General features: G+C 41.1%; 1 protein-coding gene across 1 annotated transcript; it reads left to right on the plus strand.

The window, feature by feature from the left end:
* Positions 1-18,034: 18,034 nt before the first annotated feature.
* SLC30A8 (solute carrier family 30 member 8) lies at positions 18,035-39,146 on the plus strand. Its single transcript, XM_075024400.1, has 8 exons — positions 18,035-18,114; positions 26,079-26,283; positions 30,210-30,348; positions 34,210-34,363; positions 34,880-35,069; positions 35,474-35,579; positions 37,863-37,997; positions 39,001-39,146. The coding sequence occupies exons 1-8, from the start codon at positions 18,035-18,037 to the stop codon at positions 39,144-39,146; spliced, it is 1,155 nt and encodes a 384-aa protein (XP_074880501.1).
* The last annotated feature ends 32,943 nt before the right edge of the window (positions 39,147-72,089 follow it).

Raw genomic sequence — 72,089 nt, forward strand, 5'->3', positions numbered from 1 at the left:
CCACCCATGAAGTCTTTGGTATAACAAAGGATGAGTTCAGAAATGGAGGGCAGAACGTGTGAAAAGGGGGAAACCTCTGTGTGTATGCCTTTATCAGGAACTCAACAACTGATAAAAATTCTAGCCCGTACTACTCTTCCCCTGAATGTTTCAGTGGGCGCTATGTCTATAACAAAGGTGACTATGAAAGGATAACTTTCTCTTTTTGCCTTCTGCTGTCTGAGATTAAACAGTGCCTCTCCTATGGAAATTCTCAGACTTATATCAGTGAGCAGCTGTAGTCCAGAAATGATTATGTGTTTTTTCAGAGCTGTCCTTTTATTAACACAATTGGCTTAAGCACCAATCACTGCATTAAAAATAATATGAACTTGATTGTGCCCTTCTGTTTCAATCAGGAATATCTACCATATGCTTGACAGAAAGGGACAATATTGAATGGTAGAATATTTGAAAGGCTTCCAAAATTCACCTTCCAGTTTCTTATACTATTAAAAACAATTCTCTCCTGCCGCTCAATGCAATTTGCACAAGGTGCTCAGAAGAGAACAACCTTGAATTGTCTTATGACACGAACTTCCATTATGATAAATCTCAAGGTGAGAGCAAACAGGAAGATATGAGCCTCTCTAACAACCATGTTTCTGAATGACATTATAGTAAGAGATGTTCTTTATAGTCTCTGTTGCACAAAATACGCAGAATTTTATTGGCAGCATCTCTCTGACAGATGCTACTACTGTCCTTGTTTAAACCAACATTAAAACATTAAACATAACTTGAACAAAACAGCTGTTATCAGAGTTTGTATTTAATGAAATACAAAAGTAAAAAAAAATATAATCCAGAAACTAAAAATGAAATGTGAATTTATTAAAATACAAATTCTGCATTAAAGGTGTGTTGTGTGGGATGCTGAATTCCAGATACTAATCCAATAGGTGTAAAATTGACAAAAGAAATACTAACCATGCATGCCAAAACCCCACTTCCTTTCTTAACCACTCACTGAGTTTAACTTGTTTAATATCTACTTTTAGTACTGTTCTTTAGAAGCATAGATAACTATTTAGAAAGAGTTTTCCAAGCCAGTGCCATACCAATAGCATGAAATATCACTAAATAGCTCCTTCCTAAGGACTACAGTCCTGGAAACAGAAGGCACACTCTTAGTTTTAAAAGCAGAAAATTGTGCCCTATCTGACCTCTCATCTCTGCATTCATCAAGATAATTATCACAGCTTATTCTGTGATCTAGAACAAGAACCCCAAATGTTCCCTGGTACACATGGCCAGCCAAGTGTTATTCCAAGTGCCTCAGATTCTTGCTTTACTTTCTGCATTCATTCCTCCTATGGTAGCATAACTGAGATTTTCTGTGGTGATGTGCTGGGTCCTCCAGAAGCCTGATCATAGCTTTCCAAGACATCATCTTGCAATCAGGACCTCCCACACAGCTAATTGCACCTGCAGCGACACTATGGGCAAGTAATGAGAAGCTGTGGAAATTGCTGTAGAGCTGCTCCTGTGGAACTTGCTTCTGTGAAAGATAACAGTCTTCTACAAATCACCAAATCAGTGACCTGATTAGGAATAGCTTTAGATATCACAAGCCCAATTCTTGCCTTACCTGATTTGAAGGAGAATTCTGTAAAGTCAGTGGAGCTGTGCAGTAGGTACAACAGGAGCCATGTGTGGTCATGAAATTGGGTCCTGTTTTACGCTTGTCTCATTTGTAATGCTGTTATTAACATTGAGTTCCAACAGTGAACGTCATAAGCATAGAGCAGCGTATATTACTTGTGTAACATGTTTTTAGCACATTCAGTATTGACATGCTCAGTCATTATGAACACAAGCACACTAAGGGAATGGATCTGTCTGGTCATTTGGGAACAAATATTTCAGAATCTTTCTATTGTTGCTTTACAGAATATGAAAAATGTCTGAAATATCAGTTTGTGGAGGATGGTAAAAGTGTTGCCTAAACAGATCCAATTACTATCATTCTGAAATCTCTTGTTTTAAAAATTGTCTGAATTCTGATATCTCTTAGGACAGTAATTTCCATTTTTTATTATTTGCACATTTAATTATCAGAATTAAAAGCCTACAATGAACATGTATCTTGTTTGTGCTCTGACACTTTCTATTTTCATTTGTTATCTATATCATAGGTCATTGTCACTGATTTGAGTTTAGCTTAGGTGCCTGGTTGTCATTAGCCAGCTATGTATATTTTCAGGTGTTTCCATACCTTTACAATCTTGTCCTTAGTAATTCTTAAGTATTCTGGCCTCCACCATCTTGTGAAGTATTCAGTAGATCTGAAGTAGAATCAAGAAAATTATACCAGAGCCTAGCTCTTACCACAAAGTATTTCTTCTGATACTCCATTAAAGACCCATACATAAACACCTCCAAGACAATAAGAGACAGAAAGCAAGTGCTTGCATCAATAAGTCGTTAGCAGCAATTAGGACAAAATAAAATTGACATCTTGCTATTTGAGATGATGATAGAAGACAAGCATAATTGTAAAAACTGTAACAATGTAAAGAGATATTGGAAATCCATACTCAGTGAACTAATGCAGGTAGCATGAGCATAAGCTATAGAAGTCACTAAAATTTGACAAGCCTTTTTGAGAAACACAGTTCTGAAAGTAGAAAAAAGGCATATGAAGTGTGCAATGCTCTGTAGGTTAATAGCTGGTAGACTGCCTAGTCTTTTCCCAGGTTCCTTTACTAGGTCTAAATAGTCAGCAGCAGAGTGAGTATAAACACAACCAGTTTCCTCTTGCACCTGTGTTACTGCACTGATGTCAGGTGAGCAGCATTTTGTTAGAGTAAAATTTGGTCTATAATGAGAAAGCAAAGCACAGAGGAAATGCCATTTGACAAATATGGCAAAGCAAGTAACAGAGGGTGGCGTCGATACAGCTCACAAATGCAAGCAGGTGGGAACTGCAGGAAAAGGGACAGGCTATCTACTCCGGCATAACATAGTTCAAATGATCTCTATATGGAATTTGTGTCCCTTCCTACTAGGAATTATTTGCAATAATTCAGGCTGATTTAGACACCCAGCCATGAGTGCATGGATCTCCTGCACATATCCTGCATGCATGAAGTGGCCAAAATCCTTAAATCTGGAAATCTGGTTGCTATCCATGGGGAGTTATTTCCCCTCTCAAAATCTGATAACTGGGGAAAACAACATGGCTTTTTTTCTGCTATGTAAATATCAACACTGGTATTTTTGTGCTTATAAAAATCTAGCAGTTTTACATGTGCAGAAAAAAGATGCTGGATATCTAAACTTGGCATCCAAAATACCCTGAAAATCCACGAAAGTGACTGCTAATGAATATAGCTCAACAAGTCTAACATTTTAGTCTGTGTCTGGTATGAAGTTCTGCTGTGACCACCCCTGATGGGTTGAAAGACAGATGCCTGTGTGGCTGGAGGCACATTATTACCTTCAAGTGCTTTCATGCAGGTTGTTAACCCATTTCTCTGCCAATCCTTATTGGAACTATAAGCATCTATCAGTCATGCATCGTGGCTGTAAAGTTACACAAGTCCTACATACAGAATTTTTTATTAATAGCATCATGTGAGGCCTAAAGCACTGTAGATTCAACATGAAGGTCAAAAGATGGCATAACAAAAGAGGGATCTGCTTCAGCTCAAGCAGTCTGTGCCCTTCTGGTCTGATTTGGAGGCCACCAAAGTGGCTGGAATGAGTATAGTCATTTCTAGCAGGCTTTGGAGCTCTCTTCTGGTTGTGTCTGTGAAATCCTGAGCGTGCAGCAGAGTAGTGTTTGTGGGGCTCTTTGTGTTTATGACTATAAACATAATCCTTCATTCAGATGCTGTGATGCTGAAAGCTGTAGAAATACCCTAGGCTCATATAAAGAGTAAGGCTGTTCAGTAAAAAGGAGATTTTTTCCCCTTAAAATACTGCAAAAATGCATTATTTCCATTTATTTAAAAACAGCTTCTCAGCAGTCAATGGATATTGATGGATTATCCACTTGAGTATAGCAACTTCATGATTCCCGGCTGGTTTTTCTTTTACAGTGCTATCAGGTTCCTTTTATCTCAAAATGTTTTCCAGAGAAGACCAGTGCCATTATTCTGCTTTTATAGCTAGAGAAACTAAAATCCTCAGAAATTCATCCCCATGAGCTATCCGTGGACCTACTATATTTCAGTTTGAAAAGTTCTTAGCTGTACACCCTTGTCTCACCACACTTCCCAGTGGATGCATATGAAATGAATTCCTTTAGGTGCTTTATCTCTTCAGAAGAGCTGTAGCTGATGTCCTTGGTGATGTGTTATCTGGCCTCAAACTCTTAGTAGGTTCACACTGTAGCAGTGGGGAATTATATCCTTGTTTGTAAGTGAAAAATTAATTCCAGGAAAGTCATAGCCACTATTTAGCCTGCTGTCTAACTGGGGAAAAATAATGAAGAAGTTAGCTATGGCTTATTTTATGTCGAAAGCAGAGCATTACTTGATCTTTGATTCTCTAAATTTTCCTCAGTGTGGATCTTTTTCCTTCATTCAGAGCTTCCATTCTGTGTCTAGCCAAGAACTGGATGACGAGGGTGATCATGGACCCCAAAATCTATTGTTACCTCCTTGGAGTAGACATTTCTATATTTGCTTATGTTATAGGCACATTTCTTCTCTCCCCCAACTCGAAATATCTTTCATCTTATTTTTTCCCCACAAAACCTCCAAAATAAAGTGTGGCCATTTATTTTGAAACTACCAGTCACAATATGTAACCATTTCATGTGTAATTTATTTAACTTAGTTTCACAGGTAATGCTAAGGGAAGTATCAAAGGTCTCATGAGGCTGGTGGAGTTGCAAAGGGGGACCTGCAACGTTCTGAACTGAATTTTGTACCATTATTGTGTTCTCTACACTAAATATGTAGGAAAAGGCATGGGGAAAGAACCTTCAAGGATGTAGTAAAATGTACAGTTCCCCAGTCTGGGAAATGCGTATCAGAATTAAATACAAGCAGGACTTTGTGCGTATTGCAGACAGCCATTATTGTTGGGTCAGGAAGTTTAGTTTGCATACAGGAGATGAAGTGTCTTATCTACCAATCCTGAAACAGCCATTTATACTACAACATCTCTATTACTGCCTGATGCAGGCTGGCCATTATTAATTTGCTATCTCATCAGGTTTATGTACTTCTAAATTTGTCTAGCAAGTGAAGGTTTTAACAAAGAGCTTCAGTACTACAATGACAAGTAGAGAAAGCATAGAGGATGCCTTCTTTTAAGGAAGAGTAAAAGCACTGCCATGGAAACTAATAAGGTGATAATTGGTGCAGAGGATGCTTGGCAGACGCAGGGCTTTGCTCTGGAGCTTAGCGAGTACCCTTTGCTCCGTGAATGTGTGTGTGGCAAAAGCCATGGAATTTCAGTCATAAGTGAGATCTCAGGCTGAAATTCAAGTTGTCCTACAGCCATAACTGTGGTGTAGCTGGGGATCAGGGCTGTGCCTGTGTGTGCACCCAGCACACTTTGTCCTTAATTCCTGGTTCCAGAGCTCCCAGCCAGTCTCTGCATGCATGAAACAAGAGATTGACCCAAGACAAGAGACTGCCTTGTGACAAGGTGATTGCCTGAGCACCCAGCCCCTGCACAGCAAAGCTGTTGGGCATCTGCTGCAGGAGCCGTCCAGGTGGAGTTTCAGCCTGGCCTGGAGATTCCCCTGGACAGCTCCTGCTGTGCCTGGATGGATTGACTGACAAGCACTAATTATGTGTTAAATGTGTTGATTAACCTGGCCAAGAACCTGGCCATCCAAGGGACTCACCCAGGCAGTTCCTGCTACAGAACTGACCAGACTGCACATAGGTAAGGTACTTGCAAATAGTGGAAACTGTTCTTGCAGATGCAGAAATGGGCACATAGCACAGCCTTTTGTTCACAGTCAAGATAATTAGATATTTTGTGCATAATTTAGTACTATCAATAGAAACAGACCATGCATGTGCTGGAGTGGTCATGCAGGATCACGGCCCAGCTGGATCATAACAAGTGAGCGGAGTATGGGGAGTCTCACCAGGTCTAGCTGAAGATGCTGCGGCAATGACCCTCACAACAGAGACTTCCATCACCATCTGGACAGTAAACAACCATGGTGTTTGAGGGATTGGATCATTACCCTATGGAAACGACCCCTCAAATCTATTTATTTTTAACAAAAGCTCTGTCTATGAGTGTCTGTGCAACAAGTATACTAGTGGTGCAATGCTCCTGGGGCATTGAAAGAACGTGCATAGCAGCAGCCACTGACACACTCAAGACACAGAAAAGAGAAACATGACTTCACCTCCCTTGGAGCAGCCCTCCTTTGGTGTAGATAGCAAATAGAGCCTGTATCTTACTCTTGAAACTCCTGTTTTGGACTTCAGCTCTTGTGATAATGCGTATTTTGTTATTTTACTGAAAGTGGGATGTCTTTCACAAAGATCTTCAGCCATCTTATAGGTATCATGGTGATTAGACAGTCTCCTGACAGGGAGAATTGAAACAAATCTTTTGATGGGTAATTAAACATGGGTCCTTCATATCCCAGGAGTCTGTTGTAACTTTGAGTAAGATCTGCAATCTCCTCTGCCATCTTGCTGGGACTTCCCTTAGCTACTACTGGGAGTCTACTTAAGAGCTAGGAACTCATGGCTTCCTTTATAGGGTACATTTTGAAGGAGCAATTAATATCTGTTTTAAACATTTAACAAAACCTTTATTGTCAGAGGATTTGTGCCCTTGGTTAATTGTTCCATTGATTAACTATTCTTCTAACTAACTGATTTTCTTGCCCAGCTTTCTCTTTTGCTGCAAATTATCTTAATCCACTGCTTGTCCTTCTTGTCTTCCATCCCACTGCACAACCTCTGCAATATCACCTTTCTTCTGCCTTCCCACCAGTCTGCTAAGCTAAGTCAAACCCATTTTATTTCAGTTATCCCCTACAAAAACTATTTTCTAAGTGCCACTTTTCTTAACATCAATCAGAAGGTCTTCATCTCTGGATGTGTAACATCTAAACCAGGACGTGACACTCCTTGTCAAGCTTCAGAAGTGCTGATGAGAGGAGAACTACTGTCCAGTTTCCAGGATAGAAGTTGCCTTTCTGGCAACAGCATGACATCCGTTCTATCATGTTTAGAGTATGATTCCCCACAACCATCTTTTCTGCTGTGCTGCTGCCCAGTTCTTTTTCCTTTTTCGATTTGTTCCTCTTTCCAAGTGTAGCACTTTTTGCCCTTGTCTATGCTGCATTTCATCTTCCCTACTTCAGATCATTTCTCCAATGTATTGTTTTAAATTCTAACCCCCTCAAGTGCTTCAGTTCCCCTTTGCTCATTATTTTCACATTTGAGGACGTCCGTGCTTTTCCATTATCCAGATCGTTAATGGGGATATCGGACAGTACACCTAATTGTGCAGGACACAGCCTGTTCTGAGTTATTGAAAATAGAGTGCAATCTTACAGCAATTTGTGCATTCACCTTTAGAGTGTTTTAATCCACTCAATTCATGCTTATTTCGTAAACTTCATTAAAAAAAACAGAGCTACACAGACTAGGTAGTTTAAACTGTGGTTGTGAGGAACTGGATGGCTAAAGTACCTATTTAGTCAGGTTTTTAGCAGTAAAACATTAGTCAAGACTTTTCTAGAAATCTCCCCAAATCTTTGGCAAAATGTCAGGTTTCAGTGGTGGAAAATCTATGGGAAAATAGGACTGACGTCCTCATACTTTACTTACAACATTTTATGCCCAAAAAGCCATTACTCAGTATCACTGCTAAGGTTATGTTTTGAGCTCTCCAGAATGTCTTTTACTTTTTATTTATTTTCATAACATCTACTACAAATGAGCATCTCTCTGGACATCAGCGTAATAGAAAGAGCTGTTATCCACATACTTGTGTGAATAGTCCAAAAAAGTTTGGCTCAGTAAAATCTGGGACTCTGGCTACTGTTAAAGTTATTGCTGGCTCAGGTTACTAAATTTTTTAACTCCTTGATAAGTCATTCGAAACATAAGCTTCCCAGACTGTTTCAGTTTATTACTCTTCTTAAGTGAACTGATCTAAATTAGAATCTCCTGAGATCAATAGCTCATTTTTATCACAGAACAGTTGAACTGTACCATATAGATCAGATAAATCATCTTTCACTGCACTCGAAAGTTTTAAACTGCAAATCTGTGGTGTAAAACTACTGTAGATTTAGTGCTGGGAAAATGATATATTATGACTGTTTCTACTTACCTATGGCTCTTCCTGAATAAATGCCATGTTCCAGCACAGCAATTATTTTAATTGCAGATGTTTCCTCAGACTGCATGACATATTTCTCTCTCTTAAAGCAGGCTGTTTACAATACAACCTGTGTCTCCTCACTGGGTGACATAGGTGCTGTTCAGCTTATCTACACTGTGAGAAACACTAAATAATGTATGTGACTATATGTGTGATCCAGAGCTAAAGGCGTGAGTAGATTCAAAGTGGAAGTTCAAATCACTACCATGGCCTGTCCTGGTCAGTGTACGAATAACAGGATCATGGAAAATTCATGCTGGAAGGGACCTCAAGAGGTCTCTCACCCAGCCTCCTGCTCAAAGCAGGGTCAGCACTGAGGTCAGACAGGTTGCTCAGGGCTGTATCCAGTTGGGGCTTGAAATGCTTCCAAGATGGAGATGCTCCGACCTCGCCAGGCAACCTGCTCCAGCGCCCGACCGTCCTCATGGGGAGAAAGATTCTCCTTATATCCAGCCTGAATTTCTCTTTTTTTCATTTTATGTTTATTGTCGCTCATCGTCCCACCAGGCATGGCTCAGAAGAGTCTGGCTCCACCTCCTCGATGACCTCCTTGTGGACACTGGGGGCTGCTGTCAGGTCCCCCCACGCTGTCTCTTCTCCAGGCTGAACCAGCCCAGCTGCCTCAGCCCCTCCTCACAGGGCAGGTGCTCCCACCCTGAGCATCTCCTCGGTGGCTCTCAGCTGAACTCGCTCCCATGGATTGATGCCTTCCTTGTGACATTTTGCCTTCCAAAGATGATTGCTCTTTGATACAGCTTCAGTTCATGTATTAAGCCATTATATGCTGTCTACTAATCAAGAACTGCTACAGCAAAGGTCATTACAGGGATTTCAGAGGCAGATGACATGACATTGCATAGAACCACTTGGAATTTTTTTCTGAAAGGATTTTTTTCCAAAGAAAAAATAACCTTGCAACCAAAACAGATGTGGTTTTCATAGCAATTTTTAATTTGTTTTTTTTTTTTCTCTTTCACTTCTTTCAACAGAAAAAGTTCTTAAATGTGTAGAAGAGATTTTTTTTTTCCTCACTTTGCCTAATTCATGTTATGTAAAAATAAAGAATGGATTTTTAATGTCAGTTTAAAGTGTAATCCTTTCAAAACAAATAAATCTCACTGCAGACCCTGTAGAAAAGGTGAAGGATCCTGTGAGTTTCAGGGCAGAAGGAAGCCTGATGTAAATGGGGACCCTGCAGGGCCACGCGAGCAGGAACGTGTGCTCGCTACCAGGCAGGTTACTAGTGCAGAGCTGCAGCCACCGACAATTAATCCACTTTCAAGGCCTTGACCTAAGTCTTTCTATGTGGCAATGTGAAGGGCAAAGTTTCAGACAAATATCAGATACAGACCAGCATTTTCCCATGTTCTTAGGCACAGGTGTTAAAGAAAATCCTGCGGACTTTTTCCAGGACATCATCTATTACCCTGGCCAAAGTATGGTACCAGAAAGCATTTATACTCCTGGTAGAAAATAAGGATAACTTCCAAAGGTTTTCACTGTGCTATCATTGCTTCTGCCAGGCTTGCAGCCATATATTACCATATTACAGCATCGCCATAGCGATCACAGGAAATGCAGGTAGGTATCCACGTCTGTGAGTTCAATGCTAAATCAATTGCATATTGTGTACTTTAATGCACTTTAATTCATTAAGTCGAGGTTTCATTGTGGTCTGTCCTTCACCAGCATTATTCAGGTTTTTTTATTATTGCTATGGACAGAGGCATAGAGAACATGTTTATTAATTTTTCAGATGACCCCAATCTGGAAAGGGTTACCTGTGGAACTGAAAAATAGGATTAGAATACTTTTGACAAATTAAATACATGATTAAAACAAAAAAAGAGGATGCAGTTCAATCAGACCAAGTGAAAAGTATTTATACACAGTTAGTGATAATCATCAACAGAAATATGCAATAGCCAAAGTGGGGTAAGCACCAGTATAACAGGAGAAGATTTGGCTGGGGGCGAGGGGGGGGGCACTTAGTAAATCACAAGGTGAACCAAAGTCAGTAACATTATACTGTTTCCAGAGAAGTATCTATTGCCATGAGATATATAAGCAGGATTTTGTCTATGTATGTGACACATAGTGGAAATCTTTCTTCTTTCAGCGCTGGCATGGCCCCAGCTGGAGCATGTGCTTGGCCAATGCAGCTCAGAAGCAATGCAGCCTCTGGTGAGTGTCCAGGGTAGAACAGTCCAAAACCACAGCCCAAAGGAACTGGAGCTGTTTGCTAAAAGGAAAAAAACAGAGAGGCACGACTGTGGCTTTTAAAACATAAAAGGCAGCCGTAGAGAGGGAAGGAATTAATTCTCCATTATGAAATAATGGCTTAAATTACAGTGACGTTTAAGTTAGGCATTAGGAAAAGCTTGCTAATAGCAAGAGTAATTAAGCACAGAAATAGATTGCATGAGGAATATCCATCATGGGAGGCTTTTAAGAGGAGGCTAGAAAAACGTGTTTAAGCTGTACAGGAATGGGCAGTCCAGCCTCGGGGCTGAAAAGGGGGAAGAGCTGTTCTGATTCTGGTGCTAGCAAGTGGAGATTTACATTTTCTAAAAGCAAAATCTCATGCCTGTGATATGCTGTTGTCTGTGTGGCACTAGCACACAGATGACCCGGAGCCAGTGTTTCATTTACTGATGTGTGCAAACCCCAATAGAAGGCCTGTTTTTACAGATGGCACCTCATAATGTTAGGAATACACAGAACAGGGCATCAAGGCAATCCCTCTGATTCACCCCTTGGTATAAGGGTAGCCCAGATGTTCTGCAGGAATTGGGGTCCGGCTGACACTGCAATGTACTAGTATTTATATGCAGGAAAAAGACTAGCAGAAGAGTACAACCAACATTTGTAATAATCAGCATGCTCTTACTTAGATGCCTTCCTGCCAGATTTTGCTTAAATCAAATTTTTAATCGGTGTTTGAAAACTCTAGACAGTGGGCGAGTGCAGAGGGAGGCTGGGGAAGTTTTTTTATAGTAGGAACACTAACTTGTATTTTACCAAATCAGCTCATATGTTGGTATCCTAAAGATATCTACAAACCCCAGATACTTTTAAAAGAGGAAACTAGATCCAAATATGTCATCAGGCTTTTAATATTAGAAAAAGCAAGAGCCAGACTCTTTAAATGTCATATTAAATGCAAACTTATCAGTATTTACCAGCTTCATGCTACTCCTGGTATCATCAGGTAGCTCAGGGACTTGATTACAGTCATCATGACAATGCTATAATAAAAGATTATGAATAGCTTGTTGCTGACTTGGGAGCAATCTGGAAATCGCATATCATAAAACCAGCATTCAGTCTCTTTAACTTTATTATATTAAAAAAGTTATAAAAACTTACTGCGTAATTTTTACTGTGCTCCATACACAAGAGAGCCATTATTTAACTCTTCATTTAATTTCCAGATGCTGTATATGCACCATATAAAAGGTATCCAGAGAACCCAGGCAGGAAACAGGCTTATGGTAGGCAGCTCAGAAGTATGCATGTGTGGAAAATGCCATTAAAATTATAGCTTATCTAGTGTGTTTTGCTTCCCTAAACTAGAAGCCTTTCAACCAGATTGAGCTTAAGCCTGCAAAGTGGATGTCCCTTCAACCTGGCTGCAAGTCCGGGTGGGCGCTGCCTGGGGATCACTGTCATGGTTTAACCCCAGCTGGCAACTAAGCACCACACAGCCGCTCACTTAGTCCTCCCCGGTGGGATGAGGGAGAGAATCAGAAGGGTAAAAGTGAGAAAACTCGTGGGTTGAGATAAAGACAGTTTAATAGGCAAAGCAAAAGCTGGGCACGCAAGCAAAGCAAAATAAGGAATTCATTCACCACTTCCCATGGGCAGGCAGGTGTTCAGCCACCTCCAGGAAAGCAGGGCTCCATCACGCGTATCAGTTACTTGGGAAGACAAACGCTGTCACTCCGAATGTTCCCCCTTTCCTTCTTCTTCCCCCAGCTTTATATGCTGAGCATGGCGTCCTATGGTCTGGAATATCCCTTTGGTCATTTGGGGTCAGCTGTCCCAGCTGTGTCCCCTCCCAACTCCTTGTGCACCCCCAGCCTGCTCGCTGGTGGGGTGGGGTGAGGAGCAGAAAAGGCCTTGGCTCTGGGTAAGCACTGCTTAACAATAATGAAAACATCTCTGTATTATCAACACTGTTTCCAGCACAAATCCAAAATCATAGCCCCATACCAGCTACTATGAAGAAAATTAACTCTACCGGCCAAAACCAGCACAACCACATATGTGCTGCCCCTCTGAGATGCGGTGTCCAGGATCCTGTGGTGTTATCTGCCTTGAAACATGCCGGTGTGATCCATTTGGATCCCTTGCATGGGTACATTGCTACATGCCATAATACAGTGCAAGAGGGACGGTCTTTGGAGTCCCAGCCCTGGACTTACACTGAACTTTCTAGTTTTTCTTTAGCAGAAAAGAGAGAGAAAATATGTACTGCAGAGAAAACCTTACTCAGGTAACAGTTTGCAGGAGACAAGAGCAATGTGGGCTGCATTTCACCAAGAAGTTTTAGGCACACCATCCCTGTGCAATGACACAGGTATGCTTGTGTGCCTGGGAGCCCCCGCGCTGCAGCTGGGCTGCACCCGGCTCTGGTCCCCGAGCACATTGTACATACCCAGAAACTGGAAAGGGAGTAAACAAAACTAGCTCACTTTTCCAAAGTCTCACGGTTCTTGAATGTTTGAATTTCCAGCTCTGGTGTCCTGACCTCCCAGTAATATTGTGCGTTATTGCAAAGAAGAGTTTAGAAGTCCTGGACGAAAGAAAAACTGCTTGAGCAACGGCCAGTGCCTGCATGGCACAGGCAAGAAGGATGTGAGCACTGTTTAAACACAACTGCAGTTCGACAGGTTTGAGAAATCCTGGTTGCTGGGAAGCCTTTATGCAGGATGTCCCTGCAAATGCTTTTACCAGGTTGCTCTGTCCTTCTCCTAATTCAAACTGCAATTACAGGCATGATAAAATGGAAAACAAATATATATGCAGTAGCTGAGAAAAACCAATTAGTTTTGCACTGGTGAGAAATAATGCAGAACTCCTTGTGTCTTTAACAAACTGGCTCTCGATATATATTGTAATGTATCTTCATGACCCAAATATACTTCGGAAGAACATGACAACAAAATGTATGTTGGAAGTGTAATAAAGGAACTAATGCAGTAAAGTTACTATATTTTATTAGAAGAAGAAAACAATTAAAATGATATCCAGGTAGTAACTTAGGAACCAAATGTCATAGCTGTCTCTTTTGCTGCCAAAATATGTGTACTCTCTTCCTAACAGTCTCTTTCCCCAAGGAAAAATAAATGTATCTGAGAAATACTTGTTAGCAATGCAATTACAGGCTTAATTCCCCAACCAACTTCAGACATCATAAAAACAAAAACAAGCAGAAGCCCTTTGCAACAGCAATGGAAAAGAGACAGAAAAACACTAAGTGTTCAGAGAAAGATAATAATATATTTTTATAACAAAAACTGACACACTCTTTGACAATAACATTTGAGATGTCATTAGCATTTGTTTTTCAACTGTACTGTCTTTTTCTTTTAAGCTACAGCCTAGAATGAAAAACTTCTTCTAAGGGTAGACTCTGTGCTACTCCTGAACAGGACTTTAGGGACACTCAGACACCAAAGTAGCTTGCCAGACTCTCAGAAAAGCAAAGCAGCTGTATCAAAATAACATTTCTTGGCATTACTTACTTCTGAAGGTCTGGTCCCTCCAAGGAACTTATTGAGAGCTGAGTTATTTGGACAATGTGGATTCAGCCATGAGAGCTGAGAAGCTGGGAATCACTTCCAAAATGTTGGCCCTAAGAAAATAAGATTTAAAAAAAGTTAGAATAAATAAAATAAAAAAGGACAAAAAGTGCTAAACCTTCCTTTTTCTGTGACCGTATAGATTAGACTCATTCATATCACACCTTGGAGAAAGAAAACCTTCAAGAAGCCTGGCACAGGCCGTACGAAGTTTGTAGCTGTGCAAGGCTCGTGTCTCTGGTGTCCTTAAGTACTCCCATGCTGCAGTCTAGATTCACTCCACATCTCCTCACATACTTACCAGTGTGCTCCCTACCCAGCCTGGGCAACCTGGGCTCTCTGGCTGTCCCTAGCAAGGTCTTGAGCTCCTCCAGAGACACCTGTCTTGGGGAGGGCTGTCTCACACTGTTGGCTTCACCAGAAGAAATGCTGAGCTTGGACACTTCCCCACGTGGGCAGTAGACATCTGACACTCCTGACCTGAGGCTCCAGCCTCCACAGAAGTATACCCACTTGATTTGGTAGCAGCATAGACTTTTACTGTTGGAGGTAGTGGTGTACACCACAAAATGGTACCATGCTATGTGCCTGCTAGGTCTCCGCTCCTAATGCAAATTTGAATTTCTTTGACAAGGGCCTGAAAAGTAAAAAGTCTTTTTCTCCCCAACTACTTCATGTGATTTGAAATACCCACCTAAGACACTGCGGAGGACTTCTACCCCTCAGTAGAGACATAGTCAGTGGCTATTAAAAGTCTCAATTCTTTTGAAATATTGGTGTCAAACTCAAGATAAAAATATTGAAGTTTAAAAATTCAGTATTTTAAAATATTGAACATTAACATCCTTTTAATGATTTTTAAATTGGCTCTAAATCAGGGTAGATATTTTCCTTTTGACAGTCACTTATAAAAGGTTACTGCCTTACTAGTTTCACAAGAAGAGGGAAGTGCTTTTTCTCTCAGTTTGTCTTGCGTCCAGCTTTGGATCCCAAAATGACAGGTGGCTGGAGAGGTTCCAGTCCAAGGCACTGGAGCTTCACTGGGTGAAAAAGCATATTCTCACTATAAATACAAAAACTGTAATAATCAAGCCCCAGAAATCACAAATGCCTGGATCCCTAGGTTTCAGGCAATGCAGTACAGAGATACTCAAGCTGATGGCAGAGGAAGGTGGAGAAGAACTTTGCAGACGACCTCTAAGAAGTCTCATGCCTGGTAAAATTGACCGACTTCACTGGCATTTTCAATTAATAGATGCAGTGAATTTCCCTCTGTACATTTAAGCTGTCAGTATCTACTCCCATAATGACAGGATGGGAGGTTTGGGGTTTTTTTTTCATATTTAAAGTGTGGCTGATTAAAGTTGAAATAGGATCAAGGATACGCTTTTTTTACTGATGGAGATTCTGGATAATAATGATGAGGAGCTTTCATTTGCAAAAGCCAGTGTGATGCCTCACATGTCTGCATTGGATGCAAATCTTGAGAAATGTCCTTGACTGGGGTCATTAGAACCAGTAGGTTTGGATATGTGACATTTTTAATGGAGACTCAGAAACAAACTGCATTATTATTGAAAGCCAAAGATGAATTTATTGAGATGGTCTGAATAATTCCTCTGAAGCAGAAATTCCACAGACAGCTGCTGTCTCTCTCTTAATGAGTTTCAGAGTCTGTATAAAGAGGAAACCCAAGTCTTTGTGGAAAGCGCTGAAGAGATTTCTTTCTATCCTGCCTCACAGCCTGTCTCCTGAGAAGCACAACCATCAGCAGTGACTACAATAAACACAAACCAAAGGTCTAGATTAAATGCTGGGAATGATCTATGGCTTTGTTTTGCTGGTATGCCCCTGAGGCTCAAGACCCTTTTGCAAAATGATGGAAACTCATCTATCTCACTAACAAGTTACATGCTTCCAGTGATGTGAAAGAGAAACAGGCTTTATCTGCAATCTTCTGAGGTGGATTTTAAATTTTCCTGAAGTTGAGGGTGCTTAGACCTGATACTTTGGCTTAGCACCTTAAAAAGACTGAGATCCATTGTAAATCAGGTCCCAGGCAAAGTTTATTTTTCAGGCATCCCTGGTCTGTGACAGGGTGTTGGTGTTTGGTAATTTCTAAAGGAAGGATGAGTTGAGAAGCACGCAGAGACACTGCAGTAACGGTGGTATTTATGGGATGGGGAGCCAGGAGAAGCCCTTGTTGAGTATGAATTACAAGCCTGTGTCAGGTTCCAGGGTGCATAAGGCTGTCTTCCTTGTCCTTCCTTCCTCCCTCTTGGTGGCAGAATAAAATTGCTGCTTAATGGCATGTCTGGGGTGGTAAGTAATGTGGTAATCCTGTTTTGTAAGGTTTCTGCAAATGCCCTGGGTCCAAACTATTCATCCTTGGACCTAAGTCTCTTCTCAAACCAGCCTTGCCAGCCATCCACATTAAGCGTCAGGTCCAGTAAGTGGCTGCAACTTTAAAAAACATTAAAGAGCAACTTTTTAATGTCCAGAAAAAGCTAGGAAGTCCCAGGAATGAGTCAGAAAATCAATCTCTTCCACCAAAGGGGCTTATAAGGGTGCGTAGGTGGGTATAAGCACCTGGGAAAAGGCTCTTGAGAAAAGGACATTAGAGAGGCAGAGGTGACAGTGCATTGTGGAAAAAAGATGTATTTCTGCTGCTTGCCAGCTGCTGTTCAGAAAGGTGTTTGAGATACCATCAGCTCCTTCACTCACAGCTTCCAGGGAAGTGTTTGCACAGCTGACATAAGGGAGGCAATGTGTGGATCTCTGATGGCATAAACCCATTTTTCTTTCATTTATATGATGTACAAATGTGCCCCCCTGCCCCCATGAATCTCATACAGAGTATGTGTTCTGCAGGCTGGGAGAAGGGAGGGGAGACTGCAGCTCATCATATACATATTAGGCTACTCATGGTAAAAAAAGCTGCAGAATTTAAATGCAGCACCCAGCATTTGTTCACTGCCTATTTCTAATCTCTCCTACGAAGGCAGTGCATAGGTAGGAATCTCAATCACAGTCTGCTTCTGCCCAGAATATGGTAAAACACAGACAGCACCGGTGCAAAATTTCCCATTAGCACCGAAGAGCGTGTCTGAGGCCAGGCTATGAGAGACGTGAGGCTGGAGGTCTTCTCCCCTTCAGGGACTGTGGCTGTCGACAGAATGAACAAACTGAATAAAGCAGAAATAACAACCTGCAGTCCTTCCTGGTGAAATGAAGATTTCAATAACCTGTGTTGCAAATGGCAATAATAAGCAGTCTCTTCTGGTTTGAACCATTAGGAGAAAATGTGCCAGGGCTAGCAATAAGTCTTTAGAGTGATGGCTTAGATTAAAGAGGCTTGCACCAAGCTGGGGTGGGGGTGACGGAGGTGTACTTTCCTCCCAAGCCAAGGAAGCAGAAAGGCAAACAGTGGTTTGACTGTTTCCAGGCAAATCGGGCTGTTTTAATCACCTTCGTTCTCTCTCACATCGGTGTGCGCACTGCTGCGCTTGACCCAAGGCAGCAAGCAGGAGAGCACGCACCCGCCGCGTGACCAAAGAGCGTATCACAGCATCTAACATGGAGGGGAAAAAAAGAAAAACAGGGAAGGAGGCCCGCAACCTCCAATCTGACTCGCTCAGCAAGTTGCTGGTTGGCATGTTAGTGACGCCACCAGCACTAGGAAAGCAGCTTTCTCTCGCAGTGGGTTTATTGAGAAGATTATTAAAACCTTTTCATTTAAAAATATTTGGCAGAGACTTCTGCCTAAGTCGGGAGGATGTTTTTACCCAAATCCGCTTCCAACAGAGAAAAGAGAGTTTAAGGGAGGAAAAAACCCAAGCAAAACCTCACCGACTTTCCTCATGGCTGCCAAAAAGGGTCTTGAAAGAGCTTGCCTTGTGAGTGAGAGGGACACCAAGAAGTACTCCTTGGTCCTAGACAGGTAACACAACTCTCCCTTTCCTTCACTGCCACTGCTTTGTCTTTGAGAGCAATATGAGATCACCGATCTGCAGATGGGCTGCAGAAGTCAAAGTACGGGGAGTTTCATAGTGTGTACAGGGAACATCTTTCACTATTTTCAGAATGTTTTCTTTGATTTTTTCCTTCCCAAACTTTCTTATTAAATGTTTGATGCATTTACTAGACAGCAGCCTGATGTGTCTGCATCTGTGATGGATTGAACCAATCTAGTGTTGAAGCAAGTGTCTCCTGCTATGTATTTTTTAAGCTTAGTAGATTTATTGTAGGATGCAAAACCTCATGGATTAGGCTGCAATTTTAGACTGAATTATACTAGTGCTATTGACACCATGTTTGATTCAAGCCTCTTTCATACTTGAATGTCTAAATTATCTGGTAGGAAAGAAATGCACCTCTGTTAAGGACTTGGTCCTGCAAGACTTTATTCATGTGGATAGTCTATCAGACTTGGAGCTGATGTACCTCTGATGTGCCAGAGGTCCTGTAAGTAAATGCTTGCCTGAGTGAGGAAAGACCCTCTGAAAACATATGATATGCTGTAGCTTGGGTTAAAAAATGAGCATAAATGTCTATTACAAAATGGTTTTGCAGTTGAACTTATTTTCATTCTTCCTCTTGACTCAGACCAGCAAGTATTTTTAAAAGAAAATAGCTGCTCAGTAACAGCTTAGCACCTCTTGACATTTCCATTATCTCACTGGTTTTCAGTTTATTTATTGCTTGGCTCTCTTAAAACGCGTGGGACAGAAACTTGGCGTAAACACTGTCAGTTCAAATGGAAATCTGTGTCTCCATGTTCTTATACTGGGGTCACTGCCATCGTATTTTAGTCATTTGAGTGTCTGGGTTATTATTTAAATATTATTACATGGCTCCATAAATATACATGGCACTGTCCAAAATGACTTTTGTGGTAATATTTATATTTTAAAAAGATCCCATATAATTCTGCAATTCGTTTTAGTTACTGAAGACTCTCAGAGCTTTTTTGATAGTTTGCAATTCTATGGGCACAGCTTCAGTGCTTGAGGTCCTTTGGCCCCTTGCCACTTCTGGACACAAGGACATCTCTGGACAAACCCTTTACACAGTGCGGGGAAGGGTGCCCTGAGACAGGGATAGTTGTTAGGCTGCCTCGTGAAGAAACCCTCGTTTTCCCTGGATCACCGGCAACAGGGAATATCCCCAGTGAGAAGAGGGGTGGGATGCACACTGGGGGCAATAATCCTCCGCAGCTGATCCTCCCATCTGAGAGCTGACTCACCTTCTAGAGGGGTTGATTTCTTTCTGATAATTACTTCTGAATTTAGCATTGAAGTTAGTTGGGGTGAATCCCTGCAGCAATCGCAGTTGTGGGGCTGATGGCTGCAGGTATGTCCGACGGGCCCCGAGCTTGAGGGCCAGTCCCAGGAGGGCTCCGAGGCAGAAGTGCTGAGGCGGCTGAGTGATGGCAGTGGGAACGCAGCTCTCCGGGAGGAGGACAACTTGTCGTCCGGGCACGTGGCTTTTGTGCTGCACCTCCCCTCCGCTTTTTTTGCCAGGTGAAATTTGATGAACTGCGCGACCTAATTGCTCCATCCCAGCAGTAAGCAGAAACAGGGGCTGAGGGAAGAGCTGGCAGCCCAGGGGAAGCCCTCTCCCCACTCCCCTGGCAGCCCAGCGACCCGGGGTGCCAGCCAGGGGTCCGGCGCCAGCGGGGTGGGGGGGATGCAGCCCACTGGGCTTGGGCTTGCACAGACCAGCTGTGTGCCCAGCTTCAGGTGTCTTAAGCCGATCAGTAGCAATAAGCTCATCTTAGCCTTTGGTATAAATTACCACATTTTTCCGTTCCCTGTGTGTAGGCTTAATGAACAGCTCTAATGCTTTCAGCAGAATTTATTTTGCACATAGATTGCCTATTTCTTTGCCATCCCCCAGGCTCTTTCTGTTTAATAAATGCCATTATTACAATACACAGGGAACAAAACTGGTTTTATCTTAACCATGTGAGTAGGAAGCCTGAAAACAGACCCCTTTCCCTGCACACAAGGCTGTGGGGGAGAGTGTTTTGTACATGCCAGGCCTGTCTGTCGTCACTAGCGGGTTTGGATGCATTGAGGTTTCTCATGCCAAACTTGAAGTGCTTACAAGGGCGTGGGCTTTAACTGAGCTCTCTGAAAACCAGGTCACTGTAGGCTTGTAGGGTGATTCAGGTTGGAAGGGACCTCAGGAGGTCTTTGATCCAACTTCCCCCTCAAAGCAGGGTCAGCCAAAAGTTCAAACAATGTTGCTTAGGGCTTTTTCCAGTCTAGTCTTGAAAAAAATCTCTCAGGATGGAGACTGCACCACCTCCCTGGGCAATCTGCTCCAATAATGAATTATCCTCACAGTCAATTTTTTTTACTTATATTCAGTCTGAATCTCTCTTGTTTCAACTTATGACCATTGTCCTCATCCTTCCTCCATGCACAGCAATAAAGCTCCATCTTCTCAGTAGCCTCCTCAAAAATAACTGGCAGGCTGCTGCTAGGTGCTCACGAACTGGTGCTCAGGCTGGACAAGTCCAGTTCCTACAGAAGAAGTGCACCAGCCCTCAACCGTCCTGGTTGCCCTCTGCTGAACCTGTGCCAGTTTATTGATCCTTCCTGTACTGGGGACTCCAAAACTGGACACAATATTCTAGATGTCATCTCAAAAGTCTGTCCCAGGTGCAGGACTTTGCATTCGTCCTTGTCGAATTTCAGAAGGCTTCTCCAACCTGCTTATGGCAGCCTTGCCTTCCAATGTATCAGCTGCACCCCCAGGTTGGCATCATCTGCCAACTTGATCAGGGTGCACTCCACCTCCTCCTCCAGGTAACAAAGGTATTACACAGGACTGGTCCAAGGTAAGACACCACTTCTCACCAGCCTCCAGGAAGGGTATGAACCATAATGGTAACAGGCTTTGAAGCCGAGCACTCAGAACCTCCTGCTTTACGCAAAAAGTGTTGTCTGTAAGTCATAGCAAGAGAGCTTCATATAATCTCTCTTTAAACTAGGTTTGAATTAGGTGACTAAGATAGTTTTCTATGGTCTTTTTACAGTCAATGGTGGTGGTGGGAGAGGATAAATTCTTCAGATGATTAATCATTTGTTATGTTATTTTTTATTTGTTATTACCTATCTAGTGATCTAGATAACCACTTATCAAAGTCTAGGGAATGTCTTGACCAAATTCCTGAAGTTTCCATTAATGAAGACAGGCCAGATGATTTTATTTCTTGTTGACAATAGATCTGTGTAATTTTCACCAGAAATATTCTATATCCCACTTCATAAATCAGTGGATATGCATCAGATTGTACCAGCTACACTGTGAACTAGATTTTGGCTTGATCCAGCATGGATTTCTGGATTTCTGATTATGTTGTTTATATGTCATTATAGTGGGATTTTGAATACCATCACACAAGTGAAACTCAAGGCTTCTAGTCTCAAGGTTTTTGTCTTTATTTTGTCTCTGAGACAAGAGACAAGAAAAAAAAGGGCAGGGGGGCAATGTTGAAAGCAGGAAAGATGTGTAAAAACCTTAGGGTTTATCTTCATATAAAAATTTTTAACACAGGACATTAATGTGACCCATAGTTATTCCTATCAGTGAAGCCCTAGGCTTGTAACTGATTCCTGTCTGCCAGGCTTATACCATAGGCAAAAAGTTTGAAGTGAGCCTGGCAGATGATTTCTTCAGGTGGAGATTGATTTTCTGTAACAAGGGTGTAGGGAATATTTTCTTCTTTTTCTGCCTTCCTGCAGGCAATATGAAAACTCTTATGAGATCAAAGAGTCCTCATCAAATAAAGGCTTTCCACCACTCCTTGTGCTTTGCAGAAGTCAATGCTTGGGAAAACTTCAGGTGTTTCTTGTGACTTCTGAAGGGTTTTAGCTGTGGGCCCTGTGGTTAAGTCTCCTTTGTACTGGCTTGCCAGCTGGTCCCAGGAGCACACAGTATGTTAGGGGACTCAGCAAAACCCATCCCATTGCTTTTGCCCTCTTTGTAGGAGACATTAGGATCCTGTAGAAAGGACTGTGTCTGCCCAGTACTGGCCATACACTCTCTCCATTACGCTCACTTCAGTTATGCCCACTTCATCTCAGAAAGAAAATTAGAACCGAGATGGTAGGAGGTATGAAACAGAAAATGAATAACTAGGATACCAGCTCAGAAAATTGATGGTTCAGGGGTATAACAATGATACATAAAATCATGAATGATGTGATGAAGGTAAACAGGGAATGGTCATTCATTATTTCTAACAGTACAAGAACTAATTGAAATAGCAAGCAGACAGCTTAAGAGTAACGAAGTATGCATTATTTTTACACAAATCATAATTAAACTGTGGAACGCAACACTTTCAAGTCAGCCAGGTTTGTGGAAGAAAGATCTGTAAAGGGCTATTAGACACAAGCTCTGGTTCAGACACCTCCCAGCCTCCAGATAGCCAGGTTATAAACAGGGTCTTAAATGACTTGGAAATATTCAAGATTTGTACATCAGTTGAAATCAGAGTGGTGCCAGCATAAGGGAGGTGACTATGGCTTTGATAAATTTTTCTCTAAAGGCAGTTTCATTATCCTTTCAGGCACCAAAAAATTACTATTTTCCCTTGTGAAGGAGATGATCTCCTGTGGGAAGTGCAGCGATTCCACATTTCCACATTTTGCTCTTTTGACTGGGGATCTCATAATGGTCTAGGAGGACAGCAATTATTCCCATCAGCATGCAGATCAAGGCACCCAACAGATCAAGTGAAAACAAGCAAAAGGAAGTTGTAATCAAAAGCTCTTGCTAATGATTTGTGTGGAATCTGCAATATGTATTAATATTTTCTACTTCCCCCCTTCCAGGCATGACTCAGTAGGACCCTTTCTGTGACATTCCCCTGACTATCTTTTTTACAAAGGAAAGAGAATTTGAAATGGAGAAAAGATTATTTTTTAATCTGGGAGTCTGCATGCAGTGTGCTGGTGCAGAGATCTGATGCTCAAAGGCTACATCTTGCTCTAACACACTCAAAAGGGGTTTATGGTTTGACAGAGCTGATCTCTGCACGTTAAGCTTTTGATTCACACATTTATAAATCTGTCTCTTAGATGCTTTTAATTAGTGGCAGGTTGCTCTTGGAAGAAAAAAATAATGGTTACGCACAAGAACTGGCAGGAGTCTTCCTAACTCATTGGGCCAGATGCTGCTCTGCAAGTTCAAAGGGAGCAGCAAATGCTTACCACCTCTGACAACCAGGCCACTTTTATTTAGGTACCCTTTAGACAGAAAACTGTGACATTTGTGGGTTTACGCTGTCTCTGTTTGCTTTTGCATCTGTTCAACAAGATCTGTGGACAGTGCTTTCCTACCCCTCAGTGGTACTCTGAGGTTTTGTTAGACGATGGAGAGACTTGAAGATTAAAAAAGAGAGGGGGATCACAAAGCGACCTATTTTGTTAACAGCAAGGAAAGGATTTGGTGGCTCAGAAATCTGCAGGGGTAATTTTGGCATCCCTGCCCTGACAGGCTGTTGAGCTGATCATGACTCATGCCGTTAAGATGATTTTAACGTTCAATGCCAGCTGATGAAAATTGAGTTAAAGGGAAATTAATTTTACATGCAAACTAGAGAAAAGCATTGGAAGTTAACTCCAGAGAGGGATCACAAGAAAGAAAAACTTGCATGCCCTGATCTCCAGGGGAGAGTGAGAGAACTACAGTATTTTATTCAGCCATCTGGAAGGAATCAGTTTGTGGTACCTTCTGAGTCCAATTCATCAGGAAAATATTGATACATAAGTGACACAGTGCACATGAGGAGCCTGATGAATGTAAAACTAAAGGACTGGAGAAGGACTGGCTAGCGGGGACCCCGGCTGCCAGATGGGCAGCCCATTCCCCAGATGGCCCAGCTCCCATGTATTTATTGTTGTGGGGATAATAAAGGAAAACACTGACAAAAGAACTAAGAAAACTCACTGTCTCCAGGCGTCAGGCATTAGTTGCTCTTTTGCGCAAGCTCCTCACATGCAGTCACCTCCACTGAGCAAACGGAGACCACGTGCTAACCTGCCTGAGAAACAGGCTGACTCAGGGAACATGTCGCATCCTTGGAACATCTCAATAATATTTACAAAACCAAACCCACGCTGATTATCTACGGTGGCAAGGCTTGGCTGCCAAGGTGGGTCAGCTCTTCTCCTTTCCCCAGTACCTCCGCAGTGCTGATGAACACGAGGGACCGAGGCACCTGCAGCTCTGGGGCTGCCTTCGCCTCTTGCCCATCGGTGTGGGGTGCTGCCCTGAGGGGACTTTGGACCCACTGACCAGCTGCAGCCCACACAGGCTGCCCAAAAAGGCAGCTGGAAAAAGCTTGTGATTCCAGTGCAGTTTTTTTCTTGACATTGACTCCTGCAGATTGTCAGCCACCAGCATGATGTCTTTCTAGTGAGATTTTAGGCATCTCGACACTTCCATAAACAGTGCAGAAACGCTACAGAAAGTCACCAGGATCCGTGTACTTCCCAGAGCATGGGTCTCCTTCACGCAACTGAAGAAACAGTTCTTCCTGGTGGCAAAAGAAAGTCCTTAGTCAGAAGGGGGAAAGGAGGCTGGTATTACTGGGGCAGCGAAGCCCAGCCCCACATCATGCCCCCAGGCTAATTTCAGTCTTGGAAACAGCAGTGGAGTTTGCTGCGTGCCTGGGTAGGCTTGCGGGCTACAGCCCTGCACACACAGGCCTTAAATAGCTGTAACACATGGTTATATGCATGTTATGTATGTGCATCTGGGCAGAATTCACCTTTTGATGACACAGTGCACTCCCACAAGTCTCAGTACACGGCAGGGGATGTTTTACCAACAGGGTTATCACATTCAGAGCAGCTGTGGCAGCAAATGTTGTATCCGGAGAGACATAATGGTTTTCAGTCAAGACTCCTGGGACAGGGTTTAGGGTTTAGGGGTTTTTTTTTTCCATTTAAGCTCATCTCAGTTGAGAGATAAGGAGGAGGGAACATGCTTGGTTACCAAAGCACCTTAGACTCTCCTCTGGGGGAGTCTCTGGGATGCTGTAGTGAAAGCGCCAGATGTCAGGGTCATCCAGGAGCTCCTGCAGGCCCCAGACCTCTCTACCCCCATCCCATATCTTCTACGCAGGAGCCCTGAGAAGGACAGCACTGAGGTTTTGTGGCAGAGCAGATCTGGCTGGGAAATCACCTTGTGATGGAGTGATGCTCAATGAGCCACTTCTGCTGAACTTCTCGCCTTTCTATGAAATCAGTGGCACAAAGGGGTCAGCATACTATGGAGAATTGATTTCTCTGATTTTTTAAGTGCCTTTGAAACTTTTGGGTTAATATTTTCTATGCTCAGGCCATGCTGGAAAATTGATAGTTTTTGTACATACATGGAAATTTGAGATAAATAGTTCTGCATGCCAAGAGAGGTGAGAAATATCTTTATTCAATTATAATTGAGAAAAAGATTCTTTTTTTTTCCCAATAGTCTTCCTGACAAAGCTGTTGGGAATAAAAAACTGGGGGGTTTTTGGTAGAATTGTCTCCATGCTATGCTGAATTTTGTTACTATTTGCATGAGGTGCGACTTTTTGAAAATCATATGGTGTGCATAAAATACACAGCCTAAGAAAGTCACCCTATGCTTCAGAGACTGCTGAATGATGTAGGAGAGCCCAAAGAGCTGGGAAACACAGCCAGAGCTGTCATTTCATGTGCAGCTCCCCCCCACAGAGCCCTGCTTGTGCAAGCAAGCCTCTTCTATGACCTGCTCCACTGTTCCTAACGCTGCTTTTATCCTTCAAAAGCATTAATTACATAGTTTCTGGGGCTGCAGGGCTAGACACACATATAACCAGGGTTTTTCTTTTTTAACCTTCTGTTTCTTTCAATCCCGAAGGATGAGGTGGCATCAGAAGAATTTAAATGAAGAGAGGCAGCAGCAGGAAGCAGAAGTTACTGAAGCTAATCCAGCGTATCACTGTCACGGCTACTCACAGGCCTATGAGAACAGAAAAAGGGAACAGCACCAAGCCAGGAGGAAGCTCTGCGTAGCATCAGTAATTTGCATCTTCTTCATGATTGCTGAGATTACAGGGGAGTATGTTTGCTCAAAGAGATCTCAGTTTGGTGCCCAGCACAGCCGTATTCATGCCCTTTTGTACTCACTCTGACAGCAGGGACCCATGATGCACTGAGGTGAACCCACCTGGGATAAAATAACTCTCCTTTGCCTCCAGCCTTTAAAAGAATTGTGGGGGTTTTTTAAGTGAAATTATCAAAATATTTTTACATATCCATTTAAGGATTGCATCTGGGTAGGAATACAAAGATCAGTTAATGGTCTGAACTGTTCTCCCAGGTCTTTAAGCTCAGCTAAAAGTGGTTAGCATGTCTTAGCATCATGTCACAAAAGGTTTCTAATAAATTGGGTTACATTTTTTTGGAAAAGATTAAAAGATTTTACATGTTTATCCAGGCCAATGAGACCTCGGCACTGATGAAGGCTGCTAGCAGCAGGATCTGATATTAAATGCAACAGTCTTTACAAAATCCAGGGAAATCCAGGGCCAGATTCACCATCTGCTTTTCTTCAGCTAAGTCAATGTATTTATATCAGGGCACGTTTATCTTTTAAACTGGCCTGCTGGTGTGTCTCTGGATCAATGGAAGATTATCCCCCTGTCTAATTAGCTTTCACTTCTGGACCCATCCTACAATATCCAATTTAAGTATTTGGCTTGGTTGTAGAGCATTAGCTTTCATTTTGTCCCGCTGATCTGTTCTCTGCATGGCTTCTGTCATATTTATACCCACCTGGCTCTTTAATTTCCCCTCCTCTGCAGCGAGGTGAGGTGAGGTAAGGTAAGGCATGAGGAATCCCACAGACTTTTGCCGCATGTCCCCCAGGGGAGGTAACAAAAATCAGCCAGGAAGGCCTTTGAAACCCAGGTTTTCCCAGTTAAGCATCTCTGGAGACCCATGAAAATGAAATAGAAAGGTTTTGTCTTCCCCACAGGTAAGAAGCGGAGGCACCGAAAGAGCCGCTGCATATCTGCCTCCTCCCCTGCCTGCCAAACCCAGCAGGGACTTCTCCAGCTCTTCCCTCCCACACGCTTCGTCTGCATGAAGCCCCGTTGTTTGTAGGTCACGTGCATTTCCCCCATGAAAACCGGTGCATACCACTAATCTCCATGCAGTAATTTCCAGTGCCAGAAGTAATGCATTATTAACAAAACCATATAATCAGTAGGCTTAAGTTTGGTGAATGCGGCAATGCTAGAGGATAATTGGAAGGACAGATGATATGTTAACTAAATGTTTCATTTTGCTTAATGAATCATACAGCTTTTTTGCAGTGACAGCTTAAGTAACAGGCTTGAAGACCATTTTGCTCCAGACCATTAAACTTTGACAAACCAGTTATTAACTGCAGTTACAGACAGCAGTCTATGGAGATTTTTGTAATTATGAACCATACATTTAATTTTTTTAATCGTTAGGCTAGACTGCCTGTGCCTGATGATTGACCATTGAGTGACTGACAATTTCTACCGTTTTGTGGTATACAAAGCTATAAACATCCATTGTGGGTAACAGTAAGTCATAAAGGCCTCTTGTTGGGAGTATTGATACAAAGCAAGAAAAGCCTATAACTATTACACAAGCTTTACTATTGAAAATAAGGATTATGCCCCCCTTCCTTCTCCTCTTAAGGGCAAACAGCTTCCATGGGCATTATTATGCTAAACAGAAGAAACAAAGCTGCACCACTCTCAAAGAGGTTGAAAAGTTGTGCTTCTTTGAATCCGTAGAATTTTCCTGTGATATTTTTGCTCAAACCATCTGTGCTGGCCCTTACTGCTCTCCCAAAAGGGGCACTGTTGGCTGAGCCTAGTGCACCAACTGCCTCCGAAAGACAATTATCTTCTCTTCTTCTAATGCAGATCCATCACAGTCTCCATAGGTTTGGAGATATCAGTCAAACTGATGACACCCTGTGTACAACCCTGATATAAAAGTGCTTTCCAACGATTTTTAGTGGCTAAGAACCAAATGTGGATTTCAAAGTACTTTATATCTATTTGGGCACTAGAAAGAGAGACAAAACCCTGCATGTGTCCTCATGTCAAAAAGGAATGTAAAGACTTCACTGGGTTGCTAAGATAAGCAGACTGATATCTCAGAAACTCACCCAAGGCATTAGTTATGCCAACAATACACAAAATAATAATTTGCCAACATTCTTCAAAGACAGCAGGCTAGAAGCAAGCTTTTGTAATGCTGTCCCGCAGAACATGGAAATACAGTATCTAAAATGCAATAGGGTTTTGCAGGCAGCCTGTGCTCTACATATTTGTTTGTTGAAAGATAGCTGATGCCTTGGTTGTTAACATCTGTGCACTGTCAGACAAGCCTGCTTCCCTCTGCTATGCAAAATTGCTTCCAACTTGAGAAACAGCTAGACCTGCAAACAGTGAAAGACTAAGAGCTGTGTCATGACCAAAAAGTTTATATGCATTTACACCTGCACATGCTCTGGGAAATCCCTATTCTGTTGCATTTTTCATTTTACTGCAAGGAATGAGATGCACCCAAATTCTGCAGTCATGCTCAATCCCTTTTGGGAAGTAAGTTTCAGGCAGCTGTAAATGGGATGTATAGGGAGGCAACAGAGGAAAATAATATATGCCCTATATGTGCAATATACGTTCTCCTGCAGTGACAAATCATACAGTATTAGGTATTCTAATCTAAATTCTGCATATGGGAGGAAATTAAACAGACAGTCCATCCTGCTGGCATGAAGACTTTCCATCTATAAGGAAACAAGAGATATGTCCCTTTGGCAGTGGTATCTTGTCAAAGGTTTGAATGAGGCATTTTACAATGTTTTTCAGGGTTCATTGACTCTCATATGGGTTGTGGTCAGGAGGAACAGGTGAGCTGAAATTAATTAAACAACTGATGAAGGATGGAAATATATTGCCAAATGCAGAAACTAGATGTTTTGGCTCTATTATTTCACATGTCCATTTTTCTACATATCCACTCTGATGAAAAGATTCCCCTGCTCTAACAAGTTGGCGGGACAGCTTCCTGTCTGTGGTCCTCGTCTTCTACAGACACCAGCAGCTGGGGTAGTTTAAAGCAATCTTTTAGTTTCTTTGGATTTGCCTTTAGCCCTGAGACATGGTTAGAAGAATTTGGCAAATTAATGATATTTGGCTTACTGGGTAAAAGAAATGTGGTTTCAGATAGCCTAAAATGGTTAGGGTTTGGGGTTTTTTTCAGAATTCATATGAAACCAAAACCCCCCAAAGTAAAATGACATTCAGACTCATTTTTTCCAGCTCTAGCAGGAAAATTAAATCATGCATTACAGATGCAAAATAATAGATTAGTCCTGTGAACAGAACATTTTTCTCTATGCTCTCACCAAAATGGTCAGTTATCACAGCTCTTCTACTGGGACCTTTCCTTTTATACTTGTTTTAGTGTTGCCTGTGACAAATAAACAGTTTGTCATCCAGCCATCCAAAACTCAGGAAGAACATGCATATTTTCCTATAACAAACAGGAAATTAATACCATAAGCTAAGTCTCTGAGTTTTTGCACATACATAAAAATATCAGTGATCCATGAAAAGATAGTGGGAGTATACTTGAAACATGATCCCTAATACTGCTTTTCACGAAGAAATCTGATATTAAAATAGTCACAGTAAAACAGTCCAATAGTAATATAACCACAGCACTAATGTATCACAGCTCTTATTGTCCTTAGGACTGTCTTTCTCTCGGACAAAGAAATTTAGCTTATTTCTTTCTATTAATTCATCCCTTTCACTGCATGAATGAGGTACAAAATGAAACTATCTTTGAAGAAGACTTTTGAGTTGTGTGTATGATCACTGAAAATTGAGTGTCCCCTTTGATTCACAACAAAGCAGGTCTCGAGTTTGATCTAGTCGACTCAAACTTTTGACCAGAGCCATGATACGGTCGCGTGTTTCACACAGGTGGGCAGATTGCCGGGAGCCTGGCGGTGATCACCGATGCGGCACACATCCTGGTGGACCTGACAAGCTTCCTGATCAGCCTCTTCTCACTGTGGCTTGCCTCCAAACCTCCCACCAAACAGTTAACATTCGGGTGGCACCGAGCAGGTAGCAAATGTGTCACAGTATGAACATGTGGAATGGGAAAGGGAGGTCATCATAGCCAGGGACTGGAAAACTCTGATGTCCAACAAAGGTCTGCAGATATTTAGAGATAGCGCACTAATGCACTCAAAGCCCCCAGGATACAGGACAAATAGAGCAAGCCAGTGAGCTTCAAAGAAGTAAAGAGCACAGTCATCTATTAGCCACAAACGTCTCTTTCAGTTCATAATTTAATATAGTTTTGGGCTGGTGCTAGCTCTGGTTGAGATAACAGCAACTTCCCTCAGTGACCCGAGTGTGAGGAGGACCAAGTCCTCAATCTACTATGAAACACAAGTTTCCATAAAAGCAGCAATACCCATAAAAATGAGGGTCTACTCAATTTATAGAATGATAAAGCAAATAATTAATTAAAAAAAATTATGTTATTCTTGTAGAAAAGTGAGATCCTTTAACATTTACCATCTTCTAAATCCTCTCCCTGCATATCTCTTTATCACTGCTGTTTTTTATCAGATGGAAGTACTGGCAGGTTTTTAGAGCTCTCTGTCCTCAACCAAAATCAATATATTTACAGATGACACCTAATACCAAAAGCCTTACAATCAAACACAGGTGCTTTTACAAAAGACAAGACACCAGCAAAATATTAACTATGAGAAAAATTTTCTGGGTTTGTGTTTCCGTTCAAGATTTAGACACCTAAGTATCAATGTCTACACATACATGAACACATATAAGCCCAGGGTCCAAGTTTCTGATAGGTTCAACAGAAATCTAGACTCCATTCAGCTACCTAAACATAAAAGTCTAGCGCTACATCCGTAGGGTGTCTGAGACTTACACATGGGAATGGCAGCTATTGCACGAGACCCACAGGAGGCTGCACAGGATGCCAAGCACAAGACCAGGGCATCTCAAATGCCACCAGACACTCCGAGTTAATAAACTAGGATGTGTTCCCAGTCAGTGAATGGAACAGGGAGCTGTGTGAATCACCATTAATTTGATGTCCATTGTCCACAAAGGGAGCTTAGACACTTAGTTCACACCTACATGTAGGCATATTAATTTAGTTGTCTCGGTCTAGAAATGAATCCCGTGCTGGGTGTCTTAGGGCTCAATTTAGTTGCTTATATGTAAGTGATTAATGCTGTTTGAAATGCCCTAACATGTTCCACAAAGTCTCCAGCTGCCACTCTGGAAGTCTGTGGGTCATCCATACACCTCATATCAAGCCGTACATGGTAGTACCAGTGAATCTCAAATGGCTCTAGACACCTATGCACCTGAACTGAGGACTCAGGTGACAAATGCTTCAAGGATGTTCAATATGAAGGTCCAGAAGCGGCTTCTGACTCAGGATGTCTGTAGGCCAAGGTTGCTTGTAGCTGCAGATTGTACCAGGGAAGACATATGCCATACTCATCCTATCTTTATATTGCTCCCTAAGTATATTCTACCAGCTTTGCTGGAAACAGGCTGCTGGGTGAGGGGGAGGTTTAGCATGACTGAAGCGTGGCTGGAATTATGTAGACAACACACAGCTGAATTTTGCAGCCTTAGCAAACTACTTACCATCAGTCGATCCATAATTACTTTTTGTGTTTATGGTCTCTTAGCCTGGGAAGAAAGAAAAGTGAAAGAGAGACTTCTCTCTTGCTGACATTGGCAGGTTCAGCCACGTCATGTAGCTTCACCCTCAGTCTGTTAGATTTTTTAGTTTTTTGTCATTGCAGTGCAGAGCTTCAAACCCAATCTTTTATTGCCTTTTTATGCTGGTAGCAAAGAGAGCCTTGCGTCGAATGTCAGTGGCTATTTAATTGCATTCCATGATAGTTATGCTGCTTCTTGCTTATTTTCCCAGCTGTATTTCCAGTTTAATATGCAGGTGGGTGCCTTAATAGAGTAGCTGAGGTCAGTCAGGTGGGTGGCAGAGTCACGGCGCACTGACTACCAAGGTCTTGCAGCTGCAGCCCTCCATGACACTGGAAGCTGTTTTTTCACTGCTTTGCTCAGACTGATAGATAGGGTTTGTCACACAAAGACTGTGTACGACAGGGCTTAGGTTTAGCAGAAGCCATTTGAATGCCTCCTGTCCTCTAAGCCAGAACCAGGCAGCAGAACCAGTCGAGACAGCAGTTCAACGCAATCCCTTGGGTGTGCAGCTTGCTTTCAGCAGCATGGCTTGAAGCACAATATTGAATGAGACTGATAGTGTGAGCCAGACCTACTTCCAGGTAGGAAAGCTCTCTTCAACCTCAATTTCTTTATCATCTCTGATATGATTCAGAGATTCCCGAACAATTCTACACTATTATTTTCTGCACTGTGTTAGTGCTCGTGATTCTGAAGAAATGTAACCAAGAACACCTTGAGTTAAACATTTAGGACTACTGAACTGGTCTGTAAGCTTAGCTAAATTTTTGCTAAGATATGACATTGAAAAGTAATATGTATTTTCACCTATGTAGGTAAAGATGACCTCTTACATATTCCATTGTGGAATATGCGCACATATGCATGCAGATATTCATACAGGTGTTCAGAAAAGCTGTTGGTTCCTTTCACGCCAATGATAGCATAGCCATCAACACATTCAGCTGGGCCAAGCTTGCAGGGTTTCAACCTGTAACTTGCAGAAAATATAAGCACCAGGTATGCTTTATGTTAGCTTCTCTCTATCTACTTTTAAGCAAAACTAGATTTCCCTGACAGTACACTTCCATTTGTTATTTGTCAGCTGTACATAAAATATTTATTTTGATAAGCATCTGAAGCCTGGACTGCTGCAAAAGCTGTGACCCTCATAAAAATATATGCAAAATCATACATTCAGTTTCAGCTGCTTTCATGGACTGACAGTGGAGGTCTGTGCAAGTGCTTTGCTCTTTCTGGCTATCTACCGCCTTTCACTTTACTGTGAGCTTTCATTTTCCTTGGTATTGTCTCAGTTGTGCTCATAAAGTGCCACATTTACCCAGTCAAGTCACATGGCAATTACTAGTCCCACATCGTATTAAAAGTATGCTGCACGTTCATATGAACGTCCTCAGACCTCTCCTATGGCAATGCAATAAAAGGTGGCCTTGGGGACTGGATTTATTTGAGCCCAACTCAGAGCCAATAGAGACAAAATTAAATTTTGCTGCCCCAGGGAAAAAATAACTTCTTTCGTCCTCATCATTGCTGGTGGCACAAAAATGATTTTGTGGCATTGGCAGGATGAGTCCCAGGAGAGAGGAAAAAGAGGTTTTGCTGGCAGGACCTCGCTGGGGGCTGTCACTGCCTTTCTGAGGTGTGAAGGGATAAGAGGTGTGCAGGAACAAGGGAGGCTATTGGAGGGGATTATGTCTGCCAGTGGGTTCAGGTGAGCTGTGCCTCTCTCCTTCCCTCCAACCTGTGCTCCTGTGACCAAGATAATCTTGTTGGGGAAGGAAGGCTGGTTCCTGGGGTCTTCACATCATACTGGCAGAGTCAGGCAATTACATAAGATGTAAAAGAATTGCTCTTTTATGGTCTCTTCCCATTACAGCTCCTTTTGCTCCTCCCAAAACTCCCCAAATTATCTTTTCCATCTCTCCAATTTCTCCAAATGCCGCATGAACTCAAGACTGGAAAGCAGGAGCAGGTAGAACAGGGTCAGGCCACCACACGCAGAGGGCTGCCCGGGGCAGCCACTGGATTTGCTATGACCAGAAAGGGGTTTGGCCCATTCTTTGTGAGCATCAAGGCTGCCAACACACAAGAAGTAAATATCCTGACTACAAAGCTCACAAACCTGGAACTATTACCATCAGTCTCTTAAAAATTCTTGCATTTCTGTTATGACTCCTGTTAAAATCAGATTGTTTTAATTCCTAGAAATTCTGGGAGCTTTGATGTCTATGGTAATCATTTGGATGGTGACTGGTGTGTTGACATATTTGGCTAGCATGAGGCTGCTACACCCTGATTATGATATTGATGCTACAGTGATGCTCATTACCTCTGCTTGTGCCGTGCTCGTCAACATCCTGTAAGTTATGTTGGTTTCCTCTCCATATAAATTTTGAACCTTGAACCTGCCGCTATATTTCAATAAAAAATGATAGAGAGATATTGGCCTCAAAAATATTGTGTTTATGAGTTTCATGAGGATATGGAAAGGGGAAGAGAAAAGAAATCCTGCTTCTCATTGAAGGTTGCAGTTGCTTTCTTCCTTTCTGTCAGCTGCCACACTGGGAAGGGAAATTATGAATGCACAAACTGCAGGAAAAGATTAATTTCCATCTCACTTTTTATTAAATGTCAGAACATTCAAGAACTCTATAGAAAATGAGGCCTCATTAATTCCCCTGTTCACAGACTTTCTTGTTTGTGTAAAAAACACTGAATCACCTAGGAATTATCTGCTTATCCACTCTTTTTTACCTAATTTGCCTGATTTTACTCTTCAGCATTCAGAAGTGAAAGAATTGATGACATGTGTGACATCACTGCTTTCAGAGATGCAGTAACCCTGCTGATATTTGCAGCTTTACATCTCTTGCAGATTAAGCCTGATCCTGCACCAGACTGGCCACGGGCACAGCCATGGGGCACAAGCCAGGGAACATGTGTCGGCCCCTCCAGAAAAGGCAGCTCTGAGCAATGCCAGTCTGCGGGCAGCCTTTGTGCACGCCATCGGAGATCTGTTCCAGAGTATTAGTGTGCTAATTAGCGCACTTATCATCTTCTTTAAGGTTAGTTTTATTAGTTCACTTGCCTTCCTTGCAATTAAGGATAACAGTTATTTTCATAGCATTGTGACACTAGGTACTATGTAAATATTTTCTCTGTCTTAATGATATACATTGTAATTTAGTGAAAGACAATTATACTTATTCTTGGGAATTGAAATGGCTGTTGAACGTGCAACACTTGCTTCTTGGTGTTTCAACTGCAAGGAGGATACTTTGGTGTCTCTCCCTTTCTTCATCTGTAGCACTTTCATTCCCTGTGCTGAGGCTCCCTAACAGGCAAAGGAGGCCAGCACTCATTCTGTACTAGATGAATGGAATATATTATTCTTTGAGATTAACTAATTAAAAATGGCAATAACCAACAATAATGAAATTAACAAAGTGATGTGTTCATATTTTTCTAGCCAGAATACAAAATAGCTGACCCAATCTGCACATTTGTGTTTTCCATCTTTGTTTTGGCAACCACCATCACCATTTTAAGGGATATTTTGATTGTGTTAATGGAAGGTAGGACCTGATTCCAGAATCAATACAGTTATATTTTGGGGTTTTTCTCTCTTTTTCTCCATAATGCTTATACTCGCTGACAAAAGTATAATAGCACACTTCTGTATCAGTTTCCAATATTCTTATAATTCTGATCATACTTTAAACCTAGTTAAAATTTTAATCAAAATTGTTTTCCACCATTGCACCAGAAGATTTATACATATGCCAGTCTTCGTAAAAATCTGTGGACTGGTGTTTTGCTAATGAACTCCCAATGTGTTCCTAAAAATGAGTTGCTTTTGTTTGTTGTATGTGTAACATTGCTTTTTATCACCCCTTTGGCATATGAGATGTCTACTCACTTTGTTCATTGTGTAATTCCTTTGCCCATGTGAAATTCAAGTCTTTGCCAAAAAAAACCCAAAGAAAAGAAAAAGATTGTGCTTTGAACTGTGTCTATGAAATAGGCTGAGTGCAAGAGGCAGAAGTTTAAAAGATTTTTAGTTACGCTAGTCCAGAAAAGCAAGCTGATGGAGCTTTCCAGTCACGTTCAGGTGCAAGGGAGTAGACAATTCTCAGCACATCAGCAGCAAGAAGGACTAGGCTTAGCAATATTTAATCCTGTCAGCTACGGGCCTGAACATTTGATTTGCAAGGCCAAATGACTTGAGCAGTCATAGATGCATGGTTTTGCTTTCCTTACACTGAATAATATAATGCAACCTCTTTCTCAGCTATGAAGACATAAGAATTAAAGGGAAAAGTAGCTCTAACAGTGTAGGTTTTGAATTGATAAAAGTTACTCTGTGACCGTCTGCATGGCTATTTACTTCTCTCTTTCACTTTGCACCTATTTCTATTTCAAGAAAGAAAATTTCCAATATTGTTTTACAGTAAAGCTTCATTCTGGGGTTGGTTTGCTTTCAGTGATTGTGAGGTAGAGATACATTTGTGTAGAAGTGTACCTAGACAGAATGCGGCATCTGGCTGTATCTCGGCTGCCAAAAAATAAGAAGATCTCTTGATTACTGAAAAAAATCAAACTACCAGGAAGGCCTGGCAGCCCCTGACCCTCGGAGGTCTCTTTCTCAGAGCAGTGATTCCCAGCTTCCATAAGCAGTGCTGACATGCCAAAATTGGCAATGTTCTGATCCCCTCTGCAGCAAGCCCTTTTACACTGTCCTTCTGGGGAGGTCTCTAAAGCCAGTTTCCTACCTCCTAATACCATATAGTTCGCAGAATTTTCTAAAGAGAAATTGGATGTTTGAGCTGGTATGGGAGGTGGCTATTGCCCCACGTATCCAGTCTGTCCCGGGGTGCCAGCCCTACAGCCCCTGCAACTGACTGTGTCAGGCAGGCACTGACTGTCCGTGGTTTTCTCTAAAGAGCATGTGTATGTCAGTGTCATGTTCTACTAAGTCGGTACTCCATATAGCATATCATTCCTGTAATAAACAGATAGGTCAAAGCATACAACACTGAGGTTATTAATGATTACAAATAATTATCAGACAAAATTAACCAATACTGTGCTTATCATTATTATACTTCATAACTGGTGGCATTAAAAATATTTTTCAGTTTACTGATCCAAGTGAAGCACGCTGACCATAGCTGTGCACGTGGGCATAGAGTGGTTTGCATTTCCAAACTGCCAAGTCTCACTTCAGGGAAGATCTGTAGTTAAATTCTTTGGTCAAACCTGGATTTACATTAAAATCTGAATTTCATGTTGCAACTCACCCTATTACAATTGTCCTCACCCTGAACGAGGGTCATCACCATCATCATCTTTTGTAAGTAGGTTCATCTAGGAAAACAGTCACTGATGTACTCAATAACTAGACCTGGGATCTAATCTCATCAAAGATTCCTGAGTCAAACCATTTTAATCTTTATGTTTGTCTTTCCCTCTCTACTAAACAGATGCCTCTCTATTGTGTAAATGTATTGAGGACAGAATCCCTCAGAGGTGCTCAGGTAATGCCATAAAATCTGCACTCACAAAAGACGTTGGTGCAAAACTAGGACATGATCTAGCTCACTTCCCTATGTAAACTGGACTCTCAGAGTATCTCCTAAGACATGCATGAGTCTTATTCTTCTGTGGAGAAGTATAAAATAAGGGATAGGATTAAATTTCACAGTGAACTCTGAAATAGACAGGTTTTCCAAAGCATTGAATATTTTTATAAAATTTATACATCTAACTGAACAAAGGTTCATGATGCATTTTTCCTCTGATAATCATTATTCTTATCTCTTCAAAATATTTTTTTCCCATCAACTTCTCCTTTTAAGGAATATCAAAAGGATTTGCTTATGATGCAGTGAAAGCGAGAATTTTAGCAGTTGAGAAAGTGGAGTCTGTTCACAACCTTCATCTTTGGTCTCTGACAATGAATCAGACTGTTCTATCTGCTCATGTTGCCACAGGTCAGTAAATTTCTGCAAACAGGGAGTAAGTATTCAGCTGCTGCCTAGTAAAGGTCAGTCTCTCCTGATTGGGATACAACTGACTGTATATTTGTTGCTTGTTAAAACAAATGTCATCATTTTGTTGGAAAAATAACAACAACAAAAGCTCTCAGATCCTCCTCCCAGAAATCTTGCCAAAACAACAGGGACCTCTGTTTAGCCCAAAACTTGAAAACTGCAGAGGTTGTGGAGAGAGGGAGTAAACTAAAATATATTTTAAATAAATTAGAAGAGTTAGACCTAGGCTGGATTTTTCTCACAATATTAAATAGATTTTGGAGTGGATTTGTCAAACTTGAAAACTCTTGTTCCCTGTGAGAAAAACTTACAGGGCAAAACTGCATTCCTGATGCATCTCTAGCTGTAAAACAATCTTTAAAGCATAGCTTGGAGTGTAGAGGTAACTGCAGGGGAACAGTTCATCTTTAAAAATATATTTTTTAAATGTCCTTATCCCTGTTGACAACCTGTCCACTACCCAGCTCAATTTCCTTGTTTATCTGTTTGCTTTGTACATGTTAAGATTTATGTAAGAAAAAAATTCCACCTGTGTTTGGCCAAGAATGGGTTCAGAGGCGAAGTCCTCCATGGAGTCCTCGCTTCCCCAAAAGAGTGGGTCTATCAGCCACCAGAATCACTTGGCACTGTTGCTACTCCCTGACTGGATGAGCTAATCTTTATTAAGTATTCCTGCTTTCCTCCAGTATTCTGCCAAACTGAATTTCTTTGGTAATTACTCTTAGCTCAGCTCTTGCCAAAATTGCATATTCCGACCACATTTGAATGAACAAACTTTTGCTGACATGCATGTTCCTGAAAGGAGGATAAGAAGGACAAGAAACACTTCTCCAAACAAACTTCTTGTTAGAAGTTTGTGAATAGTTTCTGTCAGTAAACACTTACTGTTCTTTGAAGTATTATATTATATGCATTTTGATTATTTTCTGCTTGCTATCTATAGCAGATGCAGTGGACAGCCAGAAGATTTTGAGAGATATTACCCAAGCCCTGTTTGAGCATTACAGCTTCCACTCCATCACCATTCAGATTGAATCAGGAGAGGATCAGAAACGAGACTGCTTCTTCTGTCAAGAGCCCAGGGATTAAAGGGAACAGTTTGCTATGCAAAATAACGATCACCCCTCTTACAGGTCAATGGAGGCTGTGTGTGCTGGTTGTATGTGACTGATTAACAACAAACGGTAATTAACTGAACTAAAAAGCCCTGCCACTGCAAGCAGTGCAGGGACCTTTATTTGTTGGTAACATCTACCAGGAGAGAACATGTGTTAGGCCCATCCATCAGCTAGATTACCTGTCCATCAGCGGCTACTTTCAATTACAAGAGAAAGTATCTAAATTATTCTTGACTGGAGCAACAGATTGGCACTAAAGCAACATTTAAGAATGCCTGTTTGTAATCACAGGTAACAAAAAACTAATCAACCTTCAAATTACCAGCAGACCAATTATCACAAAATGTAATGAAATGTAAGTTTCGTGTTAGCAAAGCTCAACACTTACTGAGGATAAAAGAGAAAATTTAAATTAGCACATGGGATGAAGAGATCTGGGAAAGAAAGAGATGGTGGCATGTGCTTTCCCTGCCTTTTGGCAGACACTCCTCCTCCTGCATATTAAGGGAAGTATCAGATGTGCACCATATTCTGCAGTGTGGATCACAAGAGGATTCACTCCATTCACATTTGGTGGATAGATTTTTGTTTTTAGCTAGCCCTATCTATTTTTCAGCTAGCCCTCAGCCAAACTCTTTTCTGCCAGACATGGGCAGTATTTTCTACTATCAAGACAACCCATAACTTGTATTGCATTACATCATGTTATGTTGTGGTGGAACATTTGTAGTGGATTTTTGGGTGTCTGTGTCACAAGTTACCACTGGGTAGTGACAGTAAAACAGACCAGGTGCTTCTAGAAAAGGAAAAAATAATTAGGACAAGGAAAGACTGTGGGCCATTGTGAACATCACATCTAGTGTCCTTCATGGTATGGCCTGTGGGGAGTTACCCAGTAATGCTACATCCCTGAAGTTAGATAATTAAAAAACCCTTTGGCATATCACACAGCCATTCATTGTACTGGGAAGGGACGTGCCTCCCTTTCAGTCAGCTAATTCTCAGATTCCTTAACAGGATGTGTTAAATATTCCTCTTCTGCATACCTGGCAATGGTTACTGCAGAACTGGGAGCAAAGAGTCAGGTCTCACTGCAGTGCCTCTGTTTTTGTCCAATCAACCGAATTAAACTCTCACCTGTTAGCAAAAACAAGGGTTGCATTTCAAAATGCATGCTCAACTGCTTCTTCACAAAACAATTCTGCCCTTGCCCATTATAGTGCAGCTTCACTTTCCATGCAGAACTAGACGTAATGTTTTCCCACTCCACAATCCTCACTCCCACAGCTATAGGGCTCATTTTATTAACAGGTTTGTTAGAACAGAATAAAGTATGCGATACCGAGTGGTACTGCGTTTCTAGGCTGACAGCTGGATGGAGCTTTGTGTTACTAAGGTATAAAAAGGCCTTGCTATTTAGAGAATTCAGTTTTATTTGCAATAGGTTCACATTAGTTTTCTACTTTATCATCCTAAGGAGATTAGAATTTATTATTAGGGGCTTTTGGTTATGGATAATACATAACTATGTGATGATAGATTGATGTATTAAGCTTGCACTTGTTATCTAGTAGGGGTAACAAGAAATTATTCTGCTATGTGGAGGCATCCCAGAAGATCTTAGTCAGGTAACCTCCCACTGAAATCAGATAAGGTATTAAAACACAACATGCGCTAAGAAATTCATGAGTATCTCATTATTTACTGGCTTGAAAGAACTGAGAACACAGCAGTGGTATTAAGTACAGTGATAAAGACAATTCTTGCCCTTTACAGCTGAAACTCCAGAAGATACGACATATAAATCAAAGTACAGTAAGAAACCCTAAATGAAGAAATTCACTTGTATTTTGGCCAGTTTCTCTGCTGGTATAATTTTGCATAGGTGCCTCCTACCAAAGACAATTCAGCTGTGCTTGTTAAGTAATCTGAGCATCTTTTTCATTAGTTGGGGAGGACAAGTTAATAGTGTTGCCTTCATATGAAAAAATTGTCTTTCAAAATATTTTGAATAAGATGAGGACACAGACCTGTATATAATAAGGAATTCTGAGGAACAGTTCTATGGTCAAGGACAATGTAAAAGATAATGAGTGGGTGACAGAAGCATTCCTACAGATTCAGTTCTGAGATTTAGGCTGAGGTGGAGATAAAGACCAGAAGTTTAAGACCAAGTGTTGATCTTGGAAAAAAATAGAAACAGACAAGTGACATGATCTACCAAGAAAGCTACCCAAGTAGCAGAGCTGTGGAAAGCTGGATGGAAGCAACACAAGAGGGGCTGGAAAAAAAGAAGATTCAGCAGCCAGGATCAAGACTGATGAGGCTATTGTGCAAATGAATTGAAAGGATGGGGAAGTCTTTCATTACGTTTTGGAAAAAGGAGCAGTGAAATATAGAGACATGAGGAAAGAAGGAGGTAATCCAAAATAATGATCCTTAACGAAAGGGAGTGAGGGAAAGTTGTGAAAAAGAAGGTTTAAGAAGGAACTGAGGTAGCAGCTACCAGCCACAAATAATCCAGATGATCCATCAGACTCTCAGAATGGTACTGGGTATGTGAGTAGTAAAGGTCAGGACAGGAATGGGGAGGAAGAAGAGAAGTTTGGGTTTGTTAGCAGCAGTAGACGTTGTATTTTACATGAAAGAATTTAACCACGTATCTTCAGCAAAAGCTAGAGACAGTGCAATTGTCTCTACTTCCTATGGTGGCATTTACTCTAGCAAACCACTGTAGCAAAAGTAATGCAATGGCTTATGAAAACCTAAGGAAATTTTACCTAAATATAATAGATTGAAGACGAATTTAGAGCAAATATTTACCTGTTGTTATGAATATTGATATAAGGAGCTGAATCTTTAATGCTCCCAGTATGTATATGAATGTAAAATGTATATTTGTTCTTCATTCCTGTCTAGACTGATCCTCAGGGATATTATCTCGGTACAAGGTTGTTTTCTGAATACTGTCTGACTGGCTGGGGAAGATTTCTGCAGAAATGCTACTGCGATGCAGAGAGGCCAGGGCTGAGAACTTCAGAGACAATTTCTAGACTTCTCTGCTTTTATTAACTTTACATCCTTTTGATTGTCTGCAGAATAACTATAAGAAAATTAACAAAAAATTGCTGTCTCTAAATTATTCTTGGAACTACTGTGAAACAGAAAAGTGTTTGTCACGTAAGTGATTTGTTTTCCATGTCTGACTGTTTTTTGGTGGATTTCAGTTTACGTGGGCAAGTACCTGGCTTTACTGGCTAGCACTGAAATTTTATGTACATAAGTATATTAATCTTCCTTTAAATTTTAATGTAGTAATTTTGCAGCTTGTAAATTATATAGTTCTCCATTCCCCAAAAAGCACTCTTTCACTTTTCACAACCAAAATCTAACACATTGAGCAGAGCCTGAGGATAAGGTGTTTGTAGAAGCTCAAGACTTTTTGGAGTAGAAACCATGAAATGGGCAAATGCAAAGCTAAAGTTTCCTCATTCAGCACTGACAAAGGGCCTAAGTGTCAATATTATGCTGAGATGATGTCATGGTTTAACCCCAGCCAGCAACTAAGCACCTCGCAGCCACTCACTCACTCACTCCTCCCCCCCTTCCCTGCTGGGATGGGGAGGAGAATCAAAAACAAGTAAAACTCGAGGGTTGAGATAAGAACGGTTTCATAATTGAAATAACCCACACAGACATAATAATAAAACACAATAATAATAATAATAATAATAATAATAATAATAATAATAACAATAATAATGAAGAGAAAAAGAGAGTGAAACATAACCCAAGAAAGACAAGTGATGCACAATGCAATTGCTCACCACCTGCTGACCAATGCTTAGCCAGTCCCAGAGCGGTTATCTGCCCCTCCTGGCCAACTCCCCCCAGTTTATATACTGGACATGACATCATATGATATGGAATATTCCTTTGGCCAGTTTGGGTCAGTTGTTCTGGCTGTGCCCCCCACCAACTTCTTGTGCCCCTCCAGCCTTCTTGCTGGCTGGGCATGAGAAGCTGAAAATCCTTGACTTAGTCTAAACATTACTTAGCAACAACTGAAAATATCAGTGTGTTATCAACATTCCTCTCATACTAAATCCAAAACACAACATTATACCAGCTACTAGGAAGAAAATCAACTCTGCCCCAGCTGAAACCAGGACAGATGACCATCAAACAATGACAGAAATATTTATAATTATTCAAACTGGAAACGGTTAAGGCACAAGTCTGTCACTAGCATCAATGGAATAGCCCCTTACTGTAACTATAGTTGTAGACATTATACTGTGTTCTCCTGTTTGAAATGCGAAGTGATTATGAGAGTTGTGCGTGCAACCAAGGATTATATTGCCCACTTAGTGAGAGACATCGTGACAGTAATTCATCATCTCCAGAGGAAGGCCAAACAAGATGTCCTTGTCCTGTCCATGGCAGCAATTGGTGGCCTAAGCAACAAGTACTGTGTAGGTCTGCAATATCATTCTTACCAATGTCAAGAGGTTATATAAAAAAAATTTGGCTCTGAGCATTTTCTCCTTTACTGCAAAAGATAGCATGCTCTGACACACCTTCCTCAGTGCCTTCTCTGCAGCCACAGCAGATGTGCTTTCCTTCCTTTTTCATCCCCTTCAACTATTGTCTCCTTCTAGTCTCTGCTCTTCTATTTTTTTCCCATTTGTCTTTTTTCAGCAATCCCTCAACTGGCCACCTATTCAAATTTCAATGCCAGAGTGATATTTATCACATATCCTTTCAGCTTACAGCCGTTCCCATTCTGCTTCAACCTGTGTAGTTAGATAAAAGGTCCTCAGAAAGAAACTTTTGCTCCATGTTTGTTGAAAACATGGTATAGTGAACCATCTTTTTTCCTTTTTTTCGTATGACAGCACAATAATAACAGGGACTTAATAAAAACAAAGAACAGCCATTCCAGACATCACATATTGGTCCGTGTCAAGCACCACTATATATTTACTTTGTATTAAAGTTATTTAGAACTTTCACAGCCAAAAAATTATCTGAGCTGGCTCCAGCTTATGGTACTCTTTCACGTTCTCAAGCCTGCTGATAATCTCTTTCAGCTAAGAAAAATAAAATGCTTTCCCACCTGAGTACACACAGTTTAAGCAAGACAGGAATTAGAGACACCCAGTTGCTTAACTGCCTCCTTCGACTTCTCTCTGCTTGGACTTTGTGTCAGACAGTCAGTGTCTAGCAAGAATGCACTGCAGCAGAGGAAGCTTTGGAGAGCAGCCCAGTGAGAACAGTGGCTGGAATGGAAACACAACAGAGGTTTTTTTTTACATGGTTATTAGTGCACATTCAGAATTTTCCATCCCAGGTGTTATGTTGATGAGAAACATGTCTGCTCTTCACTGCAGTCTTGGGGTTTGACTTTTGATTTAAAAAAAAAAAAAAGGATGAAACAAAATGAACGAACAGAAGTTAGAAGGGTTGTATTGTGAAACATTCCTGGTGGCATCAGAGGCATTTTACCCCACGGCTTGCACTCCTCTCTAACAGCAGGGCTCTGCAGCTTCGTCTCCCAAACTGCACTGCCGCATGCTCTGCCGTGATGTGCTCTTCTGTCCTTACCACACACCATAGAAACTGCCACGGCATGCAATGAAAGATGTCCTGCTGTGACCCATGCCGTATGACTCCTTGTATGCTATAGCTACGAGCTTCTCAGCTATGGGGGCTCCTCCTGAATTTCATGGGCAGAGCAATCATCCGGGCTTTGGTGAAGCACTGACTTCTTTTTTCCTGCCGTGTACTTCTATTCTGTACTAATTTTCCTCTTGGAGACTGAAGCTGACTGGAACAGTTCATGTAGCTTCTGTCTAAATGAGAAAGAGCAGGAATTCATTAATCATGGCACAACCTGCTAATACACAAAGAGGCACAAGGCACTCTGGGCTAGCTCCCAGTCTAGGCAGTAATTCTGATGTCAAAACGCTTGGAACCAGCGTGCTTCCCAGCAGCAGTGTGCAACCTGGATCTTTAACTTTTGGCTCCTGCCCTGCTTTCTCATTTGCTGACAGGCAAGTGTTAGAAGTGCTTTGAAGGATATGCTGTGCTTTGAAGGATGTGGTGCACTTTGAAGGAGCAGCAGAAACTGCTGATGAGCTTATGACGACGTCGTATCCAGCCCTCTTCTGCCACAGAGACGGTTTTTGCAAAAGCAGATACTTTGTAGGAAGCAAGAAAAAATGTTAAGGGCATAAATGGGAAATACTGTGGGCTTCAATGCTATCTCAGTGCCAAGCATCTGGGAAATGGCTGGGAATGAGCTGCAGAGCTGTACTCTGCCTGCAAAGGGGTGCATCCCCCCTCAATATGCATGAGCAGCAGTAACAATTCCACAGGAGTGCCAACGGGAGAAGAGTGTGAATGTGAAATGAAATTTAACAACTCCCTCTGCCCTTTAAACTACTCTTACAGAATTAAATGCAGAATCAGGGATCATAAAAAAAAATGTTCTCTTAAAAAGGATGGAGTTTTGACTTTCTCTGAGTACTTTCTTCACTGTGAGTGTTTCTAAGAATTGATCAGGCACACTCATTTCTACTGTATATTAGCAGAAAATAGTTGGTCATCCATTAGTCCCCTGCTGAGTTTCAATTGTAAAGATATGACTGAAAGCTGTTATTAACTGTGACAGAGAGGCTTAAGAACCATATAGGCTTCAATACTGTATAAAAGATGTGAGTCAATAAAGCTTTTCAACAGTAGTTTAATGTCATTAATTTGTATTCTGCTAGCATGTAGAGTTTGTAGCAGGCACAGCTCAGGTTCGTGTGGAAAGAGATGGTCTCGGCCCCCAGAAGGCTCTGCTCTACCAGGACTGGACAGACAAGGGGTGGGAGAGGCAGCGCAATGGGGAAAATCAGAGTGATTTTTCTGAGGACATATCTGAGGTCTGTGGTGGAGGCTGTTACACAAACCAGCTTTCTCTGTGCGTGCTTTAATGCCCTGCCCAGGAACAGACACACAATCATATACCTGTTAGCACTTACCTGTACACACCGGGTTGCATTAAACAGCTACTTTAATATTATGGCAAAGAAGAAAAGAAAATCAGAGAGGACCCATCCTTAACAAAAAAAGACACCAAACACAAGACACAAGGAGAAAAAAAAAAAAAAGCTTCTTTTAAAGCTGCTACTATAAGTGTGTATTGGAACACATCATCTTCATTTTCTTTAAACTCTATAGTTTATTCTTTAGTAATGTGTCCACTTAAGCAGGCTGACTTTGAGGACAACCAAAAGCATGCCTTTTTGCCTTGGGAGAGAAGATAGTCTTATGGGAGAAGAGATTTGCTTTCCATGAGCTCTGTGCTACATCTCCTGTATAAAGTCCAAGCAAAGGAGTGAGCCTGCGTAGTGACAACACAGTTAGTCAAGGAGACAGACAGGAATGAACACAGTACTTGTCTTCATCCAAACAATACAAAAAACATTTTATATTTACCATGGATTTGTCCCTTCCCTTCTCTACGAAAAAAAATATTGAAGACCTAACCAGCCAGGCACATTACTGAGCCCGGGCTGCAAGCATGAGTAACTTTTTTACTAGAAACAAGAAAAATGAAGTTTTCTTTTTATGATCCACTAAATGGTGAGAGGAGACACCCTGTCATGGAACAATAAATTCAAGCTTAAATCCTGAGGCTGGAAAAAACTATTTTATCTTTCCTTGTGTAATTCTTCAAGCAACTTCTAAATTTCCCCAGAGTGTTTTAAGCGTCAGCTAACACAGTGTTATTCCATACAGTATTTGCCTGTAGAATACTATATTTTGTTTCATCTTTTCACTTCTGTAATTCCAATTCTTCTGTAACATAGAAATACCTTTTAATCAGGCCTGGGTTATTGTAATGGAGGTGACCCCCTACTGAGCACCTTGGCGTGAAAACCCACATTCCCTGCAAGGGAGAGCTGCATGAAAAAGAAATATTGCCACCATTTTAGGGCAAGGGCATGGAGGAAATTAGTCTGGCTTTCCAGGTGCTGTCTGTGCAAACCTTGCACATGGACAGGTCTTGCTTCTCTGGCATGGCTGCATCCCTGAGGAGCTCATCTGTAGGTGCTCATTAGTGGAGGGTGCTCAGACTGTCTTCAGTATGAACCCCCAATCCCCGGGGTGTTTTGTTTTCCCTGTTGGTGGGTTATACAGCTGGGAAGTCCCGAGACCGAGGCAGCTTTCATTCCTCCTCATCACCGCCTCCTTTTGTGGTGACCCTGCTTGGAAACAACTTGGGCATCAGCTGTGGAACAAGATTTCAGCTTCTTGGAAAGCCACCACCAGGACCTGGTAAGGACTTCCTCTCATGCAGCTGTCATTTACAGCGAACCCCAGCGATCAAATGTGTTCTGCATATCCACTGCACCACATCTCGTTTACAGCTTTCCCTTCTCCAAAACACCAACCTCGGTTAAGTGAGCAATGAAATGCTGAAAAAAAATTCTTTAAAAAATCAGTGGAATTATTAACTACTAAAAAGCAGCAAAGCACTAGGAAGCTTCTTTGATTATTTTTCAATTTATGTAACAAAACATTATTGAGAAGAAAGAATATAATCAATACTAAGTAGCATTATAGCTAGCTGTGCAGCAATTTAATGCTAGAAATGGATTAAGGTGACAGGAAAAGTCAATGCAGTCTTAAATTAAAGGTGAGGAAAGTCAATGAAAAGTCAAAGCTGGTTAGGAGTCCGTCAAGTAATAGAGGCTAAAGCTCTGGTAAGTACAAAGTGTCTCAGTAACCTTACCTTATCACTGTAGCGCTATGTTTTACATATTCTCAGTTTGAACCATTAAACCATTTTAATTCACTGTGTTGTTTCAAAGACAATTTGCAAAAGGGCAGAAGTCTGGGGGTTTTATCTTTTTTGTTTAGGGAATAAAAAGGTGGATTTTTCCCTCTTGGTTTTATTTTTACTTTAGGAAAGTTCTTTTCCCTGAAAGAACCTACAAGCTAAACTCACTGGAGAATAAACAGGATTATAACATTATTAGTACCAGAGGAGGCATCTTTGGCTAAATAAGGGGGAGATATTTTTTACTTGCAGTTTTAGCTTAAACTGTGGCTTTGCTTTGTTCTATTAAAACAAATGATAAGGAGAAAAGTCTGCTGCATTCCAGCAACACCTCTGCCTTTAATTCTCTGGGGTTTAGAAACCCTCTGATAAACTGAGAAAGCACAACCTAATATTGCTGTTATTTCTTAAACAAAAAGTAGCCTGTGTCTCTGTATTCTGTCACACTACTCAAAAAAATAGGTATTCACAACCCTGGTGTGCTCTTGAAAAGCTCTGCTGATGAGTCCTTGAATTCTCTTACTCTTAACAGAATATAAGGCTGACCAGAAGAGACTGAAAATGTCATGACTAATTTGTTATGATTTAAACGTTAGAATCTTGACTAGCTGTTGAGACGTCAACACTTCTTAAACTTCGTCCAATTCGTAGCAGGAATGAGGTCTGGGTTTTGCTAGTAATGAAGAAAAACCATACTGATGAGGAGGGTTGAGTTCTAGATCTTTGGTTGCTCAAAGTGATGTTTTTGTAGCTTCACTTTTGATGATGCTGAAGCTTCACGTTACGTGTCAAGCTACCTCTTAGTGTCCAGTCAGAGATGACCTGGAAAATCTGTTTTGCCTGTCTCACAATTGCCAGTACCTGAGACATGAGGCAGAGCTTTCTCTTGCTTTTAGCATCCCCCAGGTGTGTAACAGAACTTGAAGGAACTTGCATCTCTCGCACCCACTGATGCCAGAGGACAGGCTGTTGTTTCAGAGCAGGCTTTGCTCCCTTGATGCTTAACACTTACCCCACTTGGTAGAAGAGCTGTAGTAGTCACAAATTATATGTTCTCTGCTAAAATACTGTGTTTAACAAAGCCGCTTTACCTAAGCACAATCTGTAGTATGAAGGCATGCGAATCTGCCCTCAACCTCCAGGACCAATAGGTGGTATTTCAAAACACAGCACTTTGTGACACGAAATAATGATAAATCCACACTGACGTATGCATCATGTCTTTCCCTCTCTACAGACGACCAAACTTTCTGACAAGTAGGGGAGATTGAAATCTCTGCCATCACAGAATACAGATAATGAGGCAAAGCAGTTAGCACACTGGGCAGCAATTTTGGGGCTGCCAATGTTCAATTCCAGTTTACAAATAATTCCTTGCACCACAAGAGCAGGAGATAAAAGAGGTATAACAGATCTAACATTTTGCTGTAGTGTTGCCAACTTCGCTGACTCCTCTGACTGGCGTGGTTAGAAGTGCAACTGCAAATGGTGTTGGCTTTTATTCCAACAGCCACATTGCTCAATGCAGTGTTTGTGTGTCTAGTTCCCACAGAAACCTAGGAGAGAAGGTTTGCAGGGAGAAGACTTCGGGACTCAGTTTGCTTGCTAATTGTTTTTCCATCATTCTGTTGATTAATAATAAGAGTACACACAGGAAAGGCTATGGGCCACCGTCAGGCTATAAACATTGATTTATTTATTCGCTTTTCTTGTGGTGGAATATGTGAAAGATGTTTAAAGTCTGTTTCAGTGGTAGTGTTGCTCTCTAACAGAGAAATGCACCCTGCTATTTAGAGGTAAACACCTAGGAGAAAGTAACTTAAATAGCAACAGCCAGCAGACTGCATTCATTGATGCTGGTTATGTGCAAGGGCCTCTTTAAAATGACCTATCCATACCTACTTCTTTCTACAGTGAAATCAAATCCAGACTTTCCTCTAATTTTAGTCAGTTCATCAGCAGACTCATGAGGAATTTAGTCTTAAGAAACCACCCCAGCTGACTTGTTTCTGAGTCTGAAAACACCATGAAATACAGTGTGGCAGCCTCAGTGATTACCCTGATCTCCTTTATAGACATGAGATTTGCATGGGAAGTGTGTTTCACTCAGTCTTACATGCCCCACTCACAGCTGGCGCTAGTGGCCTCTCAATGCTCAGGGTGCCTTTGGTCTGGCAATGGCTGTGGGTAACAAATCTCACGGTGGAAACGCAACGTTAAGCCTGTCCTCCCTGGCTTGTGTTTCCTGACTGCTCCAAAGGCAGAGAGAGGAGCCAGGGGCTGGGGGGCATTTTCAGTGAGCTTCAGACTCACTGCTGCTGCATAGCCCCTTCCACCAGCCTATGTTTTTGCCATGTCCAGACAAGACAGCAGAGCACGGAGCACCCCTCAGGATGTTTCGGCGTGCCTCTGTGGCAATGGTATCATGGACACCTAGTCGTGGCATCAGTGAGAGTTTTGTCTTGCTGTCTCTACTCTTCCAAAAAGTGCACATGAACCTGGGAGTACTCTTTTTGTGAGGGCATCCAGAAAATTTGGCCTTGAGAAAAATAAGTGGGGCTATGAAAGATGATTGCTGAAGTATTTAGTCATTTTAGTTGCTTAAGGGAAGAAATAGAAACTAAAGAGGAAGGACATGCCAACTTTAATGAGATGCTGCTGCACTAAACACAGTTTTGCAGAGATTTTAAAGTTCATGGGTTTTTGAAGAGTCAGGCCTATACTTCTGCTAATATTGTTCGCATTTAACCTTGCCTTCATAATCAAACTAAAATTGAATGAGTTTTTAGTCCACAAATCCATCACATACACATGCTGTTCTAATCTTACTCACACACCAAGGGAATTTGTTTCTCTGGCTAAATCCCTAACACAACATTACACAGATAACGTGACAGCTTATGTAACAAACACAATTTGGGCTGGTGAATGTGCATGGGGAGTGTGGAAAAAAAGAATAGAATAAGAAGTAGGTTCATATAGAAGGGAAAAGAGTGCTGTGAATTATTCTGCTGTATAAATATTTTCTTCAGCTGCAAGCATGCCGGTGTGGAATGAGATGAAGCACCAAGGTTAACCTGAAAAACAGAGCATTGCTTAGTTCTTAAAGGAAAACCCAGGTGAAATGCTTTCAGGCCTTATCTACTCCCATTTACCTCACTGTTATATTTCCCTCAGACTTCAGAAGAAGTATCTTCGGTCACAGAAGAGTTTTTATAATTTTTTATTTTATTATGGTTGCCCTAAATGGCCTTAACCAGTTTCTCTGCTCCTCCTAAGGGCCTGAACCAGCAGCTGCAGCTGAAACACACAGCATTTCCCAAGACCTCCGAAGACTTTATCCTTTCACCTGAAAAAAAACAACCTTAAGGAGCATAGCACAGAAACAAAGCTTTTATGCTCCAAATGCTGGATTTAGCCATCATCAATGGTGGTGTCATCCAGTCCCTTCCTTCTGCCTGAGTGTGGTCCAGGTATTGCTCAGGGCTATGAAGACTCAAGCAGGTCGTGATGGTACACACTGTAGCAGAAACTGGGAACAAGGCTTGCTTCTTCCCCCTCTGATTTCCTCTCTGCTGACACTTCAGGAAGACAGTATCTTGAAGTGTGGAAACCACAAGCCATTGAATCAACCAATGAAAACCTCTTGTTGACCTGACTCATAAACTCACAGAATAATTTAGGTTGGAAGGGACTTGTGGAGGTCACCTAGTCCAACCTACTGATCAATACAGACCTAATTAGAGTAGGCTGCTCAACTCTGGTTAACTTTTAGATCTCTCCAAGGATGGATGTTCCACAACCTTTCCAGGCAACTTATTCCAATATTTGATCACTGTCACCGTAAAAGTTTTCTTTATATCAGAAAGGAAATTCCCAAATTTCATATTGGGTCTGTTGACCTCTGATCCTGTCCCTGTGCACCTCTGAGAAGACCCTATCTCTGTTTTCTCTGCACCCTCCTATTAGGCAGTTGCAGACAGCAATAAGATCTCCCTGAGCAATCTCTTCTCCGGGCTGAACAAACCCAGCCCTCAGCCTCTTTTCCTACATCACATGCTCCAGCCCCTGACCATCTTGGTGGCCTGTCCATTGAGTTGCTCCAGTCTGTCAATGCTTTTCTTGTACTGGGGAGTCTGAAATCATAATCACAAACAAGTCCTTGACCAAAGGAATCAGCCATTAAAGAATAAAGACATTTCAGCAGGAACTTTGGGGCCCCATGTCAAAATTTTCTTTAGTCTTCTATCAGGACATACCCATCTTATCACTAAGATCTTTACAGATTAAGATGAGTTTGTCACTTTGGAGTACAGACTTTCAAGAAACACCAACCTTACCCATGAATTCTCACTTGGAGCTGAAATTAGGGCCTTAATGTAAAGTTTAATATAAAGACGAATGTAACCTACATCAATTCACTGAAGTTGTTTCTCTAATCCTCTTATGTGAATCAGCCCTTCTCCCTCAGGGGACACAACATGCATGCAGAGCTTCATTATCTCTATTCTTCCAAGCTTAACTGAGGCAACCTATTCACAGATGAGGGCAGAGTCTTTTCCAGTCACAAATTTACTGATGGGACTAGAAGGAGCCTGATGCAGCATGCATGCTGTGTCTGCTTTTGTAAGGCTGATTTTGAAGGGTACTTGTTCAGAACATGCAGTTTTGACTTTTCTCACTAATACTATTAGCAATTTCATCAATGTACAGCTTACATGCAAGTAGCAAGGTCACTGTTGTGTTACAGCTTCAGGAACATAAAAGGACGTAGGGATTGCCTCTCTGAGAGTCCTGGCACAGGTTGGAGCTGACCAAACATCTCATTCACCCTTGGTAAACTGTGCTTGTTAGTTCATATTTGGGTTTCATGACCTTTTCTTTTACACTGCATTCTGTAAATCTGAACAGTTTCAACATACCCTTTGTCCCCTTCAATGTAAAAAACCCTCTCCATGGAAGTATTTTTCTCTTTAATTTTAAGGGCACGTTTAAAGACTTCCCCTGAGGCAGACCACGGCAGTGCCTCAGGACAGCTCTAAGCTTTCTGTTTCCCTTTAAGAATCCAACAAAATGGGATTTTGATTCTATTTTAAAAGCTTAAGCTGCCAGTAACAAACAATTATTCATCATGGTTCCCATTTCAGGATTAAGTACGCTTGACACAACTTAAAAGAATGGTGCCCATTTCTTGCCTAATATATCTTTTTTTTAATCTTTGTTTTCATTTTAAGATAGTTTGTTTCTCCAATAGAAAAGATGGTTTCATCTGAGATAACGCAGACAGAACTGGTTCCTATTTTTCTTTTTTATAGTTTGCCAGCTATATTCAGTAATTCCAGTGCTGCTCTCTGCACTGATCCCATGTCTATTGGGAATTTTCTGTGTACTTGTATTCAAAAGCTGGCTGGCGGATTCAGTATGACTTTTGCTTTTTTTAAATTTTATCTTTCTTTTTTCTGGCATTAAGAGAAAGGCAACTTCACTTCAGTTCAGAGTGCGGTGATTTTAATTGCTAGCACCTCAGGTAGCATAAGGACTGACCCAATGGGTAACCAGAGTGGTTTGGCATTTGTGATGGAGAGGAGATGGCAATTACTTTGTTCACAGTATCAGAGCAGCATGTTTCTTGCTGCCTTGGATGCTTTCCTAGGATTTTAAATGCAGAACACAACATAATATTATTTGCTTTATCACTGCATCTAACCATCACTGATAGGCAATAGCATATGGCAAATCTGGGGGTCTGCTGTGGCTTGTACCATGTAGCTATCATGTGGTGGGAGTTTAGGACCCTGGCGCCATGGAGAAATTTTGCTGATTTTACCCAAATGCTTCTTGGAACATATCCATTGGGGAAGGAGAAAAGAAGCCATCTGTATGAGCCATTTGTCAAGTATGGGGCAAGAAAGGGAGAGAAGGGCACACCTATGACCTTTCCTAGGTCTCCTCCATGCCCTGTGACGTACTGACACTAAACAAGTCCTGTGCCAGATTCATAAGATCATGAAAACGACTTTGTGTAAAGGGGGGGACAGATGAGCCCGCAACAGCTGTAAATGGCAAAGAACAACATCACAGCACTGAATGCATCCTAGTGATTACGTATAACACACCACAATTATACAAAGGCCTTTTGATAATCTTTCCAACAGTAAACTGTTGGCCATCCAGAGTGTTCTGGAAGATGATTAAATCTTCATTGTTAGCAAAATATAACTGAGTTATGTGTTTGCTGGCTACCTTGGCCAACTGCTGTGCAGATAAGCAGATACTCATGCCCCCTAGCATGCTGTAGCCCAGACTGAATTATGTAAATCATTACCAATGTATAATGGCCCTCAAAGAAAAAACAACAAATTCTTTATCCAGGGTCTTCCTTCCCTTCCAACTGTGCCTTGTTACACTGATGAAATGAAGTCCTACTACTGGCTGTGTGGCAATGCGGGGTGCCCAGAAAGCCTTCAGTTTCTGAAATGAGTTAGACCAAGGCAGAATCTGGCTTAATGTTTAGGAAAGTAGAGGGGACTCTGCACCAAAGACAGGACAAACAAAGAGGGGACTCCGCACCAAAGACGGGATGAACAAAGGTCTTCAAATCTATCAGGGTACAGACTGAGCATTTTGGGAACCATTTCAGCTCAGTCACCATCTTTGACTGTGTATGAACATTAAAAGAGCAAGAAATTAACTTTTGGAAAAAACTGTTGGTGAAATACAATTTGATCAAATCCATCTTAGCTCAAGGCAGAGGTAGGACCCTGAGCTGAATAACCGTGTGAGTGCCACATGAATGCTGACATATTAATTCTCACCTTTACGAAGTTATTATACCTAGTTCAGCTTAGAAAGAAGTGACAGGCAGGGAGCATAAGTGATTTGCCCAAGGTCACAGTCAAAATCTATGGCATGGATAGGAACTAAATCCTAATCTATTGAAACCAAGTTCTTCATTTGAACTGCAAGATGACCCTTTCTTCATTTTATGGACAGGTGGGTAGAGGACATACCGATGTGAAAACACTTTAATAATCCTGGCAAACATACCACAAATCCATAGCTGTTGTATATAAATACCTCTCAGATACCACGGCACTTCCCAATCTGTCCTCCATTCCTTTTGCTGGCTCAGCAAGGTGTCACATAAAATTAGACTTAGAAGTTAACACATTAAGCATTTATTGATCTCAATAAGTTACAGTCAAATATGACCGGTGTCTTAATGAAGAGAAGTAAAAGGTCATCTACAATGCTCATACAGTAACTGTGATGCAATACAAAATATTAGTTATTTATTAGAACAGAATAAAAAAAATATTAAAGTCTTTAACTCTTACAATACCAAACAACTAGGGTCAACATCCAAGATTATCCTAGCTTTGTCTGATCTACTTCTAAGACATCCCAAGCAACTAGTATGTACTCTGTTATCACTATAAAAATCTTTGCCTAAAGTCACTTACTTCTAACAAAAGTTATTTCAGTTCTAAACTAGCAGCATTAAACAGACAATAGTCACTGCTTTGTCCTTTCCTTGGACAGGGTATCAAACAGGAGGCTAAAATTAGCTTTATAAAATGAACCTTTTTTTTTTTAATGGAAAGCCTTTCTTCACTTTGGTTCCCCAGGAAGCCTACCCTTGCCCTCTCTGCACACATTAGCAGGAAAGAAAAGTCTCAAACTCTGCAGGTGAAATCTTTACTTTCCTCAAGGTGATGACAAAAGATCGATCAATTTAAGGCTGTAGTTTCACTCCTGGCACTTAGTGAGAAACAAGAGAAAAGTAGCCCATAATGAAGATCTCTGCCTTACAAGACCCAGTCTCTGACATCTGCATTTGGATGGCCATCTACTGAAGCTACATGTTTTTGCCAGCAGCTTTCTGTGACTGGGAGCAAGAAGCATCTTTTGCTAGAGACAAGGAAACTCCTATCAGTCCTCAGATGTCCTTGCTGTGATCTAGCAAAAACTTTGGAGCTAGGAGTGATGTGGTACTTACTGACTTGCAAACCCTTGAAGAGAGAAAGCCTGGGGGTAAGGCAGGAGAATTCCTTTTCAGCCCCTGAGCCTTAACAGAAAGGCAGATTAATTTCTCTTTCACAAATGCTCTATTTAGTTCAGAGGAGACAGAGCCTAAAGGCCATCCTGATGACCTCAATTTTATACTTCTACCTCAGCAAACTTGACGAATGTGTTTGAGCACCTCAGGAAACCTCTTGGTGAGGAACTGGATGAGAATGAGGTAACACTACGGCAACCAAGAATGTGGGGAAGTGTAAAAAGGACATGAAAAAAACCTGACATTGCTTTATACTGTCACAGTTGCAGTCAGTCTTTTGCAACTTAGTCCTAGCACTGAGAATTCAGGTCTTGATCCTTGGAGCCACAGGTTTCAGTGAGAATTAGGGACCAGGTTGCCTTTTGGAGAGCTCATTCTCTCTTGCTTGGAGGCCCCCACCACATGCTGCAAAGTTTCCCTAATGAGGGCACCTTGGGGACATCAGTAGTGAAGGTGTCTTTGTGTCCTTTCAGCTTCCTCTTGGCAACCCTTGCGCTCCCTGTTCATTAACGTTTGCCATAACACCATCAAACCCTCTGGCTCTTCTTGACTGGATGCCCAGCTAAACCCTTCCAGATTTCAATTTCCCTCAGCCCTAGAGAAAGCAGGTGAGTGATGAACACTTTGTCATTCCTCCTGACAGTGGAGATGTCAGAACAAATAAAAGATATCTTCACAGCAACCGGGTCGTTTAAGCTTTAATAAACCTTTTGTCTCAGCCCTGCCCTTTGACTGACCCCATCCACAGCAGCTGGGCAGAGGGAGCTCAGCCGGTGTGCAGGTGGACCTCAGTGCCTCGCTGGGCTCTGCCATGCAGAGCTACTGCTCTGGTGAAACTCCTGCTGCAGCGCATCAGCAGATTAATAGGTTGAATGGGAATTAATAGATTAATAGATGAATGGGAAGCGAGTTGAAATGCTTTCCTTCACACCAGCACATCACTGCATTTCACTTCAGCAAAACTGTTTTGGCCTCAGACCATCATCACTGAAAATAGACCTTGGCCTGTATCTGGCCCTATCATAGAATCATAGAATGGTTTGGGTTGGAAGGGACCTTAATGATCACCTAGTTCCAACCCCCCTGCCATGGGCAGGGACACCTTCTACTGGACCAGGTTGCTCAAAGCCCTGTTTGATCTGACCTTGAACTCTTCCAGGGATGGGGCATCCACAGTGTCTCTGGGCAACCTGTTTCAGTGCCTCACCATCCTCATAGTGAAGAACTTCTTCCCCACATCCAATCTAAATCTACCTTCTTTCAGTTTAAAACTGTTACCCCTTGTCCTATCACTACATGCCCTTGTAATGTAAATAATGGGGATGGAAAAAAATATTACTCTGTCGGGGTGGTCTTCTGTCCTAGAGGCTGTGAAATGTCATTATTGTCGGATTACTAGACACCAAATTAAGTCTGAACTCATAAGTCTATGGTAGCATTTCTGTTAAACAAAACATCTTCCTCTGTAAGATAACTTCTGTAGACACAGAGAAACTTTTAGATTGTAAAAGTTCCTCAGCAAAAGACACCTGGCCAGAAAAACTTGCTGATAAAGGAGAATATTCTTCCTCAAACTACCCTAACAATCCTGTGACCAGTAGAAGAGTTTAAGACAGGCATTGGGAAATGCAGCCACCTGAGCAGTGGGAGAGAGCCATAGGGAAATGAGAACATGAATCTGACAAAAGCCTTTCTTGCCCCCAGTCCTGCTTGCTTTGAAATTGCTCTTCATATTATTTATTTCTGCAAAGCCAAAGTCAGATTACTGCCACTTTTTAGTATACCTGGTGCTGACAACTGTCAGTATCTCATTGATTCTTGCAATACTTTATGGTTTATCTCTGGAAATTTACCTCTGGAAATAAGTGACTCGGTGCCAAGCTCAGCTCCTTTTGCTAAAAGAAAAAAAGGCAGCCACAAGGTCCAACCCTAATGGTCATTGGGAAATTTGAAAATGCAACACAAATGCCTCCTTACTACCAGGCTCAGGAATCGGGTAGTAAATAGAATAAATCTAACCTTTCATTCAATCTTGTGAGTTTCAAGCCAGTCTCATAGTATTTGGAGCTTGAGTGTGACCTTTGAATGCTTGGGGATGGGCAATAATAAAGTCTTCTTGTCTTCTTTGACAAAAGGTGGTGCCCTTCTGTCCTTTTAGCTCTTCTGAGGGCAATTTCTCTTCCAAGCTGGCAGCCTATCCTTGTCCCATGAGGCATTTAATGCAACAATTATATTAAAAAGAAACAGGAAAGTCCAGACAACTGCACTGGAGATACCCATTTTCTTTCTTCTGATTTCATTTCTCCTCTCTTCTTGTAGTTTCCTTCTTCTGGTAGTCATGCAGCTCTGCTTACACACAAAGCCAGACCGGGGTAAGGGGCTGCTCCTGCTGTGGTGGTGGGGGGGGTGTCCTCATCTCATTACTTCTATCTCTGCTCCCACCCTTTGCATCCATGTAGATCCCTGCTCCAGGGCTGTGTAACACTCTCCTTTGGGGAGTGTTTTGCATGCCTCTAAAAAAAGCATCTAAACTATTTTGGGAACCTTCCTCATAAGACAACGGATGGTTTAGCCAATATTGGACACACCAGCTTAAAATTAGCATTGGGAGAGACTGACATTTAACTTTATTGAAAACTGACAGCTATGACTCTGGATATTCATGTTTAAATTTATTGCTGCTCATGGGTTTGGGGTTTTTTTTTTGTCCATTTCATATGTTTGAATGACACTTATTTACCAAAATTGGATTTTATCTGACCAAATAATGGCAGACTTAGTCATAAACTTTCTGAGAGGAACTGATGAATTCCTGACATGTGTGGACACCATGGGCACAGGCAGACTACTTACTGGCAGTTCAGGAATTGATGGCCTTCAGGAAACAATGCCTGCTTATTTTTCCAGTAATGAAGTGCAGTTTTCCCTTTATTTTCTGGTGCAATTTCTGCCGTGGAGGTATTAAATGTAATTTTCCTTTCTGACAGTTGCATTAAATTGTATTCATTAGCACTTTGTATAATTAAGTTTCCTTCAAAATTTGGATTGAGGCTCCTTTCCAAAATATTTTTCCTCCAATTCTGGAGACATTTTCATCTTTATGCTGTGTCAAATGCTGTCTTCAAGACTATGCAGAAGCTGCTTAGTAGTCTCTTTAACACTTTCTGTTACTTGGAGGACATTGCCTTTCCATTTGCAGCTGTACCTGGAAAACTATAAATTGAGCAAGTATTTGCTCTACTAGTGATGATGTTGTCCATTAACTGTAACTGTGAGGAGAGTGCCTCCTGATTTCTCCTGAAAAATACAATAATTTTTAATAATGGAAAGTAGAAAGCAAAGCCTTATCCCAATATAACTTTTATTTTTATCATCTCTGAGCAGATGTTCAAGCTTCCTTGCTTTTTACATACATTAGCTGATTCCTCTGAAGTAAGAAAAACGGTGTCTCCTCATTGTTGTGCATGCACCATGCTGACTACAATCAGGAAAACCTCCGCTACAGTAGGGAATATGCAAATCCTTTGCGGCAACATCATTCCCTAAACATCAAAACAGGAACATTTTGTTGCTTTAGCAGTCCTGGACTACATCAATGAAAAATACAACAAATATGCACCAAGGGAAGATGCTCTTGAAACAGATCTTTTGCAGGATCCTATGCTCTGGGATGTTTTTTTCTCATGCTGTGGGACTGACCAATTAGGCAGTTTAATAGTACAAGTCTCTGAGTACAAGAAAAAGCTGCTCAAGATAAGACACTCAAGAGCACAAGTATGCATTTGGGAGAAGGAAAAGGACACATTTTATAACAAAATATAAGGTAAAAAATGCTCTGTGGTTTTTTTTTCATCAAAGAATGTAATGAAAGACATAACTATACTAATTGACTATGAGTGATTAAAATAGAAACCCTCTGAGCCTGCTTGCATGTCCCAGGCTGTATAAACTTGGTAGAGAGACGGCATCCATGCTGTTCCTTCACCAAGGAATTCCCAGCTATGCAAGGACACACAGCCACTTCAAAAGCTATACCATGCCATGGGATATAACATGGTTACCTCCGCATCAGCTCTGTTCATGCCTTGAATCTGACTTGCTTTATCCTGCTTTATGTATATAACTCGATGGTTTTGTGCATACAGGTGTGTGGGCAGGTGGTTACACATATGGGAAAAGATGAAAGCAAACATACTGTTTCCCAGTTTAAAACATGCTGTTTAAAACTCTTTTGATGCAAGCTAAGGAAAACTCAGGAGAGTTAGCATTCACAGCACCATTTTGCTGGTATTTACTGAGAAATCAGAACTAATACAGACAGCGTGATGCATTCCTGCTAACTGTGGTCCACCAGAGTAAATAAAATCATGTTCAGTTCTTTCAAAAGGTATTCCTTAATAAGAGGTTGTGTCAAAGCACCAACACAAGCATCGGAGAGAAATCAGAATGACCAAAAAGACAAATCAAAACAGACAATCCAAAAAAAAAAAAAGTAAAACCAGGAAAGGTAAGAGTTTTTTTCATCTGCATGCTTATCAGCTCTGAAGAACAGCCTGTCCCCTTGCACTTGAGCTGCTAGAAATCCCTACTGCAGTGGGAAGGTTATTCCACATGCAGGATGTCAAGCTGACAGTGTGGTCTTGATGCAGGGGCCCTGGCAATCATCAAAGCAACGGTGATGGATGGAATGTGGACTATAGATGACAGCAAGAAAATAACAAGAAGATATGGCAGAAAGCAGCAATCAAAGTTTACAATGACAGAAGCTGCAGAAGTAAAGATGCCTCATTCCCATGTGGCATGAATAAACAGGAATGAGGCTGGTAATTCCATGGGACATGTTAATATTGAGTGCTTATGCAGTGTCTTAAACCTACGTACATTAACTTTGTGTAAATATATGCCAGCATAAATCAGATGAACTTTGGATTTCTGTATTAAAGGTTTCTGAGTGTGGATTTCATTTCCTGACAAAAAACAGGCTTTGAGGGAAAGCAGATGTTTTCCATGAATGTTTCTGTTGTACTAGAAAGCTGGTTTTGTTAAAAAAGGAGAAACATCAGAAAGAATCTTCTCAGGACTCTTGGAAAAAACCATAGGCCAGGGAAAAAGATTATCCTGCAGATGCTTTTTTTGTAGTATGCATGGAAATAGCTTGATGAAAACATTCACATTTGCATAGAAGAGAGATGCAATAGAAGCAAAGTAAGTTCACATCCATGTTCAGTTGGTTTTCTTTTTCCAAGATTTCCAATTATTTCACATGTATTAATACTTGTAACACTGGAATGAGAACACCTCTGGAGGTATTGTATCTGCATTATAACCCTGGAGTTTTATTAGAACTGTTGTGCAATTTTTTCAAAACTTTGAGTGAAGAGGAAGGTAAAGCCAGACAAATTTTCCTTACACCAGCATGTTATATATTTCCTCCACTGCATTGCAGTATAACAACTGCTTTGTTGGCAGAATGACATTTCATTACCTAGACATATGGGAATTGATTTAAAAAATAGCTAAAGAATGAAAGTATCCAATTAATAGTAATAGTTGAGCATTAATTCCCATTGACTGAAATTTTTTACTAAGCAGTGTAAGTGTGAACTGCATACAAATCCATGAAGACTACCTGCTTAACCTAATCATATGAAGGAGTTTCTAACCTACTCATTTTGATTACTAACTCAGGATTTAGACTTTTTGTTCTACCTCTAAATAGAAAATGACATTTCTTGTCATGATGCAACATCCCTGTTGTAACTGCAGAAGCAGGACAGATCTCTGACAACCAGATTGCAGGAATTTCCACTTCTCCATGTCAAATGTTGAGAAGGAGGGCTCTGTCTCAAGGAACTCTTTTAAAGGAAGCTGAGGGACCAGCATTTCAGGTGTTTTGAAGGGTAGGGAAGAGGAAAGTATTTTCCTAGCTAAAAGCAAATCCTCTCACTCTTTTCAAATGTATCTAGGGGGCTAGGAAAGCAAAAGTAGTATTTAAAAAGGAAATAGGTCTTTTGTAGAAGCATTGTCTAGGAAGACAGGGAATGGACAAAATTATTAACTAAAAAATCATTTTCTGCACATCTGCCATGAATTTGCATAATGCTATCTTAACTAGTGTTCAAATCAAAGCCAGTTCAAGCAAACAGAAAAGTCCCTGATTGAATCAATTACAAATTTCAGAGACAAGAAAGGCTAAGCAGCAAGTATTTGCAGGTTTACTTTTCAAGCATATAGTAGCTCACACCATAGCGCAGTGAAAAATATTCTATTCATGCACCGTTGTGTTATCATAATTGCCAAAATGGTTCAGTATCATTTTAGTTATTAAGGCACTAATGAACCTTTAAATGCATGCCGAGTCCCAATGATGTTATAGATTTACTTGCAGGATAAGGAGTGGAAACCTTTTGTGTGTTTGCTTTTGCCAAAGTAGAAATGTTAATGCTTTAAGGAAGAGTTCATATAATTTAACTTTATTTAGAACTAAGGCATCCAGTCTAAGCTAGTCACTTCAATGCCATATAAAACCAATGGAAATTGATAGAAATCCCAAAGGTAATTTGTAAGTAAATGAAAATCTAAGAACAGGGAGAGGCAAACAAGCCACCTAGTCCTGTACTGTGTCTCCAGAAGTGGTCGGCATAAGATGCCAAGTGGAAAGTACCAGAACAGCTCAAGCAAGTGGGCAAACCTGCCCACAATACTCCCCAAACGCTGCAGCCAGGAGGCTGTGGGGCTCCTGAGGCCAGGAGCAGCATCTCATTCCTGCCCTCCGACGACAGGGGTCCAAGAGACAGGGCACAGCTCAGCCTCCTCCAGTGCTTCTGTCTTGCCACTGGCCATGGGAAGAACACAGCTGCCTAAATGCCTCATTTGTAAATGATGCAGTCAGTTGTGATGTTTGTCCGTGCCCTGCAGCTTCTCACCAGGCAGTGTCCACACAGCTGAGGAGCTGCTTTTGCAAAGTCTGGGAGTTCCTAATTCAGCTGGCTCAAAATACAACTGCACCACAAGCCCTTCCACTGGATTGCCTGCAGGGTGGTCACCACGCTCGTCATCGACCCTGCAGCAAACCAGCGCGAGAAGCCATCCCAAAAGGCCGTTAATCCCTCAGCACAGCACAGCAGGTGTTCAAAGTAGTTAATGCACAGCTAGCACAAGAAGATGCTGAGCAGACCTTTAGCGCAGCTGCGGATCTGCTCCCCAGTACGTGATCACTGAATTGGTATATTATTTATAAATCCTTGATCGACAATATGTATCTTTTATTTTTGGATGACCAGAGTGGCTTGTTATTTTTCTCTTGTACATCTTGTACAAATGAATCTCGGTCTGCAGACACAACATCTATGGTGTTGTATATCCACATGCATGCAAAAAATCTTTCCAGATGTAGGGGAAGCAATAGGAAGGTGCTAGATTCCACTAGATTTATCCAGACGCCTGACTCTCCTTGTGGGATGTCAGTCTTCCATTCATGGATGACTGTTGTGAACTGACTATATATATAACTTTAAGTCTGTTTTATTCTGACAGAAAGCTGGAGTCTTTTAGCAAATCATTCAGGGTAAAAAACAAGCAGAGCAGTTGTTTTATTATTAAAATATACATAAAAATGACCCTCCCTCAGATTGTAGTTATTTTTAAAGGTATTTCCTAATACGGCTGTCTGCTGTATGAATCATGACCTGATCCTGGTAACCTGGCAACTGCATTAGTTATTTTATATTTGGCAACTCACACCGCTTGAAGAGATTGAACAGATCTTCTTTTCTGTAACTAATCTCATTTTCTAGTGCTGTTCTAATTGCCACACATGGAGCCTATTGCTCCCATCACTGATGGGAACCTAGCAATTGCAAGGACTTTATACATTCCTTGTTGCTGATGTTGTGAATTTTGGAGGAAAACTACCACGAAACAAGAATTTATTCTGTTAAGAAGCACATCCATGAACTGTTTGAGGCACTGGGAGACAGGAGGATGAGTAAATCCAGTAATCCCCAATTTGTGATTTAGGAGGAGTGGAAGTTTAAAAAGAGCAATTGAACAAAAGGAAGAAAAAGGAAAGAAAACAGATGTTATTTCCCCAGTCTCAGGCAAAGGGTTGCCCCTGTCTCCAAATCACTCTCAAAACACTTTTCAGGCTATCACCAGGAAAAAGAATTACTTGTCAAATACAGATCTAAAAAATCTCAGATCCTCTTGTTTCTCTGTTAAATGATGAACGCAATAGAATGGAGATTAACTGCCAGTAGCTAAGAAACAGGCTGGAAGGAAAAGAAGCAGAAAAAAAATAAGAAAAGCTTAATGTTTTAGGAAACATGCAAGGTTAAATATCCTGTTAACTGTCATGAGCAAATGGCAGTCCTGCAATTAGCATTTAATCAAATCTGAGGAAGGGACTTAAATGCATTGACTTTATGACCCCCCTACTAATTAGCTGGTTCTACCTATGAAATAGAAATATTTTCTTATTAAAATCAAAGTTATATCTACTAACATTGCATCTGATCTAATATTAGATAAAATCTAATTATTATCTAAATAATATCTACATAATCTCCTGCAAGAAAGTTAGAAGGAAGATTAAATACTGTTATACCAACTCTGGAGATAATATAACTGAAGCAGACACGGAGAAGAAAAAAAAAGAAAAACCATCTAGACACAATACATCTGGACACAGCGCAGTGTATGTCTTTCCCCTTCTCTGACTCTAAATGCTGAGATATGTTGTATTTTTTCAAATAACTTAGTCTGCATTGGCTATGTCCATACTGCTAAAATAAACTGTGCCAAAGGTCCTCAGAATGGTAACTCATTCATTTACAGTGGTAAACTCTTAAAACAAACCCTGGCATGATTTTGCCCCAAGCCAGTTAGTTCCCTCCTAAATATTTCCCAGGCAAGGTTCAAAAGTTGGCATGGCCAAACAGTCATTCCCATGGGCGGTCTGCGTATGGTTAACCTGTTTTGGGACTGATGGGTGCAGGCTATGGCATACCAGTTGGCCTCAGTGCTGGAGAACAGTCCTGGACATATTTAATTTACCTGTGTGGTCACAAACTTCTCAGGGAAACATGTCTCTCTCTAGAAATAATACAAACTGTAAATTTGGCTGATAGCAATAAGCAATTTTAGGGTCTTCTCACTTGCTGCAGAAGCTGCAAACACATTAGGGTGACAGAAAGGACTGAATTGTAATGGATCCCAGTTTTAAATCTTGTTGAAAGTGAATGCCCTATTTTTTCCAAATGCCTTTCTTTGCAACGCTGCTGTTCTACATGCATAATTACATCTGCAGCACAGAAACTGCTATCAAAGAGCTAGTGGCTTTTTCCCCATCCAGAATCCTTGCTTCTTTCTGCCCAGTAGGCTTTGAATCAGACACTGAAGACAGGTATTTTTCTGTTGCCAAATGCAATCAATTCTAAGTCTAGACCTGAATTTATTTTATGACATGGAGAAAATGTATTAATTTCCCCTTTATCTCTGCTTCTGGAAATGTATCTCTTCTTAAATTAAAGTGTCTAAAATTTGCTAGTACTATTTGATTTATTCCCCTGGAAAGAGAAGGGGCACGCTGATACATTTTTAGAACTGACCACCACTGGAAGTGCTCAGTGCATAAAAAAAACCTGTGCAGAATGTGTAGAGAAAAGGAATAGGAATGTTGCAACTGGTGTGAGTGGGGAATGAATGGAAATGTCTGACCATGTTTTGAAAACACCTGGCGATTAGCAGCTCATCACAATCCTAGCATGCGGCGAAGTGAAATTCTCAGGACACCCAGGTCAGAGACAAAGGACAGTGAGTAAATCCTGACAGCTCATGGAGGTGGGATGGGGTGGAGAGACTAATCACCATCAGGCCTAAAAGGGTACAGAAAGGCATGTGCAGAAGTCAGCACGTGGTTCCCAAACCAGGAGACAAGATGAGGACTGGACAGAAGGTGTCCTTTCCTCTGCCAGGAACCCCGGACAGGCCTGAATTCAGGCATCTCTGATGCTGGACAGATTGCCTGTGTATATACATGTTCTGGCGCTTGTTTTGGGGGAGTGTGAGAGCGCAGGAGTGAAAACAGTTTTGTTTTAAAGTAAATCACCTTCCAGTCCCATTTTCAGGGAGCAGCAAGAGCAGGGCAGCTCCACGAAGGGAGATGAGCTGGGAGCCAAGGGTGACCATGCACAGGCAACAAAAGACTGAAGCAGCTGGGCTATGGACAGCGGAATATGTATATTGGTCTTACCTTTGCTTATCTAAATAAGAATGCTATGTTTTGATGTAGATAATAGCTTGGCTATCAAAGATCTTACCTATTATGTGAGATATTCTGTAGCACTTAAGAGACAAACATCTGCATGCCTTTGTTTGAAATGTTGAGTATGAATGCTGCCATTCAAAGGGCACTTTAGTGTGTGATAAATCCAAAAGATCTGCTCACTGTAAGCAAGACATCTTCTCTGGACAGCTCATAGTCACTTGGAAAAAGTGTAGAATCATTGAGTTTAGATGCCTAAAAGGATCCCCAGAATGCCTAGCAAGCTAAGCCTTGAACAAAGACCACCAGTTCTAAGATGAAAACTTATTATTAAAAATGCTAACAAAAAAATGATATCCCATAAAATAAGTAAGGTGGAGATTAAACAGCAAGCTATTATTACAGAAAAAGTAGAAGCAAAATGCATCCCATTTTCGTTCAATTCTGTTATCTATTTTAGAACTTGTATTCCCAATTTAACCCATGTAGAAAATGAATTCAACAATATACAGGGAAGTGAATGAAGAAAATAAATCTTAATCAGAACTATAGTAAAAAGAATGGGCAAGGAACTGGAGGCTTTAAAAATGAGTCAAGAGGAAATCATATATTGAAGTGTGTGAATGTATGCTTATATACATCAACAGCCTGAGTGTGGGTGCTGAGTATGCCTATTGTTTACATGCATAGATGAACAATATGTAAAGCAAAATAGGTTAAATAGCACAAGACATCTTAGCAAACAGAACTGTCAGCTATTGTAAAGGGCTTCAGTATAGGAATAACTCATTAAAAATCCTATCCAGAAAGATGGTGGGAGGAAGGAGGGAAAAAAAAGTATTCTTGGAAAGAAATATTAGTAGCAATATGCAAGATTTTATTAAATATTAACACAGCAGTTGACACATGAAAATCTGTTAATATTAAAGCATAGTACTGAAATTACTTACATTTTTCCTTCTGATTTATTTTAGGAAAACAATTTTTTCTTCTTTTTCCTTTCCCTAGAATTCATTTACAAATCAGATATCACATCTGTCACTCTCTTGTCCAAATTATTTGTACAGTTCTTATTTAAAATTGGTGATTTGGGTTAGGGCCATAACTAGAATTATTCCTTCCCTAAGGTTTCAATGAGGTGGCAAGATAATTCATTCTGAACATAATCTCTGTAGAGTTCATTTCAATTTATTACTCATTTTAAGTGAACTAATCTAAATTAAAATCTCCTTGAATCAATACCTCATTTTTATCATAGAGTATTCTGTCTATATCATACAAATCATTCAACTGCTCCCGTATCCGGCAAAGCTAAAATGGCTTTGTGGTGAAGATGGCCTTTTTTTCTACCAAATGGACTCATACACAAATGCCACAGAAGGTAGTTGGCATTAGAGCAAACCTCTCCCCAAGCTGTATACCTCTCAGAACATTAGCTCTTTGTATGTTCATCAGCCAGCATACTCTAACCATTTATCTTTGCATCATTACAGCGTTATCCAAGTAAAATAGTAGTAAAATACTAACAAGGTGCAGGAATTTATATCTGACATGGAAAAGAATTAATTTTTTACCCTTTCAAGCTCCCTTTTTAGCTATCAATATGAATAGTCAGTTTGTGTTTCTTGTAAGCAACATCATTGAATTCATTTTGTGACTGATTCTAATGCTTTTGTTGTTGTGGGGATGGAGTGAAAGGATTTTCTGAACAGATTTTGTTCTTATGTTGCATCTTTATGTGAAGGTAATGACAGTCAGAAAGTAAGGGATAGGGGGTTTGTTCTCCTGACAAAGGCCATAAAAAACTTTTAGAGGACTTACTTAGTCATGTCTTGTTCTTTTCATTATTCTTTTATGTTCCATTTGTATAACATAGTCTACAGTCAATTCATAAAATACAATAAAAAAATCCTGGTTTATACACACACAAATTGTGGCGGCTGCATAAAATAGGTGCTACAGATACTTTATGTCTAGAATCCCAAATATCCCCACATATTTCTTTCATTTTTTTTCCTTTTTACTTCTTGGCCTTCTCAGTTATGCTTATGATTTTTCAAGTGCAAGAGATATGAAAAATATTTCAAAATGCCCTCATTCAGCAAAGCACTTCAGCATGCACCTACTTTTAATCATATGAATGGGTCCCTTGAAGTCCTTTGGACTTATGTGCTAAAATATCTTACTGTTTTCAGTCTCGGTGTTATGGAGAACTGAATACTCTGTGAACCAACAGCACTCTTCAGCACATGCTTAATCTAAGCCAAGGGTAGTTCTACTTTAATCCCTAAAACCAAGCACATATTTGGAAAGCCCAGAGGAACCAGTGACTGATGTTACAGCTACACTACTGCAGTGAAGCTTTCTTCCCATGCCTGGGCATGCCTTAGTGAGGTCTTGATGCCCTGGGGAAAAGCCAGCCACATCCTTCCTCCCATCTCATACACCCTAGGAGGTGTTTGCTGACTGATTAGAGGACAAGAAACCCAGCACACATCAGAAGGTAAGCCTGGCCACAGCACTGAGTGCTAATCACATTGCTGTCAAACAGTTTATAGGTGTTAGAACCAAAAAGAGTCTGTGAAACATGGCATGAGAGACATGAGCTTACAGAGGGATGCACACAGATCGGCTATAAAATGCCTGACCTATTTAGCCCCTAAAAGGGGCTCACAATATGCAAGAGCATTCAAGCTCTTTTCTAAATGAACTTTTCTAAAATGCCTGTGCATAGCCCTCGGTCAAGTTTCCTTGCAGAGTCACTGCTATGTGGTCATGCTTGTGCCTTTAGATCTGAGAAAACAGTGCACTGTAAATAGATGTGTGATTGTGTGGTCACATTTCAAAATAAATCACTTCAAAATAAATCAAAATAAATCATCTAAAGATTTAAGAATGTGCCATTCATGTCCATGAAACTGTCTTTACTCAGAAAAACTATTGCACTATTTAGTCCTTAAAGTACCATGTACAAAGGCTACTCTTTTAGATCGATTGACTCAGTTTTGAGTTCTTCCCTTCAAGCAGAGGAATGGACTGTGTAAAGCTAAACTATGCCATGGTGCTGGAGTGTATATAAGTCTTTAGCTATATTCCGTGTTTCACTGGTTCTCTTTCTTTCTCAAGACCACATGGATATGCTATAAAAGAGAGACACTACTAACAGCTTTGTGGAGCTTGTTTTGAAAGAAAACATCAATCTCTTGAACTGACAGGTTTTACAAGAACAAATCTGGATCTTCCAACACCTTCTTACGGCTTTACAACTGTTCTTCCGTACTGCCAATCTCCTCTACCTCTTTAGGGGAGAAAGTCTACTGGAGCCCCAAATAGAAGCATTTTCACCAGGTTTCTAAAATGCAGTTCCCCTGTGTAATTGCTGTTGCCCCTAACAACTCTTAAAAATGTGACAAGTGACAACATTTAGCTGCCAGTCAAGCTATATTTAAAATTTGAGAGGACAAGACTCGAGAAATGTATTATAAACACCTTGTGTTGGTCCATGGGTACAGATCAGAAGCAAGACCTGGTAGGTCTATTCCACTTCTAACTGCTGATATGCTATAACTAAGGGATTAAAATAAAGTGAAATTAGCACATCTCTGATGCATCCCCTTTCTGACAGAGACTAGAATGAACTACACTGTGGACTCCACTCTGCTTGTCTCTGCCTTGGCATTAAACTCAAGAGATCAAATGGTTTCAGATAGAACACCTTTAATATAGAAATAGTGAATAAGCTTATATGAAAAGAGCATATAGTTCTTCTGATAGTTATGCATGTTGTCCCAGACTCTGCTTGAAATTTCTAATGCTGAAAATCCTAATTCCCTAATGTTTCAGTAAAAATGCACAAAAAGAAAAAGAAGATCCCCAAAGTCCTGGTGAGATAAGGAAAGGTGAAGAGATACCACACTGTTCACTCTGCATCAGCCTTTCATTAAAAAGGTATTTGCTTTGCTGGGAGTAAGGGCTGGGAGGAGGTCAGACCTTTGGTAGATAAATCTACTTGAAATTAGCTCTGCTGAATAATAGGGAATATAACATATCATGCACATTGTCACCAAGACCAGAATTCATAGGCATATAAGTATCTATTTTATACTATAAGATAAAAATGCTTGTTTAAGCAGACATCAGATTCAGGCTGTTATGGAGAATTTACTCTTCTGAGAAAGAAGCCTGACCTAGATTTCTTTCCACATAAATAAAGTTGCATAAAATAGAATTAAACCTGTTGAGAAACATAGCAAAACTGTAAGCTTTCATAACACATAAACCTTTGTCTGCAGTATTACGACTAAATCCTCTGAACAGCAGATGATGAAATGGACTACAGTTTCCTTCTGTGTTTCCATGACACACATATTTACTTTTTTTCATAAGTCCTTTTCAAAAACTCTTGGATGATCTGATATGAAAAAGTAAGGTATACCAAAGCAATGCATTAAGGAGAGCTGTTCTCCTGCATGGAGGAATCTGCAAACAGGCTAGGAAGGATCTTGATTAAGTCCAGAAAGCAGCTCTCAAAGGAATGGCACTGCAGGATGCTGAAAAAGCAAGTTTAAAAGTGTTTCTAGTCCTGTTTATTTGAATGAAGTGTGGCTTTCCTGTTTGGGAACAGAAAAGTTTGAAGATCTCTCTATCTCTGTGGAAACCACCTTTGCTCTCCTTCCCAAATGCAGTATCAAAAGCTGTCACACAGTGGGAAGAAAAGTGCTTTACAAAGTAAGAAACCATTTTTCCCTCATCTGGCCTGAGGTAAAAAGAAATGTCAATATACATGTAAGTGCTAGCTGAACCTTGAAAGGCTAGGAGCTCTGGTTTCGCAGCAGAATTACTCTAGTTCAAAGAAGCGAATATGTTGTGGCCTTATTGCTTTAGGCAGACCTATTTATCAATGTTAGTGATAGGATCACACAGAGAAACTGGGCAGGCATTCAAGAATCAGAGAGGCATTAACCATACCGCCTTGTGTGAAACAGTGGCTTCTGAGGAGCAGTAGACAGGGATCAGTTGTCCTCCCCTAAATCTTCTGAGACCCTCCTCGTTCCCAGCTGACCACTAAATATGCCTCTTTGCCTGCTCTGCTCATGAAAAGAGTATTAATTACTCTTTTTAAATCATCAAAGAGAACAATAGGTGTTACTGTTGGAGCTTTGGGTTTATTCTACTGATGTTAGAGCAAAGTTCTGAAACAAAACACTTGACAGTTCTGTTTGGTCTGGGAACAAAACCAGAGAGCAAACCAAAACCTGTGATCTGAGCCAACCTGGGATATGAGATTTCATCTACATTGAGGATGGAGCAAGGTCATCATATCCATGTGGGAATGGGGGTGAAGCTAAACCTTGAACTTGGATTTTGGATGCTGAAGGTCGAAAGCGTTCCCATAAGAGGTTTCAGCTCTCTTCTTAAAAAGAAAAATGACTAAAGGTGTAAACATTAAGAAATTTCAGACAAGACTAAAACTGGTAATATCCTTTGAACATTTGAAAATTACACCTCCTTGTCGTGAAAGGGAGAATGCACTACCACACTCCTGCATTAGGGTGGCACCAGAAAGCCAAGCCACTTGCCAGGGACCCCAGACTCTAACTGGGGCTCATACTTGTACCACATCTGCTCTTTTGCCAAGGGTGGCCCAGCCAAGCCAGCAGATTTGTCCTAGGTAGGACAAAGCCACACTGACAATTTGGATGTATGGTTTGTGGTTGGGCTTCCTTCTAGTCAAAATACATAAACCCAACTTCAG

The sequence above is a fragment of the Buteo buteo genome, chromosome 3, assembly GCF_964188355.1.
Source record: "Buteo buteo chromosome 3, bButBut1.hap1.1, whole genome shotgun sequence".
Classification (NCBI taxonomy): domain Eukaryota; kingdom Metazoa; phylum Chordata; class Aves; order Accipitriformes; family Accipitridae; genus Buteo; species Buteo buteo.

Excerpts from the sequence above, each read along its gene's own strand:
- SLC30A8 (XM_075024400.1), top strand. The coding sequence starts at position 18,035 with ATGGCTGCCAAAAAGGGTCTTGAAAGAGCTTGCCTTGTGAGTGAGAGG. Across the intron at positions 26,284-30,209 it reads CTGAGATTACAGGGGAGTAT|ATTGCCGGGAGCCTGGCGGT; the intron begins GTTTGCTCAAAG and ends ACAGGTGGGCAG. Across the intron at positions 35,070-35,473 it reads CACTTATCATCTTCTTTAAG|CCAGAATACAAAATAGCTGA; the intron begins GTTAGTTTTATT and ends ATATTTTTCTAG.